Source organism: Ruditapes philippinarum, unplaced genomic scaffold (genome assembly GCF_026571515.1).
Source record: "Ruditapes philippinarum isolate M1 unplaced genomic scaffold, ASM2657151v2 ctg1025_1_1_1_1, whole genome shotgun sequence".
NCBI lineage: Eukaryota > Metazoa > Mollusca > Bivalvia > Venerida > Veneridae > Ruditapes > Ruditapes philippinarum.
The window spans coordinates 120,206-192,294 of record NW_026857505.1 but is presented as its reverse complement, the minus strand read 5'-3'; the positions used below and the strand labels follow the sequence as shown (position 1 = coordinate 192,294).

Below are 72,089 nucleotides of genomic sequence, written 5' to 3'. Positions count from 1 at the left end.
CATTTTAGAGAGTGTGAGCATGTAAATTCAGTTACGTTCAATTATAAAAAGGTAACTTGTCTCCATGGTGTTTCTTTTCAATACAAAGGTCAGTAACATGATTCATTTTCTGGCACTGGATGCCTGATATAGAAATCTCACATTTTAAGTTATTAATACAACGTACGTGCTATTTTCATAGATAGATCATTACTTTCCATGCTATGATAGCTCGAGAGAATATTGTATTTCTATTGGTAACAATATGTAAAGTATCTGTGCCGTAATTTGAGTGTTAAAAATTGTCTTAAATGAAACTGAGGATAAATTTTCCACTGAAAGTTAGACTAGTATACATTTCTGTTCGAACTTGCTATATAATGCATTAAAATTGGCATTAAAGAATTATAACCAAATAAGGTAATACCGATGCTTGTCATCTAGCAATGAAAATATGACATAAAAAATATAAATGCAATGCGATAAAATACGACAAACATGAATCCAAGACAACAGTAACATATGAAGATGTCTTCCATTAGCCACAAATAGCTCTAGCAATATCACAATGACAATGATTCCATAAGATTATACGTTTTTGTTGTTTCTATTTATTTACATTAAAAGTCTACAATTATTGATTTATCGATCAAAACAGTTTTAATTTATTACGTCAGCATTCTGGTGATGTATGTAGTATAATAAATAATTGCTAAGAAATCATTTCATTGATTATTAAATAATATGAAGTAAGTATACACTGTTGAGTACAATACTGAATACTTTTGGACGAGTGCACATAGCTGTAAAACACATGTTAGAATAGACGCTAGTATTGTACTCAAAAATTTATAATGAACTTTTTATTATTTTGTACGATATTGAAATTACAGTAACTGCTGATTTGTGTTGATTTGTTTCTTTTCATAACCTTTTCCATTACATATTATGATAATGATTGCTAAACTTTTTGCAGCAGATAAAGTTTTCTGTAATTGGATGTCAAATTAAAGTTTACGATTATGGCACTATAAAGCAATTGATTAGACAGTTCATGAGAAATTGTAAAGAAATAATATTTTCAAACGATGTAAGGACGCTGTATCAAGTTAGTCTAAACAACTAAAACGGTTCTGTTCAGCATGTCACAAAAGCTATATGGTTTACCTCCTGTTTTTTTTTCATTACTTTTGTTAGTTAAAATATTTTTTATTGCTGTATTTCCTTGTGTTTATTGGTTTCCTATTTTACCGAATATGTAATATGTAAAAATGTTAAGATTTAACACTACTTTGAAAATGTATGGTTAATATACGTGTTTAACATGTGTTTTATACTTATATAATTTTTTTATACTCGTACATGTGTAAATTTGAAATAGCCTTTCATCTCTTTCATTAATCATTTTTCATGGATAACGCTAATCACTAATAGCAATTAATGCATTGATGTCTCTTTTCGAGTGTTACAGATACAATATTCAGAGGTCCACCAGTCTTAACATAGTATTCAACAATTGATAAAAATTGTCGTGTTATGACGAAACGTTTGATTAAATGATTGTTATGTTACTGACCGGCATACTTTCTGTATTAATAGAAAAGCTGTAGAAAATTTGACTTACTTAGGAAGGTAGTTATTTCAGATATCCGTTTTGTTTTTTTAATTTTTTTTAAGATTTATATGATTTTCTCGATGTAATAACTTTACATGATTTATGTAGCTAAGTATAAAAGCTGAAAGTTCGTAAATAACCCCATATATCAAATTCAGGATTTTCTTTCGATTTTTGGTTACATTCTTACAGACATATCAATCAAAATTTCGTATTGTCTGGGACACTTATATTGTTAATATGGTAATATTAGGGTACAGGGGAATATAATATCTTATCCAAATAAGTTTCAGATAAACAGGCATGTAATTGCTGCTCTCCGCGATGTGGATAAATTAAAAAGAATAATATTTACACATTTGCCACATTATTTACTTAGTATAGTATTTATATATAGTAAATATGTACCTTTGAATAGAAGGGAAGATCTCTAATTACCTAATAATCTAATATAAATCTAATTATTATTATTATTATTATTATTATCATTATTATTATTTTATTATTATTATCATTATTATTATTATTATTATTAAAATTATAATTATTATTATTATTATTATTATTATTATTATTACAACATTAAATGTTAATGAGTTTAAATAAGATTTGGATTTAAATTATAGTATTTCAGAGTATTTTTAAAACAATCACAAAGAAAATATATTCTTATGTTTCAAATACGCTTTTTGTTCATTTTCTTTTCTCTATATAGTATGTATTTCATTTTGAAAACCATATTTGTCATTTAAATGACGAGTAATTGTTTAAAGAAAAGAAACAATTATTTTAGATTTATTTTAAAACCATAATAAATTCTGAGATAATGTAAAATGTTGGGTTTATGAAGCAATTTGTTGATAAGAATTAGATTCAATACTGAATTTATCCAGAATAGTAAGCCGTTTCAACACTTTACCTGTTAACATGGGTTTATAATGAAGGAATAAAGTGTTTTCTGTCTCTTTGCTGACTTAATTACAATTTGTTTGGGATAACTGTGATTGAGTATAGGTAAGTAATCATTTGTAAGCATTAATAAAATTAAAAATTGGTGCGTTACTCCACCGACTTAATTTAGTAAATGTTCTAATCGACATTAACAAACTTAGTGTTCAAAATAACTGGATCAGAGCCAATTTACTGGACTGATTAGTTTCAGCCAAATGACCAACGTTAATCAGTTGCTATTCATTTTTCGTACTACAATCTGGGCAAAAAAATTCAAAGAATTAAAATCAAGTGGATTAAGTTAATTTCTGAAACGGTGCAAAACAGGATACTTGCAAAATTTATAAAATTGTAAAAATCTACATATCTCTCATTCTGAATTAACGTTAATATATTTGCCTGTCGAATTGAAGTAATTACAGGTCTCCAAAACACTACTCGTAATACGACCGATTTGTTTATTTCAACATTGTATTGATATGTTGACAATTGGAATGATAGTTGTTACTTTAACTTATAAATTTTGTTATAAACTAGTTTTTTATGAAAAATAATTGAAAGATTTTATACGCATGAAAATATTACATCAATTTTTCTTACAATATGAAAATCAAGATCAACAAAGAAGGGTGGCATTCAATGAACGCATCCACCTAACACAGGACGACAGGCAAGGAGTCAAGCAGGATACCAAAAAGAACAGGATACACGACAAAAAAAAGGACAGGATGTCATTACAAACCATTCAAAATAGAAAATTATAGAAACTTACAAAGGCTTACATGGGTCGTATGGGGGTTGCGTTCATTGAACGCCGCATTTCGTTGTTAATCTTGTTTATCATATTTTACAGATGGATAAAGGTGTAGGGAAAGGGGAACAGAAAGACGGGTTTAGGTGTAACCTTGAAATAAAATCCAGTGGGAAAGGGAGAGATACTTACCGTAGACGAAAAACAAGAAGGACGCAAAAAAGGTTCCCTGGCATTGTTTTTAAAATTTAACAACCTTACATCTGGGGAATACAGAGGGCCCCCTTTTTGAAACTTCAGCACATAATACTCGGGGAGTTTAAACCGGTTTTTTTTATTTTTTTTTAAAAAAAACGTTTCTGTGTATTTAAAAGGGTGCAACGTTTATGATTTTTTTTTGAAAATAATTTAAAGATAATTGGTTTTTTTGCCAGATAGCTTTTTGAAGGGTGAAAAATTTTTCCCTTTTGACATTTTTATTAATTCATTACCCATTAAACAATCAAAATTTACATATTTAATTTTTTTTATTAAAGGAAATTTTTAAATTTAGGAATGTTTTAAATTTTTTTAAAATTTGTTTATAAACTATTTTATATTGTTTTAGTCCTAGAATTTTTTTTAAATAAACAAGTAAAACAAAGGCTAATTCAAAAACAATCTATTTTTATGTTTATTATTAGAGGAAAAAACAATACAAATACAAAAGAATTCGGATCAAAATAGGGTCAATATTTGGATCAGCTGTAAAATGTCCATATCTTGTAAAGAAATAAAAATTATACTCTAAAACTGTATTAACGTGATATCTAAATACCAATTTTATCAAGTTAATATCAAATATTAAACAATGGAGAAATTATGAGTTTTTAGTTATGATTATGAACAAGGTTTCGGTCCAGGGATCAATTATGATTTAACTTTTAACTAAAGAGGCGTCATAACAATAAATTCTATCTTTTTATGTTGATAAAAGATTGAGCAACTTTCATATTCATCTCATCTGAGAAGGAATCAATCGTTAAGTATCATCATTATTTTCTTGTATTCATTTCGCATGCAGATACTTTCCATTCCTAATTGATTTGATTTACCGGGCACTGTCTATAAATGGGATTTTTTAAGTACTAAAATGTTTTATGCAAACAGTGGTTATGTAGTTCCATGCCAATTCAAAATTGTTAACTTACCAATTGACTTAGATAACCAGATCACCCAGTTCATTCACGCCAGTTCATCACGATAAGTACTTTTTCCTCTTTAGTGAAGTGCAGTGCACAAATGTCCATTTTACGCATGCGTAAAAACCTCGCTTGTATACTTATTAAAAAAATTGCTATCCCCTCAGGGCTGCGATGGCTTTTGATCATTTCAATTTTTTCATGTGCATTGTTTCCTTTACCTCCAATTTTGATGCCAGGTGAAAGGCTATAGATAGTCTTTATGTAGAGATTACATTTAGTTTATACTCAATAAAAGTATTGCTAGTCATAAAAGATATGTTAAAACCTTTCGGGCGAGTTTCATCACCATGCTTTATTAAATACACCTGCATAGAAATAGTTATGACCTTAAAATATGTCGTTACTCAAATCAGGTAGTGACCAAACATGATATCTCCAAGAAGCGTGTTTCACAACGTGTAACAACTAACTCATAATTGCCCATGCAAAAAGTCCAAGAACTCATTTAATAACACGACTGTGCAAAACCTTTCAGAGCATTGTGCTTACTATGCATATTTCAAAATAAATAAATCGTGACACAGTTACAATAACTAATAACAAGTAATACAATCTTGATTTAAAACCATTTGATTAAACTGTTGACTAGTTGCAACTGGGGACTAGATATAGGTTAAAATCGTATAGCAGTTAAAACTTATTATTTTAATTCAATGATATTTTTACAGTCACATAACATATAATAATAGTTTTGCCTCTCTGTTGAATTAATATCTCAGGAACAGTTTTCCGCATGAAGATTACAAAAGGCAAAAACGTAAAATTTGCATAAACTTGAAATATCGTAACCTTGAATTTTTTTTTCCAAATTTTTTACATTATTCAATTATCAAAAGATGAGAAAGATTTTTCCAAAACATTAAATATTTTCCCAGATTCGAAAAGACATTCGTTTTCAAAGTAAAAAAACAATATATCAATTATTCATAAAAACATTTGCCTTAAATTTTCAGATGTTTTAATGATATTTTTTTTAATGAAAGAATTGCCCAAATGAAAAGCTTGTATGTTAAAAATTTACGCCATTTATCGTATCATGCCAACAAAAAAATTTTTATATTTTAAAGTTTCCCCAAACAATTATCTTTTAGAATAGAGATGAAATACAGAGGCTTATTTACACTTACCCCATGGCAAATTTAAAATTTAGATTTTTAAAGACGTAAACCTAGTTATTGACAATCTGCCTGTCAGATTGCAACAATTAAGGTCTGTTTTCGTCTATATTCCCGGGAATAGATAAGTTTACCCATTTATTACCTATTACCATCCCAACTGTTGACTGTTATCATTTTGATTAAAATGTCTTGTTATTAAATTGTAAATGTATAAAATTTTTCTATCTGCAATGCTATATAACTTTTTAAAACAGTATTTTTTCAACATTAAGCTTTTAAAAATTGTTTTTTAAAAAAAAGGATACTGTAAAATTAATTTAAATTTTCCGAAAATCGTTTTTCTTTTAAAAAAATAGACTAATTGAAAAGGTGGGAAAAAATTTTTGTAAATTCAAAATATAACATATCTTTTAAAAAATCCGTTTTGCGATTCCCTTTAACAATAACTAATATTATTATTCGGGAAAAATTGTTGAAAAGAATTTAAAGTTGAAAAAAATTTCTTTTTAAAATGGGAAGGGTTTTTTTTTTTAAAAAAAATTTTTTTTTTGGTTTTTTTAAATTGAAAGTTAATTATTAACACTCATTAAAATCAGAAAATTTTTTTTTTTAAATTTATTGCAAAGGGAAAAAAATTAAAAAAAAATAATTTAATTTTAAATTTTAAAAAAATAAAAGAGGTAAAAAAAAATAAAATTTTTTCATAAGTAACTTCTTTTCAAAAAATTTTTTTTAAAAATTAAATTTTGAATTTTCAAATTTTTTGTAATAAAATTTAAAGTTTTTTAAAAAAAAAAAAAAATTTTGGCCGTTATTTTTTTAAAAATTTATGGGCCATTTAAAAAATTAAAAACCAAATGTTTTTAAGAATAAAAAAAAAAATTTAAGATAGCTTTTAAAACCCCCGGGGGTTTTTTAAAAAAAACCTTATCTAAATTTTAAAACAAAAAAGAAAAATTTTTAAAAAAGAGTTTTATTTCCCCCACCGAACAAAAAAAATTTTTTAAAAAAAAAAAAAATTTTAAAAAAATTGAATAAAAAAAATTTTCCCTATTTTTAATTTTTTGGGTTTTGGGTTTTTAAAATTTTTGAAAATTTTCAAAAAAAAAGAAAAAATAACTTATTTTTTAAAAATGGATTCCGGGAACATACTCAAAATTTTCAAAAAAATTTTTAATTAAAAAAAAATTTTAAAAAAAAAATTAATTATTTTTTTTTAATTTTTAAAAAAAAAATTTTTTTAAAAAATATTTTTTTTTTTCAAAAAAAAAAAAAAAAAAAAAATTTTTAAAAAATTTTATAAAAATTTTTTTAAATTTTTTTTTGTTTTTTAAAAAATTTGAGGGTTTAAAAAAAAAAATTAAAATTTATTTACTTTATTTTTAAAAACCCTTTTTTGGGTTTGTATCCACTTAAATTAACTTTTTAAAAATTGGTTTTTTAAAAAATTTTTTCAAATTTTCTTCCAAAAAAATTTCCCAAAAAAAACTTTTTTTTGATTTTTAAATTTAATAAAAATTTTGAATACTTTTTTAAAAATAGTAGGGATATTTTTTTTTTATGTAAATTAACAAGAACTAAGGTTTGTTTTTTAAAAAAAATAAAAATTGGAAAAAAAATAAAATTTTTTTAAAAAAAAATTTTTTTTTAAATTTTTCCCTTTTTTTCCCAAATTAAACCCCCCTTTTGTTTTAAAAAAATTTAAGCCCGGGAAAAACAATTGTTTGATTTTTAAATTTTTAATTTTGTTTTAAAAAAATTTTTTTTTTAAAACCCCTTTTTTCATTTGAAAAATCTTTTTTATTTAATTTTTTTATGCCGAAAATTTTAAAATTTTAAAACTATTAAGATTTTTTTTAAAAATTATTTCCCATTTCTTCTTGGGGGAAGTGCAAAAAAAAGAAAAGAGAATTTTTAATTTTTTTAAAAATTAATCCCTTTAGAATTTTTAAATTTTTTGTAATTTTAGTAAAATTTTTGAGAATTTGAAATAAAAAAAAATTTTATTTATTTAAAATTCCTTTAAATTTTGGGAAAGTATTCAAAAACTTAAAAATCTTTTATAAAAAAATAAAAATAAAATGTTTAAAAAAAAACATGTTTTATTAAAAAAATTTCTAAGACTGAAAAAAAATTTTGGTTTTCTTTAAAAATTTTTGTTTAAAAAAAAAAAAAAAAAATAAAAATTTTAAAAAATTAAAATTAAAAAATTTTTGGGTTTTTAATTTTTTTTTTTTTTTTTAAAAATTTTAAGGGGGAAAAAAAAAAAGAAAAAAAAAATTAGTTGGGGGTTGGGTTTTTAAAATGGATTTTGGTCCCTAAAAATTTCAAATGAATTTTTTAAAAAATTTTTAAAAAAAATTTTACACTAAATAAAAATAATTTTATACAAAGGTTCTTTTTTTAAGTTTTTATAAAACAAAAAATAAAACTTTTTTAAAAAAAGGTTTTTTTTTTAATAAAAAAAAAAAAAAAAACTGAATTTAAAAATTTTAAAAATATTAAAAATTTCTTTTTTTGTTTTCTCAATAAATTATAAGAACTTTAGGTATTAAAAATGAAATAAAAAAAATTAGTTTTGTTTTTTTAAAAGGGAGATGGTTTTTGATTAAATTCAAAAAAACCCCCCCTTTTTTAAAAATTTTTGTGTTAAAAAATGTATTTTAAAAAAAAACAAAAAAAAATTTTAAAAAAACTTTTTTTTAATTTATTTAATTGTATAATCTTTTAAAAAATTAAAAGGGGAAATTTTTTTAACTAAATAAAACCCCAAATAAAAAGTTTGAAAAACAAAGAAAATAATTTTTAAAGGAACTTTCTTAATTTTAATTTTGTTTTTTTTCAAATTTTAAAAATAATTTTAAATTTTAGTTTTGAAATGGCAACCCCTTGTATTTTACCCCAAAATTGGGGTTAAGGGAGTTTCATAACTTTTAAAAAATTTTTTTTTTAAAACCCTTTTTTTTGCCGATTCCTTTTTTCATTAAAAAAACTATTTATTTTTCTTTTTTGGAAAAAAAACACTTTCCGAATCATTATTACCCCTTATTAAATAATCTTCCCTTTTAAAAATTTTTTAATTTTAAGACCCCAAAATTAAATTTTTAAGGGTTAAATTATTACAAATTTTTACGTAAGGTTAAAATGGTTTTCAATTTTTTTTTAATAATTGCGAAGTTTTATTTTTTATTAAAAAAATTTTTTTTTTGTTTTCTTAAAAAATGTATTATTTCCCCAAAAGCATCAATTTTCTTAAAAGAATAAGCAAAAGTCTTTTTTTTCAGCCAAAAATTTAAAAAAAAATCCAAAAATTTTAAAAAAAAACATTGCTTTAAAATTTTGTTTTTTTCTGAAAGCTGATAAACAAAATTTTTAAAAAGGGGGGTTTAAAGGGAAACAAAAAAAATTTTTTAAAAAAAAAATGAACCCTTTTTTTAAAAAAACCTTTAAAAATTTAAAAATTTTTTTAAATACAATTTTTAATTTTACAAAATTTTTTATTTTATGTCCTTTTTTATTTTATAAAAATTGTAAAAAAAACCGCACATTTTACTTAGTTAAAAAAAGAAAACCCTTAAAAAAAATATTAATTGGGTTTAATTGGTTAAATTCTAAAAAAAAAAAAAATAAAAATTTTTTTAAATTTTTTTATTTTCAAATATTTTATTTTTTTTTACAAAATTTTTTTTTCGGAATTTTAAAAAAAGAAAATTGACAAATGGTAATTCCACGTGCTTGAAGTCAAGATTGAAGTCGAACTTAATCATATATGAATCGTTCCCACACAGGAATGTTTTTTTTTTTATAAAAAAATAACCAAAAAACTTACACATTATAAGAGTTCAACGATTTTACATTATAAAATACCACTTTATACAGGTACGAACGGTTAAAATAGATGTCAATCAAAACAAAAAAAATCATAAATGTGATAGGATAGCACAATTATATTATAAATGTTTGCTTTTTTGAATGTGTTTGTCACTTTTGTTTTGGCGTTAAAATATGAATTGATATTGTTCACTGTCATTGCATTGCCAAAATATGTTATACTTCTAAGACTATTAGAAGTAACAGTATACAGCAGACAGTTCTAATTCTTGGAACAAAGTCAATTGTATTGTAGTAGTGAAGATTGGTGAAAAATGCAAGAAAATATATGTTATACATTTGCATTGTATTATGGTTTTATATCTTGCGAGTATGGAGCCATGGTATTACATGTATAATAGTTTAGTTATATGGCAGTGTTATATAGAGAGATAAAATGTAGTTAACGGGGTTATCTTGAAGCTTACAAATATAGTCGGTTTTCAAAGAATTCCAATAACATTACTTTATCTCAACGAAATAACCAACATAATTTAAAAGTATAACAAAAGTGTGGGTCATGTCAATGAACTTCCTGCAAAAGTACATTGAAGATAAAACGATTTGCTGTCGGTGGTATGGCCACATCAAAGGTACTTACATGTACAAGTAAAGAAAGAGGTGTGGTTGAATAGTGAGAAATTGATGTTTTGAAACATATGAACATTTTGTAAAACAAGTTAATCTTAATTTCCAATTAGTGTAGCTTGATAGTAATGATAATAGCACGTTTTGTCACCACAAAGGAATGTGAATTATACCTGAAGGGTCGATAGTTGATTCCAAATATATAATTGAAATACTCCTCTCCGAGGAATGGTCCAGAATCAGCCGGACTGTTTAAATATTAATCAATATCATAATAATTCTGTATTAAACCGCAGTTATTTCTCTAAATTACAATCTTTGACGGCTGATTTCTGTCATTTCGTTATAATCGCGTTTTGTTGCAGATGTAAGGGGACAACACGAATAAGCGACAGAATGATAAAAAGCCTAATTTAAGACAACCATACGCTAAATATGGGGCGACAGAATGGTATCGTCACGTGGTTGCATGAAAAATACCATATCCGCGCTCTCATTATTTATGTTGTCGCAGCTGAAGGCCGTCAAAATGTAATAACAAGAAACAAACAAATAAAAACAGCGCGACTAAACTTAATAAAAAATATTGTTTGTTTAGTCGCTCTTTCGCGTTGTCGCCACTTCAGTCTCGTCAAATCGAAATAACGAAACGGCAGAAATCAGCCACCAAACAACCTTTAATTTTCGCGTCTTACGGAAAGTAAGACGAATTATTATAACAATAAAATTCATTGTATACTTAAATTATTCCATAATTCAGAACGATAGTAATTCACATCCACGAGTAAGATTTCATTTTGATCTTTTATTCCCTCGAAAAAAAAATCCCTCAATTATTTAAAAACAAGATCGACGATATCTTAGTATTTGAATTCAATCTTTTATAGCAGTGCCTTTTTAATGTTTCAATGATGCGTTTAATAATGCTTCATTATAATGCTGCACGTATGAAATGTCGCTTTTCATTGGATAACCGTGACGATTATATTTACACGGCTGCTGTGAAATTATGAAGTAAGTTCATGTTTTCCTCTAAGAAAGAAAGTTTGATATATAATATAATTATAAATTCGTTATAACGATTCCTGAGAAGTTATTCGGCTGCATGTAATACTGCACGTATGTAACGTCGCTTTTCATTGGATAATCGTAACGTTTATATGGATTTATAAACGAGTGAGACTAAAAAAAAGGATTGGAGCACCACACTTAATAACGTATTCTGGTACAAACCGGACAAGACGCTTGAATAATTAAATGTTAAAATCTCGCCTTTTCGCCTCACGGAATGAACTTTAAAACGTCTAATATATCTTTTCACACCGATTTATATACGATCAGGAATGAAAAATGTGAAACTTGGCGAAAAAAAATCATATTTGTCTATTTTGTGATCATGATTTATGCAAGCGTCAAGAGGTACTGCTCCAATCCTGTATTGAGTTAAATCCTTTATAAACACGGCTGCTGTCAATGTATGAAGAAATCTCTTTTTTTAAGGGAAGACTTAGTTTACTATATTTTAAATTCTTTATCAATATTTTTCGACAGGTTATATAAATATATTTAAAGGGCTGTTTGCAATATATCCCTCGTCTGTTTCCAATCAAAAATCTTAATAACTAATAATATAAACGTTTGTTTGCAATATAAATTCGCTAAGAGGCTCGGATTATACATGTGAACAGACGTTATGGTCATATTACCTGTCCAAAAGAATCTTTATAACTTATATTATACATTTTTTTTTAAAAGCCAGCATCATATACAGGAATAACTTATCATCAAACACTCAATCTCTACAGTTTTCATAAAGCCTTTTGTTAAACTTCTTTCAAAGATTACAATGAGATTGTATTTGGGGAAGACAATGACCTACCACATTTAACTATTTCAAAATGTTCTCATGTCAAACGAAACAATGAGTGGTATAAATTTAAGACAGTCTTTATCGCACGGGCAAGTTTGATATAAATACGTGGCCGGTGACACGGCTAGAACAGTTAAAACATTTAGTACCTACTGTTAACTTTACTGTGAACAAGTAAACTTTCTTCAAATAGCGTGTTGGTAAGTTGTTAACTGTTTGATTAATTAAAAACTTGAATAATTAATCAGAAAAATAAAAAATGAGAACTTTGTATAAGATAAAAAGAAATAAAAATGAAAAAGTATTAAATTTTATTTATACATTAATTGCAGGTAGGCAAGATGTTTGCACTGTTGCTTTTGGTGTTAGTTCCAGGCAGCATAGGTATGCGTTATACTTTTGTTATTTAACTATACCTTTACATATTTTCAGTACAGATACATAAAAATGTCTTTTTAATATGAAAAAACATATCATTCTCACAAATTAATCTAAATCAACGATTTTCACAAATAAAAAACACATACAAGTTGCACTTACGGTAATTTAGATTTTAGTCGAACATTAATTGGCGCACAAAAATCTCTAAAATCATATGATCATTATTTATAACAGATTCATTAGAATGTTATTCTTGCTCAAATGTGACGGACATTAAAAGCTGCCTCCATACTACATTCTGCAGCTATAAAGAGGTAATAACTTGTTAGCTAGTTCAATTTAAACCATTAAAATTACTCGGATTTTGTCTAGTAATAGGATGCTTCGTGGAATACACATTATTTCCGAATGTTTTATTATTACATAGAGGCAAGATTCGTTTTCTGTTGATAACATATTGATTATGATATCAATGTAGAAATTATTTCCTCAGCAAAGATTAGACTAAAGTCAAAATGTTTAACTTCTAAAGTTATGTCAGGAGGTCACACTAATTGATTAATCATTATCTCAATGGTTCTCTTTTGAATTTATATATTAAAAATTTATTTTCACAGACAAAGTTTTTCATTATTATTGTATTGTTTCATGAAGCATTAACAAATATGTGCAGACATTTGATGTTTGTAACGATACGTTTCTCATGTACGTTTCTCTTTTATTCAGTCATGCCTGACAAATGCAGTCTCATCAGCACAGACAACAACGTATTCCCTAGGTTGTGTTGATAATCAGGTAAAAGAATTTTGTGTTGTTTGACAATTTTGGACTAAATTGCTTTTAGAAAAATATTTAAAAAAAAAAACGTCAATAAATATTAGTTTTGTTAAACAAACATAATAAGGCGTTTCCGTCATAAAGATTTATTATTCATGTATATGTATATTGCTATTCAGTTTCTTTTAGCATATAAATAAAAATCTTTTGAGTACACACAAAGAATATTTGTTTTAAATTCGTAATATCATGTTGTTATATTCAATCATAAATGTTGTTATTCAAATAAATTATATTCAAATTAATTATCGTTTATAAAATCCGTGATCCAGATCAGCTTTTGTTTTAAAACTTATTAACACACGGGGGATGAACTGTTACACGAAGGATGGAGTTCTTATTATAACTTGTTCAAGAGTTTTTGTGATAACTGTAACGGAGTTCGTCGGAAAACATTTGTATATACTACAAAAACACTCGTCAAAAATAGTGTTCCATGCTGTTTGCATTTACATTGATTTGAAACTTTTTGTCTAAATGTCAAAATATCACGCTTACCTATTTTGTAAAATTTACATCGATAAAAAGTTTTGTAATGATAAATGATGAACTGATTTGTGAAAAAAATATCACAATCATTTGATATAACGGTTTATATATTTTATTTCCACCTAGTTTTTTTTTGTTATATACCAAATACTTGTGTCAAAACAAAAGCATGTCTTTATACACTTGTGTAAATGAACAGGCAATGTAAAAAATGACGAAAATTGTTTGTTGCCTATCAGAATGTCGTTTCCGTAATTTTTACCAATGCAGAAATTTCATCTGGCATGGGGGATGCAATATGAGTCGCGTGCTGTAGAATGGCATGCTTAGGCTGTAATTTCTTACGCTGTTGTAAGAAAATAGCATTGGGTGAAATGACATAAATTTCCATGGAAAAATGTTTTTATTAAGGTTAAAAAATTTAAAAAATAATGGAATATGTTAGAATATGCAAGAAAAAATATCTGACACATGTTTGCGGTTTGGATAGGAATATCCGTACCTCGGGAACACGCGGGCCCCCAAAGGACGGACATTACGGTCCGAACCGCAACAGTTGGCGGGTCCCTGAGGGACGGATATTCCGATCCGGACCGCAACATATAGCAGTTATTATTATTACTTACAGCATATGTTGCATCTTCATATTTATATTCTGAACCATCTTATTTGTCCTCACGACTTTTACAGTTGTGTAGAACGCATTCAGCAGCAGGGCTTGTCGGCCGTGATATTAGCGCACGTGATACTAATTGCCACGAATGCTGTAGTACTGAGAGATGCAATAATCAACTTTGTCTTCACAACAAACGTATGTGCCAATTTATATCCTGTTGTAAGAAGAGATAGACAAAACGAACACATTTTGTAGAAAATCTTCATTTTTTATTACGCGGCGGCTGCTACATACATGATTTATAGACTGCCTCCGTGGCCGAGAGGTTAGAGTCGATGATTTATAATCCAGTTACCTCTCTGGCTTGGGTTCGATCCCCGTGAGATGCTTTGGTAGTTTAGCACTGAGGAATGTAGTCTAGTACTGGTGTAACTCTCCAGGAACGATGGTTAGGAAACTACCCGTCTATATGACTGAAATACTGTTGGTAAAAGGCGTAAAATGAAACAAACAATCAAACAAAACATGATTTATGCATACATACATTTTATAAAACGACATTATGCTGATTTTTTTCAAGACACGTTTGCTTAACATGCAGAACTCATTCAATAAGTTTAATGCCGATTATTTCTAATCGTTTGCATCCCATCATTTAAATTGAGAGTTATTTATGCTTGCAGCTACAACGTGCATAGACGATGTGAAAGTTGACTGTGCGTATATGAATGCCATGTTTGATATTTGTAAAGACGTCAATCACTCAAAGAATGTCTGTCCAAAGTTTTGTGGCCTCTGTACGCTAGGTACGTGATGTCAGCGGTTGACTTACAAAATGTAATGAACAGACTATTCGAATAAATGTATATGTTTATTCAAATTTTTACAAAAATGCATTTTCAATAAAAACTTTGTACATCACTGACTTTTCCATTACAATCTTAATCTTAATTACTGTTTTCTGTAACAACAGCATTGACAGAAACAGCAGTTAATAAGCTATCTAAGATATTGTTTTTGTTTCCAAAGTTGATGGTAACTGGGCCGAGTGGTCACCATGGTCTGAATGTGACGTTACGTGTGAAAACGGCATACAGACAAGAAAACGAACTTGTACCAACCCAGCTCCTGCTAACAAAGGCCTGGACTGTATTGGAAATAGCACCGCTACTAAACCATGTGTTAAGCAGTTATGTCCAAGTAAATAAGAGTTTCTTCTCTTGGCAATTTTCAACTTGGATGGTTCCAGTATTCCTATTTGAATACTGTATAACCACCCTTAGGATATGTTGCCTGCTTTTTAAATTTGTCTTTTGACGTCTTATCTGTGAAATGCAGGCTTCATAACCTCAGATCCCCTTTCAAAATTCCATTTTATTTAGTTCCGCTCATTGTTTTCTCGTTTAGGGTACACGCATTTTTTTACTTGGGGACCATATGCCGCTTTTCATGGAATGACACTAACGTGTCACCTTGAAGGTTCCATGATAACCGCCATATGAACACATCTGCGGATGTTTCAAAATTCAAAATTTTACCAGGTCATGTTAAATGTTGAATTCTGCTTAAGCCGGTGCTAGGGGGCGTGGACGGTAACTTGCACTTTCCAGTACCGTCCATGAACAGGCTCAATCAAACCGAGCCTGCAACATTTTCAATTTTGTTGTGTTGGACTTTCTTTAGGGATTCTGTTTTTCTCTATTTTACATTAATAATTCTAATTACTAAGATAACTTTACTATTCTCAAAATAAAGCTTATTCAAGCCGATTTATTTCCTTGTTGTATATGTGTTTAGTTTTATTTGATATCATGACCGTTCTTTTCTCAACAAGCTGAATATCCAAAACTTAATATTAAGCTTGCTTTTACAATGCTAGAGCAATATCTAATAGATTTTTTTGGTGTAACTCTTGATATAAAAGGGGTCCTTGTAACTTTCATGATCTGAATTCACATTATTGTCGTTTTCAATTATTCAATGTTATTATTATTATTATTATTACTATTATTATATTATTATTATTATTATTAGATTTCTTCTTCTTATTATTATTTATTTATTTATTGATTTATTTATTGTTAGTTCACGGCGGTTGGGCAATATGGACAAACTGGGGAGCTTGTTCTGTGACTTGTGAATTTGGTATACAAAGAAGACATCGTAACTGTACCAATCCATATCCTTCTAGATTTGGAGACCACTGTTTTGGGGACACAATGGATGATAGAGTTTGTATGGTTAAAGCTTGTGCTAGTAAGTTTTTACTTGGACATGAACTTGAAATGAATATGTGTGTTTTGATAAATGTTGCTTTGTTCGAAAATTAGTAAAAAAAAAATAGCATACTTATAAGAAAAGTTAAAATGTCCCTGATACTTTAATGACGCATTACCTTTTTGACAGATGGAGGTTGGACAGCATGGGGAAGTTGGACAAGCTGTAGCGCTTCCTGTGACGGTGGTATTCGTACACAATCACGAACTTGCACAAACCCTCGGCCTTCTCCACAGGGTAAAGCATGCGACGGGGATCCGATGAAAATTGACATTTGTAATACTTCGACCTGTCGTAAGAGTAAAACATTTTTATTATATTTTTGACAATAATTTAGATATACAAAATGTATATGAATATAAATAAGGCCCATTTGACTAAAAGATGTGTACGTCATTCGCTCACATTAATGTAAACTTTTAAAACAAGGATACTAAATGATTAATTGCTATTACAGAAATTATTCCAAGCGGATATTGATTTTTGTTAGTCCTGTTGTTCTAAGAAGTGAACTTTGTGAATCATTTTTAAAGTTATTTATGTTACACTTTGTCAAGTTTTCAAATATCTTGATAATAATTCGATTGTTTTACTGGTATCATTTAAGTAAACAATTATCCAGAATTATAGTTTCCTTCAGAGAAGCATGCCTCCAGATTCATGCTTATTTTCGTGAAAATGTATTTGAATACGTAATATTGTAAAATAACCAAAAGGAAGCAATTTACACATTATGAATGACACTTACAAACCACGTTAATTACCAAAACGATGTCAAAATATGCATAAATAGCCTTTACTGCGTTAGTAACGCAGTAGAAATATACAGTTGTAAATACTAAAAAAAATCAGTCATTAATCGCACTTAAAATGTAAAATATTACTGGAATCTTGAAACTTTTTACTTTTCCTTACATCTTTGTACATTTTTGATTTTATTGAAATATATTGACTAATCTGGAGGCATGTAGCTTTAAAATATATATATTAATATAAAATGTTATCTTTCAGCACCAAACGTAGCATTCAGCGTATCCCATTTGACAGACACCGGTCCTTCTCCTGGTGAAATAATGAAATATAAAACAGTTTTGTTAAATGCAGGAAACGGATACAATCCTTCAACTGGAATATTCACTGCTCCTGTTGGTGGTACATACTCATTCAATGTTCAAATGTGTTTACATCCGGGCACTTATTCGTACTATGTTATAAAAGTTGGAAGTAAAACAGTGTCAGCCCAATTTGGACGTGATGCAAGCTACTACGATTGTTTTCCAAGTCATGCACTGGCTGTTGTTCAAAAGAGTGAACAAGTCACTGTTCAATGGACAACAACTAGTTATTCTTCAGGTCGTATCTATGAATACAATAGTTATACAAATTCCTTCTCTGGTGTTTTGCTACGTACACTATGATTGAATATAACAAGTATTAACGTTTAGAAGATACTTTCAAATTCATTTCCGTCTCTTAATTATAGAAATCAGAAAACTCTTCTCAAGTTATGCTTCATTAGTATATAATGACCCATATACTTTTTAAGTCAGATGTTTCATCTCAGATAAATTCTAGAAAAACATATTGAATACTATAGAAATCAATTTAAAGAAGGTAACTGTTATTTTAATTCAATTACCTAAAATGTATGTTCAGTTTGAATGTTTAAATATTTCACTGATTGAATCATGTTGAAATATCGACAATATCTGCATGTTATAACTGTAACTAAATGTTGATATGTAATAAAAAAATTTGAAAAAAAAATACAGAGTTTTTTATCGCATTTTACGTCAGTTTTAGTTACTTTTACTTTTTAATAACTGGTACACATCAATAGTTAGGTAACACTTGTTTTAACTACTTTTCTATTTTATATTAACGAACACTATTAAGGCATTGGACTGGACATTAAGATACTTCGAAGCGTCAGCAGCGTAAAGCCAAACCTCAAAGACTTTTTTCATCAAGTTCCCTGGAATGTACTGTTGGAATGTGATTTGAATATTCATAAAATAAATGTTTTACAAATAATTACTGAAAATACCTGACTATTATATTGGTTTTGGATCGAACCAATAATAATTATTTGAAAACATCAGTATTAGGATACATTTGATCACATCTTGAAATATTGGCCGAGTTCGGTTACTAAAATAAACTGATTTTACAATGTCAAGATTAGCCAACATTTTAGCCACTGGCTGGCTTCTGTACCGCGAGCAGATTTTTTTTTTGTAAAATTTAATAGAGAAATCATTAACGTAAATGGCATGCGACTCGGTGAAAACACAGGTGGTAGTATCAGTGTTCGGCCACCCCACCCCATCCCACCTAACAATCCGGATGTAGTGCTGGTGGTGTTTTGTTTTAAGGAGAACTTCTCATTCAAGAGGGAAACTAGTATAGATTTGATGAATTGTGTACAATATTTAAAATGAGATGTAATTTTGTAGAATATAGGAGTATCATAACAGCAGTAGAATTATTTTTACTTAAACTACATTAACAAGAATTAGAAAAATAACAAAAACATAATCTACCTATCCCACAACTGGTATTAACAATTATCAAAGATATGGATGGATGTCGCTGTATCTATAAGGTCATGCACTGATCAGAACAATACCAAAATTCTTTACAAAAAAAATGGATGAATTAAATCTGATCAAAATGATCTATGATGTCTGTGCCAGTAATTGCTCCTACGAGTTTAAACAATTTTGGTTAAAAATCTAGGTCAAAGCCAAAAATAGCAAAATCTTTTTAACACTCTTGGGGCTACTGTTCAATCCAAATATTCTGGCTATTGGTCAGAAAGGTTGTTTACTAGTACTCAAGTTCGAGTATGAGTCACCTTGGGTCAAAAACTAGGTCACATAGACCAAATATGGAGAAAACTTGTTAACGCCCAAGATGTAACACTTTCATGGGTCGTCTGGGATGGAAAAATAGCCCAAATATGAAAAACTCTTGTTAACACACTTGAGGTAATATTTTCAGCCCAAGTATCCAGGAAATTTGTCAGAAAAGTTGGTTGTGGTGATTTTTTGTCCATTTCAAATATGGATCATATTTGGTTAAAAACTAGAAAACTCAAGTGTTCGAATTCCTAAACATTTGCATCAAAATATCCTATGGTTGTTTTGTTGATTTCTAGCTCTAGATTGGGTATGGTTTATCGAGGGTTAAAAAGCTCGATAATAGAAAATCCTTTAATTTCTTGGTAGGGTTGTTTATGCAGATTATATCTAACAATGCTTGAATAATGAAAGTGATAAAGGACATATGAATGTTCAGAATTGATTTTATGATTGATTTGATTATATCAATGAATTAATAAGGTTTTGAAAATCAATGTAGAGATACAACACAGCAGAATAATATTAACATTTGAGCCGTGTCACGACAAAACCAACATAATGGGTTTGCGACCAGCATGGATCCAGACAAGCCTGCGCATCCGCGCAGTCTGATCAGGATCCATGCTGTTCGCTATCAGTTTCTTTACTTGTTATAGCGTCTGTAAGCGAACAGCATGGATCCTGATTGCTGGTCGCAAACCAAAAATATTTCCATGGTAATGTTTATTTTTCAAGACTTTTCGTGAAAATGACAACCTGACTAGCGCATTGATGGCGATTTTTAGTTTCGTTGATATCTTTAAATACAATAACGTACATATTACTCTATGATTTATTATATTCGGTGTACCTGAACCATTTCCCAATCTTCTCGTGTCATATTACACTTCATTTAGCAGTTAAAACTTAATTGAGACGAGGTAACGCCGAATTCGTGAATAAAGCACTGAAGCAACGGTGGTTATCTCATTAAGAGTAGCTAAATCCTATTTTACCAGCTTTCTTCTATTGTTATACGACATTTGCAGTATACAGAATATGGAAAAAAAGTTTTAATTGTGTTAAATGTGAATATTTATTTGACGAAACAACAAAAGCCATATTCAAAACGGTAATCAGGTTGTCTTCTCAGGAATGATCTAAGAAGGTACTAAACAAATTCCTAAAAAGGGAATAAATGGTTAAAGTATAATGTCGCAGCAGCCGTATTGATTCAGAATAAAATATTGTAGTTCGTTTTCTTACTGTGTTATTCGTTTTGGCAATAGCGTTGCACAGATTCGGCGTTACTTTTACTATAATTGTACATTCCTGCGTTACTGAATATGCACGGTGGATGCACGGGGGTAATCATGGAACCTTCCATGTGACACTTTAGTGCTATTCAATGAGTAGCGGCGTACGGTGCCCAATTAAAAAATTTTCATGTGCCCTTAACGAGAAAACATTGGGCGGAACTAAATAAAATGGAAATTATAAAGGGGATCTGAGGTTATTGAGCTTGCATATCACAGACAGGACATTAAAAGACAAATTTAAAAAGCAGGCAACATATTCTAAGATTGATTATACAGTATTCAAGTAGAAATACCCGAATCCACCCCACCCCCCAGATGAAAAAATAAGATAGAAGATACCCAAAAAAACCTACAACAACAGTTATGTCGTAAAGTTCAATTCTATATGCGTATAGACTACAAGCCTGCATGGTGATCATGTCTTTCATTGTAATAAAAAGCAACAATGAAGACTTCTTATTTCTGTTTCAATAGTTCATACTGTACTCAATAAACAGATGATTTCTCTATTGCTCTTCAGTTTCGCAAATAAAAAAAATAGTCTAGCAATTTGCCTGGCAATACACAGCCTTAGTATGTAAGAACATCACCTCTTCCTTGTCCTATTATTAACTTGAGTAGAAATAAGCCTTAGTAGGGACATTTACCGTAGGCTGAAAAGGAAATAACAAATAGTTGGTGCTTAATAATAAAAAATAGTCTAAGATTCCAGAATTACCCAAAAAGTGTTAAATTTAAAAATAGATAACTGAGTTGTATTGTACCTCTCGGTAGAAAAGATACACTTTACTTAGTGTACGATAATATCGTAAATATATACTAAGTCAATATTAAAATCAAAATATTTTGTTTAAAATAGCAACGTTAAATTCTCGCATTATACAGAAAGTAATGCTAAATATCAACACAATGTGATTCATTGTATACATTTATTATTCATTTATTTATTATGATATTAATGCACACCGTGCAACTTGAATTTTGACATTTTTTGCCCGAAGGGTCATGATTTATATAGGTCGACGGGTTTTCCATGATTAATTTGAGGAAGTCAAAGTATTGTGCATGATATGCGTATTTTAATGTTTCAATAATCACTATAAAATTATCTTACACAAAAAAACTTTGAAAGCAAGCATATTTTCATCAAAAAAGGAGAAAAGCATAACTATATCATATTCATTCGTTAAAGCCATCCTGGTGCCCTTAACAGGGGATCAGACGTATAGCGTTGCGATACTTTTAAAGCAAGGTGTTCGAATAATATAGAACATGCTTAGTGGAAGATATATTTGTGTATATGATGGTCAGAGTAAAAGAATCTTATTCATTGTACGGAGAAAATTAATGAAGTTTTTGCTACTTCAAATGTCAACGGCAATCTGACATACTTCTAAAAAGAATACAATAACAGACGTTATGGAACAGATATTTGATTAGTTATAGCAACAACATGTTTACTATCAATAGCAAAACAAAATACACAAACATTTTAAACTATCTATTCTGCATATATCTAAATATTTCCGTATTTCTTACTTTACGCATGATAACTGGTCTGATAAACTAACTGTATGCAAAAAGTTTGGTCCCTTTCGATGCATTTTCGTGATCGACTGATCAATATCTGTTTTCTACGCATTGAAAATTAGTAACTGGTATGGGGAAAAGCAGTCGTAGTTGTAGCATCAGATTTTTTTACATTCGAACTGCAAACTATCATAAATTGATAAACATTGTACATATTATCTCTCTTGTATTCTTGTTCACTGTTGTTTGTGATGTTTGATTTCTATATCTTATTTTCATGTACAATCGATGTTATTATGATATCTAAAGTAATTTTTATTTTAAGCACCATTTCACCTCGCTTAAAGAAAGTATCGCACCTCTGTACGTTCGATCATACCCCCCCCCCTCCCCCCAAAATTACTTTATATATCATAATAACATCGATTGTACATTACAATAAGATATCAAACATTAAGAAGTACATTCAAATACGTTTTTAAAACATTTCAAAATTCGCTGTTGTCGTAAGGGAATCATGAGTGGTATAAATGTGTGATATTCCTTATCGCATAAATCGTGACCCATAATGCCAGACCGTTTGAAACGTTTGATATGAAACTAGTGATTCTTCTTCAAATAAGGAAAATAGGACAACAGTAAGTTGATTATTTTAGAATAATAACGGGAATGATCAATGCCATAATAGAGAATAAGAATTATTAAGAATAAAAAAAACAATATTTTCTACAAGTTTCAAAAGTAGTTTAAGTTCTAGCAATCTGTCTTGAAAAGAACAATGACCATATTAAAATGAAATAAACATTTCATTTCAGCAAAGCGAATGTTTACACTAGTACTGTTGGTGTTGGTTCCACGTAGCATAAGTAATTGTTATTTTCAAAATAAGATATATACTTTTAAAGTTTTAATTATAGATATATAAAAAGTATTTTTGTAAACATAACAAGTTTACAAATGATAATTTTTTTTATTAAATTCATATCCTATAGCAGATAAAAACAAAGGTTTAGTTCAATATTTTTAATGTTTAATGTTTTTAATGTTTTGTTTTGAAGAACGCATAAGAACTGGCATACATGTAACCAAATATATCACATAATGTATCATAAAAATTAATATCAAAAATCACATGGTGTGCATTTTCATACTGAACATTTTATGTGCATTTTCATACTGAACATTTTTATGTCAGGCTCCTTGGAATGCTACTCTTGTTCAAATGTGACGAACATAGGAAGTTGCATTCATACCACATTGTGCAGTCATGGACAGGTAAATTATTGTTTTGTTCCCCCAACTTTGCCCAGAAGGGTACTAGATGAGATAGACAAAATGATCGTTTGCTTAAGAAATACATGGAAAATACAGAGTGTAATAATAAAATACATTGTTTTTATTTTATATATTTACAACTATTAACATGTGTCACGAAGTTACTTAAAATAGTATAAAAAATATTTATATTACTGATAAATACATTAAAACTGAGAACGGTATGTTTATACCCGTTTGATTAAATCGTGAAAACCGGGGATAGAATTCATTCAAATTAATTTATTGTAACTGTCCGTCTACACTCAAGATTTTTTAATTGGCATTTGATTGATAGCAAGTTCATGCTAAAATCGATTACGTGGTTAGAGTATATATATTCCACAATAAATGTATTTTACAAATGTCAAAATCAACGACTAGAATTGTTTACAGTGTGTAAAGAATTCGGGCATCTTTTTAAATATTTTTTTCTTGGTGTTGTTTTCTATTTATTTATTGGGTATGGTAGGATAACATTTTTATACACTGATATTACATACATTATTTTTAAACAATGTTTTAGCTGCTGAATGATCTTGTTTCTTACAAAAACATTATTCAAAAGGATGATATATTATTATAACAACCACTGAGGGTGAAAAGCAGAAATGTCTCCTACTTGTTGATCTCTGTCTCTATTTGTTCACATAAGGCTATAGAAAATATAATTCACGTTAGGTATAATAATAATACAGAATATTTAAAGTTTCCTTATTTACAAAAAGAACAACCTCTTATATGCAAGCTTTAGTTTGTTATTCATACGAAAGGGAGGTGGAAAACTGCAGAACTTGAAATCTTGAATTCATGAAGTCGAATGCGTGAACTTGAGTCTAAATCTTGAATTCATAAAATTGAAATCTTAATTCATGAAGTCAAATCGTGAATTTATGTATTCTGTATATTGAAACCGTGAATTCGTGAAGTTTAAATCGTAAATTTGTGAAGTTGAAATAGTGAATTCATGACGTCGAAATCATGAATTTGTGAATTTTTTTGTTGAACTCGTGAATTCGTTAAAGCCTCTATCACATCAGCCCTACGGCAGCCGTACGAACGAATTTTTACAAAAATCGCTGTATTTCGTGCAGGAGTCGCAAGACATTCGTACAAATTCTTTAAGATCGCAAGTTTGCCGCAACGTCGTAGACTGATTTCTCAACATGCACATTATTTCTGCAATTTTTTGACAAATTATGGACGTCTCAAGACTGACGTAAGCCAGTCGTACGGCAGACTCACGATTTCTAGAGGTTCTCATGGAAAAATGTTTTGCGTTTGTCTTGCGAGGACCGCGGGTTTCCTGCACGAGCATCTTGCGACAACCGCGGACCGTAATCAGATGATATCTCATGACAGATATATAAATCTGTCTAGATAGACTGCTAAATTGCCTGCGACCTTTCTACGGCACAGGTTTCTCTACAAATCGTACGAACCAAATTTCGTGCGGCTGATGTGATAGAGGCTAAGATGAACTCGAGAATTCAAGAAGTTGAATTGTCACTACCAGTCTTTCGTATATTGGTCCAAAGCTGTACTATACATTTTATTAAATATTTGCAAACAGGGTGTCTGCTGAAGGATGAGAAATCAACTACGGGGTTTTTTTTTTCAAAATTTTTTTATTTCCTTTTTAGACAAATAGATGGTTTGCACATTAGAACGTATTCCTAGATAATTTTAAAATATGGGGCGCACATAATTATGGGCAAAATTTAAATTTTGGAAACAAAATTGCTCTTTCCCTTTCCACCCAAAACCCCTTTGAAATTTTTTAAAATGGGATTAAATTTTCCCGTTTTTAACGGCTTTTTGGGTTTTGGGAAAAAAAGCCTTTATTTTCATTATAATGCCTGTTGTTTTACGTTAAAATGCATTTTGATTCGCGTAATTACGCCTTTTTGGTTCGTTTTATTACGCCTTTTGTTACGCGTTATACCGCCTTTTGATTCACATTAAACCGCCTTTTGTTTTGCGTAATTACGCCTTTTGTTTCGCTTTATACGCTTTAGTTCGCGTTATAAGCCTTTTAGTTTTACAATAACAAAGCATTTGAACGATAAAGCGTGCATTGTTTTACTATAATGCAAGAAATTTAATATCTATTTCCATTCTAAAATGCTAATATAAAAGAGAATATTTTTTATTAGATAAAAATATATTGAACAACATTTAGTGTAGAAGTAATTTGGTTATTTGACTGCCCTTTATCTTTGATAGGGAATAGTGTGAAACGTGTTAGAATTTGCGTTAAAACGTCTTTTGATTCGCGTAATTATACCTTTTGTTTCGCATTATTACACCAATGGTTTGGCGTTACTCGCCTTTACTCGCGTTATTACGCCTTTAAATTTTCAAATTTTATTTTTTATTTGATGTTATTACTATTACTGATACTTTCTTGAAAAACTGAAATATTTGATAACATTATTTTTGATGATTTTCTTATGCATATCTTCTTTCCAATTCAGTCATGCATGACAAATGCAGTTATGTCAGTACAGACAACATTTACATTGGGTTGTGTTGAAAATCAGGTAGGGGCAATTCGTATTGATTTTAGTGAAAGTATGCCTCAAGGACGAATACATATTTTATTCTTTAGAACAAAAAATGAAGTTAATGGCATTTACAAAATAAGCATGTTTTAAAGCTTCTAAAATATTACTCCCTGGGCAATTACCTGGACCTTCATTTTCTCCTGTTGCGTTTTGAAAATGCAGTTATATTTACATATTTTTACGAAAAACCAAGATACTGCTTTACTTGAATGTTGCTACTTTTTCACCAATTATTTCACATTTAGCACTACTTTCTTCAAATAAAAAGCATTTAACATTCTCTCAAACCATTATTTAAACGTTATAAAACTATATAAGATTAATTAATTTTCAGTAATTTTAAAACCTTGTTTGTGAATAAAACGACTTAACATCGTTAATTGTACACACAATTTGAAAATGGGATATTCTCAAAGGAATAAAAGCTAAATTAAAAAGGTAGAATACTGACTTCTTTTGTTGAAACTTTATATTAGACATCTCTCATGCAACTTCACACCAATTTAACCAGTATTCAATCTTCAACACATTTGTTCATTCATTTGTTTGCATGGTATAAATGATCTTGATGGAATAACACCGAGATGAGAAGTACCGGGCAACTTTTTAACAGCACTTGCTGTTGTGGGCATAAAAATAAAACATGAAATCACTCAAGAACAATAAAAAAAAAATTAAAAACGTAAAAATTGCATAGTTACTTGTTTGAATCAGTGTGTTATGACAGATACTGAAAGTGCCTTAAAAACTCCCAAAACGGAAAAAATTGAAAATGTTGAAGATTCCGTTTGAATGAGCCTGTTCTCGGAAAAGTATTACCGGGCAGTTGTTTTAAAAAAATTCTCGATAAGGAGTGACTTTTAATCACTTTGATGACTTATTAAAGATGTAGTTAAAAAAAGCAATGCTGTGTCAAAATTAATGTGTTAATGAAAACTCAGCATAAATTAAATGAATTGTAATAATGATATTTTGTGCAATCTTTTTACAGCAATGTAGAGCACATTTAGGTGGTGCAGCAGGGCTTGTTGGTCGTGATATCAGCGCACGTGATATTACTTGTCACGAATGCTGCAGTACCGACAGATGTAATAACAGACTTTGTTTTCACAACAAACGTATGTTCAAATTAAGTATCCAGTGAAAAGGAGTAGGGCTATACATTGAGTTATGCTTTCACTTAATCAGAGCTTGTTTTAAAAAAAGATATGAAAAAAGAAAGGACATGTTGTAATAAATCCTTTGTTTTCATGAAATCTTCAAGCGAATTCGAAAAGAAATTGATAAAATAATAAATTTGCTTTATTTATCATGGATACTCATGTCTTTAACAGTATTTTCATTAATACCTTTAAATTTTATGGTTGCAGCTACAATGTGCATAGACGATGTAAAAGTTGACTGTGCTTATTTAAATGCCATGTTTGATATTTGTAAAGACGTCAATCACTCAAAGAATGTGTGTCCACAGTTTTGTGACCAATGCGGGCTCGGTAGGTTAAGACTTTACTCTGTCAGATCACCCGTTGAGATACTTGAACGCATCATTATGTCCCTGAGGTTTGTTTGATAAGTAATTAGTAAACAATACAGTATCATAATGCAATAAATTTACATAACAATGACAGCACTGGTTCAAAAGATTGTCGTACATGGATATTTGGCAGGTAAGTACATAACTTCAAAATATTACTAAGATAAATATAAATATAACCCACCATTAACTTTTCAAGAAGGAGGGTCCTTTAACCTTATATGGTTTAAAATTAGCTAATTGAGATAAAACGGCTAAAAAAAACAACGGATCACCTACCTAGAAAATGATTTAGTTATTTTTCATAAGTTGATGGTAACTGGGCTGTGTGGTCGCCATGGTCAGAATGTGATGTAACATGTGAAAACGGCATACAGACAAGAAAACGAACATGCACTAACCCAAGGCCGGCTAACCAAGGTCTAGACTGTATTGGAAATGGCACCGAAACCAAACCATGCGTTAAGCAGTTATGTCCAAGTAAGGAGGTTTTTGAAACGAATTAAAAAGATTACGTGTCTGCCACTTAAAAAGTATCAAATCTTTTGAAACGAATATTTTATCTTTTTATTTATTATAGTTTTGCCTCTTGTGATACCAAAATATTGCACGCATTACTCAATATTTTTACAACTTCTTCATGACAAACGAGTCCAGTACTTTAAGTATTTGGTATCGAATACCGTTTAAGGCAGGTACAAGGGACGTGAGAGATGTTGCACCTTTCATAACCTTTCATGAACAGACTAAATCGAATCTCTGTCTGTTTTTTCACTTTTATATTCTTACTGTTGTTATTGCTCTTGAGGGATCTCACATTTTTCAGAATTTTATTAAATGAATCAAAATAATCTTAACAATGTTTTTAATTTTAAATACCCGGTATAATGATATAAATTCATCCTAACGTCTTTCAAGATCTTAATTTTGTTAATGCCGGTTTCGAATCAATAATAATCTAATTTCTGTCAGTTCACGGCGGTTGGACAAAATGGTCAAACTGGGAGGCTTGTTCTGTCACATGTGATACTGGAATTCAAAGAAGACATCGTAACTGTACCAATCCATATCCTTCTAGATTTGGAGACCACTGTTTTGGAGACACAATGGATGATAGAATTTGTATGGTTCGAGCGTGCGCAAGTAATAAGTGTTTATTTGAATCTTATTAAAACGAAATATGGATGAAGTCTTTTTGAAGTAAATGTTTTTGCTTTTCTAAACAGTAAAAATATTTGACATGAAATGACAAACAACAAAACTACATTTATGCGGCTTTCATCTGTTTCATAGACGGTGGATGGACTACATGGGGAGGTTGGTCAAGCTGTAGTGATTCCTGCTATGGTGGTATACGTACCCAGTCACGAACTTGCACAAACCCGCGACCTTCCTCGCATGGTGATGCTTGCTCTGGCAATTCTATCAAAATTGCAAGTTGCAATAGGGTGCCATGTCGTAAGATCAAATATGTATTCATATAAAACTCTGTAAAAGGTTTTTAAATTACATGATTTGCAAAAATCTAGTTTGTATAACTCTAATTTAAGACATAAGGTTATGCCATAATAATCTTTGACTATTCAAGGTCGGTGACCTTTTTAAGACATTTCTTGTTTAATGACAATGATTTCACTATTTCAAAGTATGTTAAGTTGACTCTTTCTGTTGGTACACTGTCTTGATACATATAGTTTTAACGTCCCACTTTAAAAGTTACACTCGGAATTATTGAATCTGTTTATATAGGATAGTATAAAGTTTAACATGATTTAAGCCCCTTGCACTTGGAATAACCATTTCAAAATTTTTGAAGTCATTAGACCCAAATGTTAGAAAAAGATAAAAACACTCTTTCACTAATACCAAATCCGTTTTAGTATTTGTTTAAATTTGTACATTGTCAATGCCATGCTTTTGTTTGAAAACAACGAAAAAAAGTTGTGTCATTATAAACCTTAAAAGATGATAATAACTTGACCTGTATAAGTATTAACTTATCACTCTGACAGACAAATAATATGTTATATATGTGCATGTATGATGTTTAATATGCATCATGACCAAGAATCCGTTATCACAATAAACATGATTTGTTGGTCAAATATAGCACCGTCCAAGGGACCACTGTTAATCCAATCTGCTGAATATGATAGCCGTTAAAAACCTGAAGGTTAAAATTTGCTAACGGCATCTTTACTTAATCGATAGGCATAAATTGATGAAACTCTAAAGGGATCCTTTTATGCAGTCCTGTACAAAGAAGCTTAAATTATTATTGTCTGCTTAACAAGTGCCCAAAGATAAAAATAGAAACTCACATTAAACGACATCTCATCAACCGTGACATGGATTTTGACCGAACTCAGTAGAAAGGATCTTCATGTTGTCCAGGACAAAATAGTAAAATTCGTCCAGTCTGCTAATCAAGATGGTAGTAAGGGCAGAAAATAGATATATGGTTTAAACATCATTTAATCTTCAACCTTTTTGCAGATTTAAATAAAACATAATGTAATTTGGATGTTTTTTTACTAAAATGTTTAATTTGCTAAACATGATGGCTGTTAGAGCTTAAAATAAAAAAAAAACGTTTAATATCACGTCTTGCACTATATTGGATAATTATGGAGAAACTATGAAAATTTATATAAAACTGTTCCGTAACTGTTATTGACGATTATTATGCAAATTATACCATTTCTTAAATGAAAATATGTGTGGAAATTCAAACTTCAACCTACTGCAAAGTAATCTGTTTCTTTTTCTATTGTAGTACCAAACGTGGCTTTCAACGTTTACCATTTGACAGATCATAGTCCGTCTGCTGGTGAAATAATGAAGTATAAAACAGTTTTATTAAACGCGGGAAATGGATATGATCCTTCGACTGGGGTTTTTACTGCTCCAGTTAATGGAACATACATATTTAGCGTTCAAATGTGTCTGCAACCAGGTACTTACTCGTTCTATGCTATAAAGGTTGGGAGTACAACTATAGCAGCTCCTGATGGAATAGATGGGGATAAGAATGACTGCTTTCCAAGTCAAGCCGTGGCTGTTGTTCTTAAAAATGAAAAAGTGACTGTTCAGTGGACATACGATTCTTACTCTAATAAAATCATTGATAGTGAATACAGCAGAAATTCGTTTTCTGGAGCTTTGCTTAATTCACTATGATTGCTGAATTACAGATTGTATGTATGGAACTTGAAAAAGACATCACTGGTTGCCAATTATTTTATTCTGAAATATTTCTTAATGATTTATTATCATTGTGACGTCAGTCAAACCGTTTCTAATATCTAAGGACAAAACAGTCCATTATTATCCGTAAAATTTGATTCTTGAATGAATGGAATTCTGTTTTAAATATGTTAATTATGAAATGAGCTTAAATAGAAAAACCTATGATACATAGTTGACGATAAATATACAATAAGTCAGATTTGTGTACATCCACATACTTTTATAAGATGATTATAATAAAATTCTGATTTAAGCAAACATGTCCTTGTTTAAATTTATCTTAAAACTGGTACTAAAGAATAGTTAAAACTGTTATAAAGACATACGACTTCAACTGGTTTGTTTTCATATCTTCCATACATTTCTGCAACTTTCACTTCTGTAAACTTGTGAAAGTTGCAAAGCAAAAAAATAGTCACAATTGTCCCAATTTGAATGAAAATAAAGTCACAAACAAGTCAGGCGTAAATGAAATGGGACTTGTTTCTTTCACGTGTGAGATGTAAGGCTCTAGGCTTATAACCGTGTACTGTGTCCAATTAGAAAGGAAATTCCATGTGGTTATCTTTTTCTTTGTCTTAAGCTTAAACTCTGAGTCAAACATCCAATTTAGATGAACATTGTATCAAGATGTAACATTAAAATTGTCAGTTTTTGCGTTATAGAAATATAATATTAACAGCAATAAATGCTTATATGTATACAATATTAACATTTTCATGTTTGAAATATAATTGATTTGTATGATCTCACTCAAAAATAATTCAAACAGTTTAGAGGTCAATAGTGTGTTTGAAATGAAGGGAAGTTCCTTACATGGAGTGAGATAATATCATTTCATTTTGACTGCTATAAGATGAAATTATTAAAACTGTTAAAACTGTCAGTTTTTGCGTTAAAGAAATATAATATTAACAGCAATAAATGCTTATATGTATACAATATTAACATTTTCATGTTTGAAATATAATTGATTTGTATGATCTCACTCAAAAATAATTCAAACAGTTTAGAAGTCAATAGTGTGTTTGAAATGAAGGGAAGTTCCTTACATGGAGTGAGATAATATCATTTCATTTTGACTGCTATAAGATGAAATTATTAAAACTGTTAAAACTGTCAGTTTTTGCGTTAAAGAAATATAATATTAACAGCAATAAATGCTTATATGTATACAATATTAACATTTTCATGTTTGAAATATAATTGATTTGTATAATCTCACTCAAAAATAATTCAAACAGTTTAGAGGTCAATAGTGTGTTTGAAATGAAGGGAAGTTACTTACATGGAGTGAGATTATATCATTTCATTTTGACTGCTATAAGATGAAATTATACCTTTTACGGTTAATTACATTGATTGAAGGATAATTCGTTTTTACACTTGATTCCATTTTAAGGGCAATTATCTTATATATTCATTCAATTTTTTATCTTATATATGTCTCAAAAATTAATAATTGTATCGATTGTTGCACAGCGTATCAGAACATTCACTTAGTAAGGGACTACCAATAAACCAGAACTGCCAATATTATAACAGTGAGAAAAAAGAAAGTTCAGTTAAATTTTTATTTTCTTTGCAGCTTTTGAGTGCGCTTATCAAATGTTATTTTTACTTTAAGATATGGAATGTTATTATTAATTGAATGCCATAAATGAATATGCTTAGCATGATAATGATAAGCGTTAAAAACGATTTTTAAATTAGGGCAGGATTGATTGGGAAATAAAAGTCCAAAATTAATACATGTTTGTGGTTGTGCAATATGCATTTTAACGGATTTTGTAATGATGACAAGTGTGATATATAGAACCAAAATATTATGTATGAAGTATAATGAGGTTATTATACATTTTTGAGTGCAAAACTGAATTCTGTTGGACGTGCTGAGCTATATTGGACGAGGCGTTAGCCGAGACTGATATTGTTTTTGCAGCTGGGTAGGAGTCCAATAGAATTAATTTTGTTCTAAACATTATATATCTTTTTTCACTCTTACATTTAACAGTACTTTGTTGTTAGAAGTACAGAATAAATTTACTTATTCTGAAAATGAAAATGACTCTAAATGGAGTACGATATGCATTTGATAATCTATTGTGGACTCTGAAAATGGAAACAAGATTATTTCATAGGATTGAAACTAATAACGATTTTGTTGGAAAATCATGGGGTTCAAACGCTAAAAATTAATTTGTTATAATTCTTCATAAGTTATAAATTAATGAGGTTCTCTTTGAGCGTACATATTTAACGACTGTTCTTTAAAATGAATTCACATGTCCCAAACTGTATCTAAAATATCTAACATAATTTAAGCAGAACACAATTTCTGTGTCAGCTCATGAACTGTCTGCAGAAGTACATTACAGATAGTTTATTATAAACGTTTAACTTTTAAAACATTGATCGTTCAAATTGTACCAAAACCATACATGTACGAACAGAAAATACGCAAAGTAGGAAAATGTCAAACAATTAGTACCCTAATCAGCTAATTCAGTCCACGAAAACAGAACATCAATCTGCTTGTAAAAAAAGGTCACAATATGAAAGATCCCTACTCTGATCTCTTATTTGAATAACAGTAGATTTAACCACAAACAGTAGAATGTACTGTTTTGTTTAGAAATACATTGTGGTGAAATTCTTGTTATAATCAACTAACCAGTTCATTCAAGTTAGACAAACTGGACACGGTCATGTAGGATCGTATGCATTTATCAAAAGTCTCCTGATAAAAACACTATGGAAACCTTCCTATACAGAATGAGAATCATAACATAGCCTTTGATTACTAAGATAATTAATCACAGTTTGTTAGGAAACGATTAAATGCTTTTTTGTTGTCGGATTTAAGCCAACATTTGATGAAAAGTAGACACGATCGAGGGCCAAGACATTTCTGATAAAAATAATTCCACTTATTACATGCTTTTCCATAGTTTATAGAAATATATCAGTGAATTAAAACTGAAACAGTGTTTGAAACAGTGAAAATATCAATTTGATAATTTCACTGTTTTAAATTTAAGCCCTTTACGTTGTTTCACTGAAATACCAGCGTACACAGAACTGGAAACCAACTTAATAACGTGACGTCGTAAATGAAGTCACGTTGTATAATTATTTGGCTCGCTATTCATTTATTATTAGGTAAAAATGACCTTTTTAACCATTTTTTTGCGTATAATAAAAAGAAAATTTGTTCAGTTTAGTGTAAGATCGAAATATATTTCACCTCGTGAACACCAAAGGTTTACATTTCACTCGTGGCTGCGCCACTCGTGAAATATACCTTTTGGTGCTCACTCGGTGAAATATATTCCGATCTTACACTGAACTTAACAAATATCCTCTATATAAAATATTTTTGAAGATTCATCACGAATTATCTTAAATGTGCAACATTGTTTGATTGCTAAAACGAAAGTGATTAATGATTTATAAAACCGGGAAATTGAGCCATGGGATGATCTAAAGTTATCCAAAAAACGATAAAAATTTGATTTTGTAATCATTACATAAAAATTCAGTGTAAAAGTGACATTTTGTGTAATATTATTGTTCGATGAATGTCTAGGTTGTGAAACCTTAGGTAAAGACAGTGTACTGGTGTTATTGTTTTATTATTATAAACTGGTATTATTCATAATTTTGAGTCATATTACCATGTATATGCGAAAAAAACTGAGGCTGTTGTAAGTTAGTTTAATACACTTTACAATAAATATAAACAGTAAGTTCTTCAAAATATATATTAGAAAACACTTATTTACCTTTCATTAGGAACTTCAAGATGTTTTTTTCTTCTATTTTTAGTACCAAACGTGGCTTTCAACGTATACCATTTGACAAATCTGAGTCCTCGTGTCGGCGAGATAATGAAATTTCAAACGGTTTTATTAAACGCGGGAAATGGATATAATCCGTCAACTGGAATATTTACCGCTCCTGTTGGTGGTACATACACATTTAGCCTTCAAATGTGTCTATATCCCCACATCGTTTCGTACTTTGCTATAAAAGTTGGAAGTACAATTGTAGCAACTCCATATGGAGTGGATGGAAGTTACATAGATTGTTATTCAAGTCAAGCCGTGGCTGTTGTCCGAAAAAATGAAAACGTGACTGTTCAGTTAACTCATGGTGCTTCCTCAAAAATGATATATGATAATCAATATAGCAGAAATGCTTTTTCTGGGGTATTGTTACATACACTTTAATTGTTGATTAAGTATCTGCAATTGAAAATAGATCTTAAAAAGAATATGTTTGTGTATTTTGTTTTGGTAAATCCTCATGGTGATTTCTGCCATATAGTGTCTTCGTTTAATTTCCCCCTGAGGCTTTGCCCTTTCTGTAATAATGACGTTTAGACTATTATTTTTATTTTTATTTGGCTTCAGCGGGGTGTAGCTAAAATATTCTACAACAATTTTGAGAACCTTTTCCAAACAGTATTTTCCAATATTACTTCATATAAATATAAAAATGTAGATACATGTATTACTACTGCTTTTGCTACCTTTTGAAAAAAAGACATCAAGTCTATTGCCGTCGGGCTTTCCCGATGTACAGATTTGATTTTATCATTGATTATTCTGCAAGCAAATACAATGTTTTATTTCATGCTTTTCAGTGGTTTACAGAAATATATCAGTGATATACAACTGGTAATTTCACTGTTTGAAACAGTGAAATTACCACTTTGATAATTTCACTGTTTTGAATTTAAGCCCCTTACGTTGTTTCAGTGATTGTAATGTATTTTTAAAACGTTTATTTGCATATAATAAAAAGAAAATTTGTTTAGTTTAGTGTAAGATCGAAATATATTTCACCTTGTGAACACCAAAAGTTCATATTTCACTCGTGGATGCGCCACTCGTGAAATATAGCTTTTGGTTCTCAGTCGGTGAAATATATTTCGATCTTACACTGAACTAAACAAATATCCTTTATATGTTATTTCATTCAATTTACTTAAGTCATTGATCCTAAACGGGGGTTTTGAAATAAATGTACTTAACGAAATTATGCAAATATATGTACACTTCCTACTCAGAAAGTCTGTGTTAAAACGTTAGTTTATTAAGTTATCCAAATCATTGATTCAAGAAGATTACGATGAGTAGAAAACTTGGTTATGCTTATATTGGTATATAAATGCCTCTATTTCAAAACTTCCTGAAACAGAGAAGATAGTAAACATTATAGAAATTACTGGGTTGTTGTTGTTGTTGTTCTTTGTGCGAGAGTAAGGAAAGGATTCATTCATAAGAAGAAGACTTAATTGAAATTATATATCCCTATGAACGGTAATCTTATATATTAGAGTGACATTATGTCTATCCAAGTTCAAATGGAGGGTGCACAGGTAAAAGTAAAAAAATACTTTTAAGTTTATATTTTGCCAAATTGTGTTCAATTTTATATTTAAGAAATTCAATGCAAAAAATAATTCACATAACCCAAGGTCAGTATCTATAAATATCGTTTGGGATGTATTGGTAACGTTGAATTTTAAAAAGTGTGGGGCAGTTTTTCTATAAGTTAGATAGTTTATTAGTTTATATATTATATTATCCTATAACCATTTTTAGCATCAATTATTGGTTAATCACTATTATAATTATAGTGAATCCCTTGAATTAAATTACTTATTTAAACTCAACTTGCAAGTGAAATAAAATGAGCATTGTTACTTTAATTTCGATATAACTTTACGTATAACTGTGCAGAAAGCATAGTTTGTTCATATTGATGCGTAACAGATGTAAGAAAAAATATAATAAGCTCAGGTGATGGTCTGATTGTGTGAATAAATTTCGTAATTATATAACCTCTTTTGGGTGTATTTTAAATAATTTTATTCTCTTTGAATTGGTGTCTAAATTGTCTAATAATGATTTAATTAATAATCAAAATGGTCACAGTCAATGACTTTTCTTTTCTCTGAGTTACTCTCCTTTCTTTCAGTAAACAGGCCTGAATTGATGGCACGGTGCAAGATTCATCATTTCATTTATAAACCCGTTAAGGTGTAGAAGATGAAATTCATTTGGGGTGCAAGTCTATTTAGTATTACCTTTTCTGCTTTTTAGTGACATTATACACATCCACGTGTAAATGGTGTGTGTGCAGGTCAAAGTCAAAATAATTTTGAATTTTGTCATAATTTTATAGTCCTGTTCATTTGTATTATTAATAATCAACGCGACGCATAAAAATTCAGAATGTAAAGTAAATGTTTACGTGCAGTCTGTATTCATATTTTAGACAGTTGTTATATTTTTTCCTTATTTTTATCAATAATTGGTCCATGACCATTATAATAGTCAATCTTTTTAAATATATAGCATATTTAGCCTTATTCGACAACGAAAAATTTAGCATTTATGACACTTAAATATTCATCATGCGAAAACACCAAAAGAAGAAACTGGTTAATCACTTATTGATAAAAATAACGTTCCATTATATCAATTTTTATCATATATCAACGTGAATGATTTTAATACTTAAGACAAATATATTCTTTTTTTTTGGCCTTTGTAGCAGTGTATGGGCGGTTAATGGGGTGGATTGAGCGAACGCCACATACCGTAAATGCTTTAAGTACAATAAAATAAATGTCTGTAGTAAATGCCACAAGGTATTTTGTGTCAGAACGTTTACGAAAACCAACGAAATAATATTTTGGACACGTCCACCCCTTTTAATCAAGGCTGAGGGCTGAGTTAACGACCCCTCATCCCAACATCCCCCTCACAATCTCAAAGTCCTTCATTCTGTATATACTCTGCAGGGTATGCATTTACTAGTAACTGTTATGCACTGAATAGCATTGAGAAATGGTGGACAATCAACTCATATATTAAAAACTGTATTAAGGTAAAAGTAAATTAAAAATAATGAATGTTTGACTGTTGCATCTTGTTGAAGTGTATGATACCATTTTTCTCAACGAATAAACTTCATTTGAAAAAAAAACTCACAGTTTCACTTATTCAAATTACAAAATGCATATCTTTTTATCATGACTGAAAAGAAAATGTATAATTTAAATGAAGTAAATTATCAACGGTTTTTTATTTTAAGATAAACAATAGAGGCATCACAAAAAATGTAAATAACGAAATGGGAATAAAGGACTGTAAATGATATGTTAAGCTTAATGCTAAATTATTCTTTTAATTTTTGTTAATATGATGTCAAAGAATGTCCCAAACAGAAAATCTTATCATACAACTTTCACGCGTCCTACTTTCGTTTGAAACTTGACTTGATTTGTGTACTTTTCGCGTTTGCACACACGGTTTTAAATGTAAAATGTAGTGTAATAAGTGCAAGCACATCGTTCGTCAAAATTTAAATTCATCTTTATGATATTGTTGATTGCATGCATATATAGATTACATCAAACAAACGGCATTTGATTCTTATTTTCAAAAGACAATAAGTACTAAGTTTTCGTAATATCTTGCGAACGATTGGAAGACATGTAAATAATATGTCTTACAGACAAAAAGATATATTTGAGACGCGCATTGAATACTAACAAGATTTAGAAAGGCATGCACATGCCGAAAACAGGGATAAACTTCTGCGTTTGGCCTCCGTATATTAAGGAGTAAGACTTGTTCTATAATGTGCATGAAAATGGATTATCAAAACAACTTTGATAAAATAAAAAAAATGAAGAACTTTATTCTTGTCATAAAAAAAATAAAGTTTTTGTTGAAGATTTCGATTAACTTTATAGAATTAGCCTCCTCGGCCTGCGCCGTCACATTAGCTTGGTCAAAAAAAACTTTTAAATTCATATTCACATCGGCATCGTAAAATGACTGTATGATATAAGCAATTTGAGCCTAAAACTTAACAAAACATCCATTATTAAAACGATACATTAATCAATAAAAAGACATCATTATGAATTTATAAATTTTAAGTGAAAAACTAAGTTATTTAGATTTTGTATGTTTATATGACTAAATACTATGCAAACAAAATGTAGTTTAATGGGTTATCTTGAAGCTTACAAGTTTAGCTGGTTTTCAAAGAATTTCTAATTTTGTTACTTTATCTAACTGAACTACATGCATCATATAAAACTTGTGTCAGCTTTATGAACTGTCTGTACGTAAATTGAAGATAACAAAAACTTGCTATTAAGTTAACTTTAGCAAACAGTATTATGATCGATTAAAGGTACGTACAAACAATGAGGGAGTGTAAGACAGAATGATATACATGTATTTATATAAACTTGTGCTATCCAGTAGGATTACAAGCACTAAGCATGTTCACTTTTCTACTAAGAATTCTGTTCAAGGCATTTTGTCAAGTATCATTCATTTGGTACTACACAGATACATGACTGATATGATTACATGACTGATATGATGTAAAAAAATTACACTAAGTCTATTTAAAAGACTTATTGTCAAGCTTCATTTGTCATCCAATGAAAACGCTGTATTTCTTTAAAAGTCTATGTGTTAATTTTCACAGAAGTATAATCGAATTCCGTTGATAGTCGGCTTCAATTTTTATAGAAATTCATAAAACCGCTTTGTAAAAAAAGTCATGTGCATAAAGTTGCGCATGTGCTTTCTCGGGCCACTTTTGAATATTGATTTTGTTAAAATGATGTCAAAAGGCCAATATAGAATAAGTTTGTATTTCTAAATAAAGGATATGTAGTTCTGATTTAACTACACGTCTTGGCGAAAAAGATACTGCGCTTGTAAAAACCAACACAAATTGTCAATGAAAACCTTTTTATCACGAATGTAGAAAGAAAGTCATACAATAAATTTCACGAAATTCCTTATTAATCCCATATCAATTAAAATCAACAAATAAATCTTTTCAATAACAAAAAAACTTTCTAACACTGAACTTCAGAAAATAAATGAAAAGTTAACGGTGGTTCCACTGTCTGGCCAAAACACTCATAATTTTTTTTTACGAAAATAATGTTTTAGTATCAAGCAAATGAAAACTCGTATCAGACAAATGGCAGTCCTCAATTTTTCCAAACTGAAACACAAGGGTACGTGTCTTCGTGCGCAGTGACTTAAATCATGTATATTTCATTTGTAAGATCTAATTTTAATACTCCATTCAGGTAATTGTTGAGTCCAGCGGACTGGAAGTGACGTTTTAAAGAGAATATTAATGAAGCCAAAAAAAGAATGCCACTAAGTACATATGTTTTCATCCCTAGTTAGAAACATTCTACGGTCGCTGTCGATCCCGTCGAAGTTTTAATTTCTGTAAAACAGCAAGGATGTACACTAACTTGTACATATTGTGTTACATAATAACCTTTGAAGATTAATTGAAAATCAATGAATATGTGCAGCATTTTTTGTTTAGAGAACATAACATCAATTGTAATTAGGTGAAAATTGCAGCTCGTTTGAAATTTATGATTTGACAAAAATTAAGTGAAAACTTTACGGTCTTTGATGTATGAAATGATTGAATTACTCCAAGGGTTGATCCGCGTACAAAGTTAAATTTAACCTTACAGAAGATAGTCGTTCTTTGAATAAAGTGATGAATCTGAATAAAATCATATTGCTTTCTCATTATGGCAAGTAAGATTAAATATTATGACAATATAAATTCCTTGCATTTAAAGTGACATAATGCCCATTTTGAATTGACTATATATTATAAAAGACTTACTGTTATAATGGTGACTGACTAACAGTTGAAAGAGAAAATATCAATCTGCCTAGAATATAAAAAGACTGTCCCACTCCATTTATGAATTGAATGTTACAGGTAAGGTCAGATGAATATTTACAGACATTTCCTTCGGATACGTATACGTAAGATGTTTCTCTCAATATCTGCGAAGTAAAATATATAATTTAAGGGAAATATGGCAAAATGTAAACTCATTTCAAAATTTACCTATTCAATTACTATGTACCCCTTAATGGGCATATATCAAATAACTCAGTATGATATGAATTCGTATATTTTTTGCAATGTCTGATTCAAAACTGCTCAAAAAATTATCAATATTTCGTAAGGAAAAAGAGTTGCCATTGGTTCAAACTGTACTAGGGGCAAACTTTCTTTTATAATTTTACTACTTTTTCTTCTTTTATCTTTTTTGAATGTTACTTTTTTCGAATGTAGACATAAATCATACAATATACAGTCGACTCCACTTATAACGAACTCGTTTATAACGAATTATCGTTAATAGCGAACTAAATCTGACATCCCCAACCGATTCCTGCTTTATTTTATATTAAATCACATCACTCAATACGCGCTGGCTTAAAACGAATTTTCTGCTATAGCGAACAACTTTTTCAAGCCCTTAAATGGCGAAAAACATGTTACTGTGCTCGGTAAAAACAAACTGTTAAAATTTAAATATCGGGATGCTCTCGATTAAGATAAATATTTGAATAGCGCTATTCGATTATTATTCAATCGAGTGGCTGCACAGGTAAGTGATGGCTTCAGGGAAAAAAGATTTTGATAAAATGCCCTCACAACATAATTTCCTACTTGTTACGGTAAGTTTGTATTTCGCACCCTCAGTTGATAAATTGCTGTGTATACCCAAAAAAACGATTTTTTGTATGCAATATTAACCAAACAATGACAAACAAATAGCAAAAGAATACAAATGGTAAGCACTTTATAGACAAGTATTAAATGTCTAAATACATGAACATAATATATTGTTTAATAAAATGCCCCTCATTAAATAGCCGCTGCCGTAAAATAACGATTACACCGGTGATGAGTGACAGGTATGGATTTTTAACGGCAAATTTGACCACCATTTTGTTACTACTTCGCCAACGAACTTCGGATGTAACGAACGCTATTTAAATGCCGAATTGAGTGCGTTATAAGTGGAGTCGACTGTAATACAATGTTTTACGGTGAAATGGGTGAAAATGTTGTTGCTTAATAACTTAAAATGTTAGAATGCAAAGGATATTTTTCAGACATTAGTCATTGCAACTGTTCCAGTATTTAAACGAATGAAGTCGAACCATTTCCCTATCTTAATACGACTTTCATCGTTTCAATGATGCTCAATGCCCATAAAACACGTTAAAACAAGCATCATTATTTTAATTAAATAAGGAATAACATCAATTATTATAGTTTACATAACACCGTCAGTAGAACCTTTTTCAAGTACTATAAAAATGGAATTGAATTTAAATACGAAACACATCTAAAAATGAACAAATATGTCGAAATGATGCATTTAGCTATTTAAAAATAATCTATTTTCAGAATGAAATCGTGAGTGGTATAAATTTTGGACATTCTTTATCGCATGCGCAAGCATGATATAAATACATGTTGACTGACAAGGCCATATCATTTGAAACATTTGAAAGGAATGGTAATCTACATTAGATAAATATTCTTCAAATTGGCAGAAAGTAAGTTGTTTATTTTTCAATAAAAGTGATAAAGTTCGATGAAAAGCATAAACAAGACTGTCCAAAATATGACAAAATACAATATCTAAAAGTTGCAAAAAAATCTCTTTCTTTTTGTTTATACAAAATTATTTTAGTTTGTGTAGAAAGCTTTATCTTACTTAATAATATGAATAGCTTCCATGTTTTTAAAATAAATATTTTATTTCAGAAAAGCAAATGTTTGTACTTGTGTTATTGGTGCTGGTTCCAGGCAGCATACGTATGTGTTGTTTTCAAATAAAGAAGAACATTTAAATCGTTTCAGTAGAGATGAATGAAAAGTATTTTTAATCGTCATAACAAGTCTATACAAATGATATGTGATTGAAATAGTTAACAGATAAAAATTATGGCGTTTAAGATATGGTTTTTAATTGAACGTTATAATATTCTTAATTGACAGAATTTACCTAAAATACTGATCAGATACAAATGATAATAAATCTAAATATACAAAATCATATGATATGCATTATCATTGTTCATATATATTTAATCAGACGCATTGGAATGCTACTCTTGTTCAAATGTGACAGACATTAAAAGTTGCCTTCACACAACAATCTGCAGTAGTGGACAGGTAATTACCTTTCTTTCACGCCTTTCAACATTGATTTGCTATGCTGTCGCTAGTAGAGGCTTTACAATGAAAGTAGAAGTAGAAGAAAAACGAGACAGAAATTCAGTGTAAACACAAAAAGTTAATTCAGGGGAATTGAATTATCTCCGGTCAATGGACATTATGTTCAAATAAATGGAATTGTCCTAATTTGAGTTATATCAATACCAATCAAAATTATAACCTAACTGTAGTAATCAGTAAATTTTAGATCAGCAATTTGCCATCACTGACTTTTACAATATGGTACGGTATGTGAACCAGGCTGACCTTTTTGTGTGCTTATCTTATAATAATATTTAGCAGTCTGCATTATTTATCGGTCAAATAAACCTGTCCACTAAGTATATTAGTATTTATCCTTTACTATACTTCATTCACGTCGACGTTTCTTGTTTCTATAGAATAGTTAGAATGAAGACTTGTATATGCATAGTGTGACTAAAACAAAGCACTATCAAAGCTTATGAACTCTTAAAGCAAATTTATTGACCAAATGATCGGCCCACCGTTATTTCAATATGGCGACCGTGAATAATGTACTAGTTTTTATGATTTGTAATGCTTTGAACAAGTAAAACAAATATCAATAAGTGTAAGGTAGGTGGATTTGTCTGTGAATCTTGCATTTGTGCCGTTCTAATGGCACATCACCATGCCTCTCCAGGGAAACTGATTTTCAAGTAAGGATTTTACATATTTTTTTATGATACAGCACTTTGAAAGTTCTTATACTTATGGACAATCTGTTTCTGATTGATTCTATTGAAAATTATATTTTCATATACAAGCATACATTGTGTCTCACAATCAGTATTTAGCTATTGTACAACTTTATGAAACATTGATGGTCTTTGCAGATATTTGATATTAGAAATGAAAATTTTAATTATACATGTTTGTGTCTTTAATACAGTCATGCCTGAAAATTGCAGACATAACAGCACAGACAACAACGTTTACATTAGGGTGTGTTGAAAATCAGGTATGAACAAAACATTAAAGGAAACAATTGTAAAAAAGAATTCTTTCGTTACTAAATGCATAATTTATATATTAATTATATAACCTGAGGTGATTGATATTTTTTTTTGCATTTAAGACTAGCTTTAATCACTGGACAATAGTATTAGATACATGTATTTTTAACCATTTCTCAAAGTTCATCTTCCATCAATTCTATATGCAAATTTTAATATATTATGATATATGAATTTAATGTATGATCAACTTAAAAAAGGCTATTTTCTCTAAATTTCGAATTAGATTAACAAAAATTGCTTTAGTGCCTTACAAAGTCCGATAACGCACATTTGTAAATGTTGTTACCCGTAATACACGAGCGCCATCAAAACAGAAAGTGACTACAATTAAGTATGCATACATGTAAAATATTGGCCACATTATCTCAACCTTGTTACATCGATAGCAGTAAATAGTATCCCGTTGTTTAATTTTTCAAGTACTAACAGTCTGGTACAATAATTTATGTTCAGATTTAAATATGTACAAAAAATATCTATTTTCTTTTTTAATCTTCAATTCTAAGCATACCATTATTTTAATTTCATTTTCTGATTGAAACGACTTAAATTCGGTATTTTACAGTTATCATGCAATATAAAGACATATCTTATATATGTCGGTTTTTCAAAACTGAAATTAAAATAAAGATAATTTAGAAGCGCGCTATTGGCCTTCAAAACTACTGGTGCAATTTCATCCACACTTTACAGAAAAGATCATAGTTATGGTCCTTTGATTACTTTTTTTAAGTTTGTCCACCGGACTACTCCTCTAATGCCACTTATGCAATTTCAAAAAACTTTACTGGATTGATCTATATATCAAGCATTTTCGTATATTACACGTTTTATTCCGGTTGAATGTTTTTGGCCGAGTTATGGCCCTTAAAAAGGTGTTGATTTCTTCGTGTGTTGCTAGCTATACAGAATTTTGTCCGGACTACTTCTTAGAAACTACTGGTACAACTTCATCTTTACTTTACACGAATGATCAATACCACGTCTTGTTGTGCATACCATCGGCTTTTTATGGTTCAATGGTTTTTGTCAGAGTTATGGCCCTTTTATTATTTTTATTTTTAAAATTTGTCCGGACTTCTCCTTTTCTACCCTAAACTATTTCAATGAAACTTAACAGGATTGATTAGAAGCACTTGTGTAAATGACATGGGTTTCCGCTATATTGATTAAATGCCAAGTTTTTGCCCTTAAATAAAAAAGGTTTTGTCCGGATTACTCCTCTTGTACCACTTAGGTAATATCAATGAAACTTTACACTGTACTTGCGCATTATTCACAGGTTTTCGGCTTGAATGATTACTTGCCGAGTTATGGCCCTTCAATAAAAAGGTGGAGTATTAGTGCTGCCACCTACACAAAAGCTTGTATGGACTGACACACAGATACTTCTTTTAAAATTTCTTCAAAACTTTACAGGAGTGATTAATCCCGTGTCTAGTTGTACATCTCATCAACATTTTTGATTCAATAATTGTTGTCAGAGTTATAGCCCTTTAATGATTTTTATTTTCAAAATTTGTCCAGACTACTCCTCCTACACCACTAATGAATTTCAATTAAACTTTTCAGGATTGCTCGGTAGCTCAAGTAAAACCCCACTTTTTTATTGAAGGGCCATAACTCGGCAAGGAATCATTCAAGCCGAAAACCTGTGAATAATGCGCAAGTACTTGAGTGTAAAGTTTCATTCATATTCACATATTACACGGGTTTTCAGAGATTTTTGTTCGAGTTATGCCCTTTGACTAAAAAACGCGTTTTTCCCTGTTAATGTTGTTTGTGTCTCCTACTACACAATAGCTGCAACATGCAGTTGGCTATCATAAGCCTACACATGTGATCACTGATCGCCATTGTTTGTAAATGAGTACGATATTTCAATATCTGTAATCGTGTGTTCAATCGTTGATACTAAAGATTCCATGTCTGAGATTTCAATTTTCATTCTATTAACTAACTGAATCTATCAAACTTTGGTTCTGTCTCTTTTTGTTTTTTACATCTTCCTTTAATGTTTTAGCCCTGATATAACCATTTTTGTGGAGCAATTTCATCTGAACTTTTCAGGAATGATCATTACTAAGTCTTGTTGTGCATATCGTCAGAATTTTGCGGTTTACTGATTTTGGTCATAGTTATGGCCCTTTATTTATTTATTCTTAAAGTTTGCCCGGAGTATTCCTTGTATACCACTTATGCAATTCCATTAAAACTCTACATAATTCATTTTTGGTAATTTCTTGTGCATATAACATGGATTTTTCCGCTTGAATAATTTTTGGCTGAGTTATGACCCTTGAATAAAAATATGTTGATTTTTTGTTAAGCCAGCTACACAAAAGCTTGTCAAGACTATTGGTGCAATTTCATTCAAACTTTACAGGAATGCTCAGTTCTAAGTCTATCAACATTTTCCAGTTCAATGTTTTATTGTCTAAGTTATGGCCCTTTAATGATTTTTTTTTAGTTTTGTATAGATTACTTCTCTTATACTAGTTATGCAAATAAGTAGTGAGCATTAAAATCCCTTCTTATATTCAGTTCTTCCCTGCATATTTTACAAGAAGTCAAACCATTGACATTTAGTTGTCAGCTTAATCATCATTTTTGTCTGTAACACTTTTACAGCAATGTAGAGCACATTTAAGTGGAGCAGCAGGGCTTGTTGGTCGTGATATAAGCTCACGTGATACTAATTGCCACGAATGCTGTAGTACCGAGAGATGTAATAACCAACTTTGTCTTCACCATAAACGTATGTACTAATTTATATATCGTAGAAAGATTAGACAAAACGAGCACATGTCCTAGAAAAATTTTCATTTTTTATTGTGCGGCAGCTGCTACATACATGATTCTTTAGAAATAGAATGTGAAGGAATATTATCATTAAATGACATGTAAATAAACAATTTTTAATTTTGCCAATATTTTGAATTAAAGTGTATAAAGTTATACATCTGCTGCAAAAATATTGTTTGAATTTCAAAAATGGAATACTTCCGAAATGGTTGTATTAAATAGATATGTTAGTAAATTGTCTTAAAAGCGAATGTTGCATGCACAAAATCATTGCTTAACGGATAAAACCGTACTCTAGATATATTTTGTAGTTAACATACTATATTCATGTGTATTAAATAACAGAGACATTCTATATTACAACTTTTTCTACATTGACCATATGATTACGGGACCAACATTATTTTAAGGCTTATAAATTTCATAGAAATATTTCATAAGATATAACTTTATATATTTTAACATATTTTAGATAACATTTTGTAAAACGACATTTTAGAATTTTTTCAAGACATATTTGCTTCACATGCAGAACGCATTCACTTAGTTATATGCCGGTTATATCTAATCGTTTGTATCCAATATTAAAACATGTATCTTTTAAATTTAGAGTTATTTATGCTTGCAGCTACAACGTGCATAGACGATGTGAAAGTTGACTGTGCATATATGAATGCCATGTTTGATATTTGTAAAGATGTCAATCACTCAAAGAATGTGTGTCCAAAGTTCTGTGGCCTCTGTACGCTAGGTACGTGATGGCAGCGCTTTCTTTGTTTTTTATGTGCTACTGTACCCACTAAAAATATCTTAACATCTTCAGCATTTAAATGGATAAGGTCATTGACTTGACTTACAAAATGTAACGAACAGACTATTCGAACAGATGTATTTGTTTATTAATTTTTTTACAAAATGCATTTCTAATAGATACATTGTACATCACTAAATTTTCCATTACAATCTTATTTGCTTTTTTCTTTAACAAAAGCATTGACCAAAACAGCTGTAAATAACCTATTTAAGATATTGATTATGTTTCTTAAGTTGATGGTAACTGGGCAGAGTGGTCACCATGGTCAGAATGTGATGTAACATGTGAAAACGGCATACAGACAAGAAAACGAACGTGTACTAACCCAGCTCCGGCTAACCAAGGCCTTGACTGTATTGGAAATGGCACCGATACTAAACCATGTGTTAAGCAGTTATGTCCAAGTAAATAAATGTTTTACACTAACTTAAAGGAACTCCACTGAGTTCAAAAAGCCTAAAAACATAGAATTTTAATTTCTTACAAAGATCAGCTTCAGCACTAAAACAGATAGGTATGCAATAGAATATAAAGAAATATACTTTGCAATAGATTGAAAATCGTGATTTTGCCCTATGGTTAGTCGGATAATTTCAGTATTTCTTCTGGAAAGAAAAGAGTAAGCGAACAATCTGAAATTTTGGTTAGTTAATGGTCTAGATCTACATAAAAAGGAAGTCAACATTAAATTCGAAAAATTATCTGCAGTCCCTTCAAGTAAAAAACCCCTCATTTGAGCCCCTTTAAATTACAAAGCTCACTTTACTACTGTCCAATTAAGTCATCTTATATATGCCGATTCATTTTATTGTTGTATGTGTTTTTAGTTTTATTTGATATTATGTCGCTTCTGTATGAGTCTCAATAAACGTCACCTTCAATATTTAATATTATTATACATGTAGTTAACGTTTACTATGCTAGAGCAATAGCCAATAGAAGAGATAAAAGAAGTTCTTGTTTTTTCTTTCATGATCTGAATTAACGTTATTGTTGTTTTCAAAGACATAAGATCGAGTTTTATGTTTATTTTCTGTCAGTACACGGAGGATGGACAAAATGGACAAATTGGGGAGCGTGTTCTGTTACATGTGATATTGGTATACAAAGGAGACATCGTAACTGTAGCAATCCAGCCCCTTCTAGATTTGGAGACCACTGTTTTGGGGAAGCAATGGATGATAGAGTTTGTATGGTTAAAGCGTGCGCTGGTAAGTTTTTACTTGGACATGAACATGAAATGAATATTTGCATTACATTTGTGTTATGACAGCTGTTGCTGTTAAATGTTCCTCCCGTATACTTCAATGTGTCGTTACCTTTTTGACAGATGGTGGTTGGACTGCATGGGGAAGTTGGACGAGTTGTAGTGCTTCCTGTGACGGTGGTATACGTTCGCAATCACGAACTTGCACAAACCCATCACCTTCCCCGCTGGGTAAAGCATGCGCAGGCGATTCTTCTAAAATTGCAATATGCAATACAGTGTCATGTCGTAAGATTAAATATTGTTGTTTATTATTGACAATAATTAACAAGTTTTATAATCTAAAAAATAAATTTGGCCTAAAATCTGGTTACGTTATTTACTGAAATCAATGTAAACAGTTATTACAAGTAAACAAATTGTTAAAATTGCTATTACAGAAATGAATCAAAGTAGATATTGACTTTTATAAGACAGTGCCGTTGATTAATAGGAGTGAATTAGTTTCGAGTCACATACATCTAACGTTTCCATTTAAGTGATAACACGGTGTCAAGTTTTCATGTATCTTTCCTTTTAAATGATCCAAAGTTATATTCTCCTTAAAAGATATATGTTATTTAATGCTATCAATCTGTCTTTGTTTCAGTACCAAATGTGACATTTAGCGTATACCATTTGACAGATCTTAGTCCCTCTTCTGGTGAAATAATGAAGTATAAAACAGTTGTGTTGAATGAAGGAAATGGATATAATCCTTCAACTGGTATATTTACTGCTCCTGTTGGAGGGATATATTCATTTAATGTTCAAATGTGTCTATACCCACAGACCTACTCGTACTATGTTATTAAAGTTGGAAGTAAAATAGTATCGGGCTATTATGGATACGATGCAGACCATTACAATTGTTTTCCAAGTTCGGCAGTGGCTGCTGTCCGTAAAAATGAACAAGTCACAGTTCAATGGACATCCACAAGTTATTCAAATCATATCTATGAATACAATAGTTATACAAATTCCTTCTCGGGTGTGTTGATACATGTAATATGATTGATGAGTACAAGTATTATGTTTAAGTTAAGAACTAACTCTCATTTAGACAAATGATAAAGCTTCTAAAATTATATTTTATTTACGACACCTCATTCTCTATAATGTCCGATATACCATTCAAATCAGATTTTTTCATCTAAAATAAACTGTTTACCTACTATGCGTGTATGTTTGTTTGAATGTTCAAAGACTCAACTGAAGAATAAACAATGCTGTAACTTGGTGTTGATATGTTATTATAATTTTACATCGTTGTTTCTTTCGAATTAGATGTTACGTCAAATTGTCTAATCTACACTTTTAAATGACTGGTGTACATTAATATTAAGATTTATTCAATAGATTTGAATAAATCAATCTAGGTGAATTCAAGTGGACTTGGTTTTCACATACATGTATTTAAGTGTCAGGCTTCACCTGACTGTTTTGATATAAACAAAAATGGTTTAAGTAAGCAAATGGCTAGAAACAAAGATATTTCATCAGCGCAAGAACCTTTGAAACACGAAGTTTGTTCTCTATTTGACTGCTATGAATAATAGGATATGCTTAATGAGAGTCCATCCTTCCGTTAAGTGACAAAATGTAGCTTTCATTTTCGAGTTCATGATGTCTAGACGGGGCGTCCGTGGCCAGGTGGTTATGGTCGTTGATTTCAAACCACTTGCCCCTCACCCCTGTGGGTTCGAATCCCGACAGGTGACCGTTCGTGCCTGAAATAATGCAAGGAAGGGCACGTGAGGTCTTCCTCCACCAGTAAAGCTGGAACGTAGCCAAATGACCTATACTGTGTCGGTGTGACGGAAAACCCAATCAAACAAACAAACATGTCTAGTTAACAACAAATCTACCTCTTCCGTGCGTATACGATAAATTACCCTATCTGTTGGAGAGGAATTGTTACATCGAGGATGGAGTTCTTCTAATAACTTATCTGATGTTCTTCTGATCACTGTCACAGAGTTTGCCGAAACATTTTTGTATATAGACCGTTTTACGACGCGGTCCGTTGCTATGAAAAATCGACCGGAAGTAGTATTTTCCCGTGCATGCGCAATCTGCGTAGGACAAAAAGCGCATAATTCAATTCAATTCTTTATTAAGACGATTCAGGCCACCAGCCCATACATCACAATAAACATAAAACATAATTACATATTATAATACATAATCACAAAATAAAGTGAAAATTTTCAGTAATTAACATAACAAGCAAGACTCGTAAATCACAATAAACACAAAACATATTTACATATTATAACAGAAAATCACAAATACGATGAAAATCTACAGTAATCAACATATTTACATATATAAACAGGTATATAAGTAGTTTTATAAAAACGAAAATATAAAGAGTGACTATTTAATTTGCCTGTTCCTGCATCTTGAAGAAACGAAAAACAAGAAAAAACAGGAACAAGGTTGTATTAATTCAAATATGCCCTTAAATAAGGGAGATTACCTTCAAGTATTGAATCTAGATAATCTAGATTGTTGCTATGATCAATTGACATAAAAATTAAAATTAATCAACATGTTAACACTGCAATAATGATGACCTCAGCTTTAGAGCATAATAAATAAACATAGCTAAACATTTTATTGTCTGTTCTTTTCTGGATGACATTAATCCATGAAATTTGTTCAAAGTTGGATTATTATAATATTTTTTGTTAATATAATTTTCTCTTAGATGACTATAAGTTGAACAAACTAAAATAAAATGAAATTCATTTTCAATCTGGTCTTCACAAAAGAAACAATATCTTTGATTTCTATCAATACCTATGTGTCTCCCTTTTTCAATCATTAAAGGGTGTGATGATGACCGAAGACTTACTAAAGCATATCTAAATTTCTTGATGTCAACAATATCAAGGTAATTTTCATACTCAAACACTGATTTATAATTAATTAAGAAGTAAGTTTAGCATTTGAATGACATTCAGCAGACCAATCTTGTAGATACTGATCTTTAAGCCTTAAATCGAGCTGTTTTAAAAATAACATTATATTTGAAACATGCTGCTGTTCCCAAATATAACCAAAACCGTTTCTATATAAAAACAATTTAACATTAGAAGCCCAATTTCTATATCCAATACTGTCATAATACAACAACATATGGTAACATTTTTTGACATATCTATAATCTTGCATAGAAAGAACTCTTAGCCAAAATTTAATACAGCGTATACTACTTAAAATATGCATTGGGTATCTTCCACAGTCACCAACAATTACAGCATTACAAGAACGTAGGGGTGCATTCATATATCGTTTACATGCATACAACTGTATTTTTTCAATATTATACATATATTCAAGACCCCAAATTTCTGATCCATACAAAAGAATGGGGGCAATTTTAGCATCAAACAACTTAAAAAATACATTTTTTGACATAGGCATTAAATGATTCAATGAAGATAATAAGGAGACTAAAACTCTCTTAGCTTTATTAGCATTGTTCTCAGCCATCTTTTGCATCGATAGCTTACTACTAAAATATAAACCAACATAGGAGAATCCATTAACACATTGTAATTGGTTGTCATTACGAGATAAGTAGCCACCTTTTCTAAAGACCAAAATTTTAGACTTTTCTATGTTAACAGACAATTTCCAATCATTACAATATTTTGACAAAATATTTAATTGTTTCTGTAACCCATTTACAGTATCAGCAGTCAAAGCAACATCATCAGCAAATAGTAAAAGTAAAATTTGTACAGTATCTGGTGTCAGCTGTATTCCAGCTATACCACTGGATGCTATAGCATCATATAGTTCATTTATAAAAAGAGAAAAAAGCATCGGGCTTAAATTACAGCCCTGACGTAACCCAAGAGGACACTCAAAAATTTCACTATGTTTAGAATCCATTCTGACACAAGCTTTGACAGAATTATAGATACCTTTAATTGCCCTTAAAAGATTACCTTTAATGCCCTGATGATGTAAAACCAAATACAACTTTGATCTGTCAATGCTGTCAAAGGCTTTTTTAAAATCAATAAAAGCCATAGAATAATATAGAAATATAGAAGAAGTTAATAGACAATTCCGAGTTAGTTTAAGGTAAAAGGTTAAAAATTATATAAATTAACTTTTAACAAAAATAGAAAAGATTCCTTTATAGCTCTGTGGCCAAGATTGCAATACAAAGGCAAGGAAAAGGAATTTCCCCTTACGGTCGATCACGGACCTAACATATTGAGATTTTTTTGAAGAAAATGTGGAATTATATCTATTATTCAAATGGGAGTCAACTTAATTGTTGTTGAAATAGTTCATAAAAAGATAAAAAGAAATTTTATAACATATGAAATCAAGGTTAGTTATCATTCTGAAAAAAAAAGTCAGAACAGACACGGTGATAATGCATTTTTAGTGTTCAGTTTACCTGATTTTATCCTTTATTTGACTGTGATGCAGAGCAGAACATTTTTAAAGTCACATAAATATATTTTAAATAGTTAAAAAAATCAAAATCTTTAAGGTAGGTGAAATAACACAAATTTTATCCTGTTCCTCGTAACACCTGTTAATATTTTTAATGCAAGTCACACTAATTGTCACTTTTCAAAATCAATAAACATTGATGAGATCGGTATAATTATATAAAAATTATTTATATAACGATTTTCAAAATTGTACGTGATTAACTATGTCATGGTACTGAAATGTTCCGGTTGAATGATATTATAGCTGGAAACAAACAACCGCGTCGCGTGTCAATCTGTTTGACACTTACCGCCTGGCCAATCCAAAAGGAAGTGTACGATACACATTGTGTAATATTGTGTAATACAGTGGTAATAAAATAATCGTTATCACGCTGCTGTTTCAATTTTAATAGCAGATGAAAAAGTCGTCTAATGATACCTTAAACAGACTTTTGTGTACGCCTTTTGACCATTCGATTATTAGTCCTGCATATTTAGCATATCTGTTATAAATATCAATCAACGTTTTAAGTACTTACCGCTTTAAGTTATCCCAAAATTACTGTTTTCTGGTTGACATAACATGGAATCACGACTATTAAAGCCTTAAAGTATCATACACTGTTCTCAATTTTAGTGCGCTTTTGCCCTACGCAGAATGCGCATGCGCGAAATGCAACATCGGTTACTATGGAAGAATCGTATTGTAAAAATGTATATACCGAAGAAACACTTGTTCTGAGTAAAATATCAAATTGTTTATAATTTCAAATTCATGTCCGATTTTCAAATGTCATAGATTTCTTCTGATAACTTAGAAGATACTCTCGAGCTTTTCTGATAACTTTTATTACTGCAAATATGTTTCTTCCGCACGTTTTAGCGTTTTGTATTAGTCAATAAGTAAATCGTAGGCCTATCCTTTGCGCAAAAAATTGGTTATAATATATAGTATTTGATTTGAGTTAGTAGTAAACAGTCTGCATAGGATAAGCTGGTGATAGGCTATCTACAGCAAAATATGACTCAGTGGTCACATGTATTCAGCAGTATCATGGATTAAAGCGCCAAGCAAAAATGTTTCAAAACTTAAACTTTCTTAAGCAGGAAATTTAGAGTTGTGCTTCCCTACTCTGACGGCTAAGTAATTTGTATCTTTTTATACCATAAAAACAAGTATATTACCAGGATAACATTAACACCTATGTACGATGGCACAAAGGTGACATGTGTGTGTTTTTATTTATCTCGTGGCCACGAGATACTATGTCGTGGCCACGAGTTACTAAGTCGTGGCCACGAGATAGCTAAGTCGTGGCCACGAGAAACTAAGTCGTGGCCACGAGATACTATGTCGTGGCCACGAATTACTATGTCGTGGCCACGAATTACTAAGTCGTGGCCACGAGATAGCTAAGTCGTGGCTACGAGTTACTATGTCGTGGCCACGAGTTACTAAGTCGTGGCCACGAGATAGCTAAGTCGTGGCCACGAGATACTAAGTCGTTGCCACGAGATAGCTAAGTCGTGGCCTCGAGATAGCTAAGTCGTGGCCACGAGATAGCTAAGTCGTGGCCACGAGTTACTAAGTCGTGGCCACGAGTTACTAAGTCGTGGCCACGAGATAGCTAAGTCGTGGCCACGAGATAAATAACCAATCAGATTACACCATTTATGTGAATTTCCCTAATTAACTAGACATGTGCTATAGTACAAGGATGCCCTTTCTTCACCAGCCTGTAAAAGTGTCATTTATACAACTTATTGACTTGTCAATAATTTTACATTTAGTGTCACTGTGACCCTGATTTTTGACCCAATGACCTCGAAATTATTAGATGTCATTAACTGATCAGGTGCAATGATCTTTCTGAGTTACATTAACCATGACTTATCCTTTCTAAATTATTCATTAGAAAAGGATTTTACCTTATAGGCTACCTTCTGTCCATGGGCAATGTCCCTTACAAATAAAATAAACCAGGACTTATTCCTTCTCATGTTATCGTATAAACAAGGTTAACAGGCCGTAGTACGTACAAACTGACCAATTCGACCCAACAAAGAGCTATAGTCAAAATTAATGTCTGATGGGCCTTGGAAGGTGACTTTCTAAGATGATCTTAAAGACAAGTTCAAAGTGAATATCTTCTGAATCAGTATTTTCAAAGATTAATGTTGCATGTAAAAGTAGGTTGTTAAGTTTAAAAAATCATAATAATATATAGTTTATTCTGATTGGTTAATTATCTCGTGGCCATGACTTAGCTATCTCGTTCCCACGACTTAGTAACTCGTGGCTACGACATAGTATCTCGTGGCCACGACTTAGCTATCTCGTGGCCACGACTTAGTAACTCGTGGCCATGACATAGTATCTCGTGGCAACGACTTAGCTATCTCGTGGCCACGACTTTGCTATCTCGTGGCCACGACATAGTAACTCGTGGCCACGTCATAGTAACTCGTGGCCACGACTTAGCTATCTCGTGGCCACGACTTAGTAACTCGTGGCCACGACATAGTAACTTGTGGCTACCACTTAGCTATCTCGTTCCCACGACTTAGTAACTCGTGGCTACGACATAGTAATCGCGGCCACGACTTAGCTATCTCGTGGCCACGACTTAGTAACTCGTGGCCACGACATAGTATCTCGTGGCAACGACTTAGCTATCTCGTGGCCACGACTTTGCTATCTCGTGGCCACGACTTAGTAACTCGTGGCCACGTCATAGTAACTCGTGGCCACGACTTAGCTATCTCGTGGCCACGACTTAGTAACTCGTGGCCACGACATAGTAACTCGTGGCTACCACTTAGCTATCTCGTGGCCACTATTAAGTAATTCGTGGCCACGACATAGTATCTCGTGGCCACGAGATAAATAAAAACACACACATGTCACCTTTGTGCCACCGTACCTATGCCCTCGAAAAGTACCATCTTTTTATACATTATTAAAATTTAACCGAAGTTGGCTCTAAATATTTCGAACCCTCGAGCAAACTTGCACGCTACTTCCGGGTTCGAACGAACAAAGTTTGCCTATATATTTTTGTTATCAATTATAGCAAAGGAAGCAGAGTTTCCTACTCAAAAATTACATAGGAGGAATGTCCATCAAACATTGACAGAAGAATTTACGTTAAACTGTAAAAAATAAATTGTATTACTTTCGTACATCTGGATAAGTATCTTAAAGAAAATCAAAGATCAAATATTTCTTCTTCGATGCCGAATTGGACACACTAAAACTACCTACTCTTATCTTCTCACGAATGACAATGCTCCTTTCTGTGTAGCTTGTAATGAAAATTTTACTGTCAAACATTTTCTTCTTGAAAGTCATGATTTTTCACAGGTTTTATCGTGTAAACTCGCTCAATGAACTCTTTAATACAATTCCATCAAAAAACATCATTGATTATTTGAAAGGGATAAACTTGTATTCTAGGATCTAATTGACTCTTTTTCATTGTCATTTACAAAACATTTCATAACGTTTTTTATTTCATGCTTTCCAGTGTTTTATTGTAATATATCAGATGATTATATTCCGATAAACAACTAGTGAAATTTATAAAATATAATTTTCACTGTAGCCGGACTATATCTGAATGCGGATGAAAAGAAAATCATAACTAAATGGAATAACATGCAGAAATAAATGCCGTCATACGTAAATTTTGTTTCTTTAGGAAAAGGAATCGATGTCATCATACATCATGTTAAAAAATTATCAAAATTAAAGAAATTTAACAGAACTATATTTCAAAACTGATGACGTGACGTCATGATATGATGACGTCACAAAGGAGAATGCGCGACGTTACGCGGCAAAATCAGTAATAAAATACTTAAAATCACTTAAATAGCATGAAATAAAAAGAAAATTTATTTGTTTTACATATAAGATTGAAATATATTTCAGTCGTGAACACCAGCTATTATATTTTCTCTCGTGGCTACGCCACTCCTGAAAATATTGCATCTGGTATTCACTCAGTGAAATTATATTTCAATCTTACAAGCAAAACAAACATATATCCTATATAAGCCTATTACAGCATTCGGCACGATATGGCCAGTTATGTGTTGACGTGCCGTAAAAATCCAAACAAACAAACAAGAAAATCACGCTCATTCAGTTTAAAGTAAACTGATTCTAAAGATATGGCATTTAATATTGAGTTAAACTTAACTTTGATAAGCAAAAATGTATGCAATAAAGGAAGTCCTGTAAGTTACGTATATGCTAAAGTGGATTTAAAAACGAAAGGAACAAAGTCGATCAACGGCATGAATCACATCTTTTATCAGAGACTTACTTTAACTTGACATATCTTTGTCATAGAATTTTCTACAAATATATGGCAAAAAATGATACCTTTTAGAACATAAAACATAAATATCTGTTGTCAGCCTGAAGACAACCCCAACCTCATTAAAGTTAGATATAGGAAGTGCACACAACTTCATGCCATTTATATGTAACTTCTTAAGTTTACTGCAGACCGATTGCATACTTACTTAATGTTTTCTAAAAAGCCAAGAATACTGTATACATAAAGGCACCATGCTTGAGTATTGAATTCAAAGCAAGTCAATGTTCAACATCAATCCTTTTCCAGTCTACGAGAACTATCCCTACTTCCCAGCAAATGCTGGGTTTAAGTCTCAACAAAGGTTTTAATGTTGTCTTATTATATAATGTTTGTCAACTCGAAGAATGCTATACAATACAGTTTTGATTAAAAATTCAACATGAAGTTTGAGAGAATATCTTTACTAGAGATATTGCAGGTTTTCTCAGTTAGAAGGTTGGCTACTCCCTTTAAACCGTTGTACTGATTTTATGTTAGAAAAACAACGGTTAATATGTAAGGAGGAGTATGATGAAATGATGCCACTCCCGTAATAATATTAACAAAAGGTACTGGCGAAAACCAGTCGCAAAAACATCAAGATTGATACATTTTGATAAACTAATAGATATATATATTACTATTAATAGTATGTATTAACTGTGTTCTATTTGATAGTGTATCGGCGTTTTTGCCCTTGCCTGTAATAAATAAATATTTAAAGCATATATAATTAAATAAAACATGTCTGAAAACTAAGTATTTTTGTTTGTTAAGAAATACGGCCGATACGAATGCGTTGACTGTAACTTTCATTTTGTTTCCCTTTGCAATTGGTAAATGTAATCTTTTACAAATTGTCTTCTTTGAAAATGAAGCATGCAAAAGGTCTTTTTGTAGCTGTGGAAAATTTGTTTAATTTTTCAAATAGCAGGAAACTAAGAATTTCTGATTGGGCGAATTGCATCTGCGAAAAATAGCAATAGCTAAAAATGGCCTCAGGTCGATCTTAAGGTAACTTGTAACCAACGCTGAAAAACCTTTTACTCTATTTCATTGCAATGAGAAGTGCAGCACTTTGAAATCAGTTTTGATGGAGAAAAAAAAACAATGCAAAATAGTGATTTTTCGAAATTTTGAGACGTTCCTCCGTTGCAATTGTAATAGGAAATTTAAGATTGAGCATGTTGTTATAGAGGATTATGTTTTAGGCAAAATATGTGCCAAGTTTCATCAGAATTGAAGCATTTTTCATAGTTTTATAGCAGTTTGAACTTGTAACAGGAGGCTTTTAAATGAAAACGGCCATTTTTCACAATAGGCTCATGGGGTAAAAGGTTAAATGAGATGCAAATATAAACATCACTTTGATATTTTGTAATAACTATTGTTTAAGGTGAAAACATTTTGGAAAATTCGAAAAATGATAACTTCCTGTTGTATTTTGGAAACCAATAAATATTACGACTTTGTCAGTCGCACGATGCACCGTTCCTTGTCGCTTCTATTTGTATCTCAGTTATTGTGTATAAATGAATATCAGTTACTATTTTTCAGTCAAAGGTTGTCCAATTTTCAGATAAATGTATATAACATACACAAGAAAGAACTGAATAATCTCTCTCCACAAATAACTGTTGCCTCTGCGAGCATTTTTAGGTCATGGCGTTAGTGGAAAAAATATCAACATACGAAATAATAATATAGATGCAAGTGTCTCTGGGTGTCCTTGTTAGGGATATCAGGGACATGTTGGGACTATTACGTTACAATGGTCCTTGACACAGAAGCAATTTAAGTGTTGTCAGATATTCTCTTCCGGGGATTGATTTACTCACAAAATTGTTGCTGCTGAAGTTATGGAGAAGTAGATTTTAATAAAGTGGTGTGCAATCTGGTATGATCTTGCAAAAAAATACACTTATTATATAGGATGAATTCTTGTCTACCTAGAACACTTCAATATAAAAATGCTTTTGTACAACAATGATATAAGAAGAATCAACACTGTACCTCGGGATACACCTTTTCATTTAGATACTGCATGTGATATTAGACTGCTACACGTTTGGGGCACCTTTTCCTGTAAATACAATACCCATACACATGTGCGGGCTTTTGGACACTGGTAAGAACTAATACTGAAATTTAAAACTATACCACTATTACAATTACCTATTATGCAATTTGTGAAATTAGCCAGTGATAGCTATTCACTTTTTTCTTCCATAGAGTCACAACATTCAATGTTCATTGATCTCTGTGTAATGTTTATAAAGCGATTCGAATTATCAACAAATAATGAAGTTCATTTGTTGGTATAGAATCGATCGATACCAATGATAAACATGTCCGAATATGTTAAATCTTAAAGAGCATATGTGCAAATATTTTTTCCACTTCTGTACTCAATACTTTTATACCCAATTAAAGGACATTTAATGCATTTCTTTAGCGTTAAAATTTGTGTTTGAAAATCTACAGGTTTTGATAATGTTAAAAGTAATGTTATTTTCATTTGATGTTCTTACTATTATTTTTTTTTAAATATTTAGACTAAAATTGCAGTGAAAATCCATGTCGGATTATAAATCATATCATTAAATACATGAAGAACTAAATATTCCAGATGAACTATATTTTCATTAAAAGTAATAATGTATTTTTTCAGTAAGCTAAAGGAAATGAATATTATGAAAGTTAAAGCGTATGAAATAGTACAAAACTGACTTCAAATGACGCAGACTATTTAATCTTTATTTACCATTGCGGAGCATCTTTAAAAAAATATGTTTGTCGTAGCACTGTTATAACATGTACATTGTAAATAGTATTTAACAAATTTTGAAATAAAATACGCATGTATCTTAGAAATATTGCAGGAGGTAAATATAAGAATTCGATTTTTCCATCCGTTTGTTTATAGGATTTACATATAAACATACAGGCACAACGAAAATTATAAAACCAACATCTACTTAAACCTGGCATGATCTTAGAATATCATACAGAACGCGAAAAAAATGGGGTCACCTAACATTTTTTCGAGTTTTCTTCCCTTGAATGTAAAAGTTTTATTTCTTGTAAGGGCAGTTATTTACATTCTAGGTTAGCATTTGTCTTGATTTAAATGTAGCCGACTTCCTTTTGAGTAATTTCGCACAATTTCAAGTACTGGTCATTAGTAGTGATTTGCTAAATATTTCTTTTTTACTTGAACGTATGCAAATTTTCATTTTGAAGAAATATTTTTTTATTGTCTATGTTACAGAATTTTCAGCTTACCTCTTCCAACTGGAAAGAATGCTTAAATATGTCGAAACAGCAAAAATTATCAATTATTATATCTGTTAACTTTGTCTTTTGAGAATTTGTATATCACGTATTGTTTTGTAATAAGATATGGCTAGGTTATATTAAATAAATATATCAAACTACCATTAATAAATGCGCATATATAATAAGCATTGATTGAAAAATATAAGGATTTTTTTTAAAAAGTAGGATTGATTGGTACAACATATACCAAAGCAAAATATATACATTAATGTTGTTTTGCACTATGCATGTTTAGGTGGCGAGTGCAATATTTGGAAACGAAATGTGGTTTGTGATGTTATCTTGAAGCGCACAAATTAAGCGGTCCCCGACCAAAGTTACCTAACTAATGTCTCTTATCTTAATAACCTAACATAATTCAAGCGTCACACGATTTGTGTGTCAGCACATAAACTGTCTGCAGAAGTACACTTAAGAAAACAAAATTCAGCTTTTAACACAATCTTTACCTCTAAAACATTGTTCATTTAAAAAGAAAATACTCAACATTGGCACATGCAAGCTCAATCCGGTCCCCTAGTCTGCTCTTCAAATAAAGTAAACGAAAAATTTACATTATTTGGAGGCGACAATACAATTTCACCCAAAGTCTAGGTTGTAACATGATTCTTAATAAAATACAACGGAAACCTTCCAAAACCTAAGAGCTGTGCTTTGACTAGTAAGAATTTCTCATAGTTTAAAGCGGTTCTTTGTAGGTGGATTTATGAAGCCGACTTGGCTCAGTACTTTTGTTGTAGGAGGCCCATGGTCACAAAAGGTTTTACATGTAGGAACACAAATATAGGTCAATTGGAAGGAGTTGACGGAACGTCTCACGTTCTCATACCATTCGCCTTAATGCAATTAATTGCCGTCCATGGTTAACATGCAATAGTTATAAGAAACGATATGACGTCAAGATTAATTCCGATGAGCAGTGCGATTCACTGCCCAATCAAGGGGCGGGGGGAATTTTTGAAGTTTTAATAAAAAAATTAGTTTGAAATAGCAACACTTTTGATTGGAGCATATTATCAACTATTATCATATAAATATTCAAATGAACCTTTTAAATATTTAAAGCTCTTTTTCTGCCGTCTGAATGTAATCGTGAGTAATATAAATTGTGGCACGCTCGTTATCATATGCGCATGTTTGACCTGAATACACATATAATAGTCGGTGACTAGGCTAGATCACTTGAGACTTTTAATAGTCACTGTGAACTACTAAACATTCTTCAAATAGACCGCAAGTAAGTTGATTACTATAATAAAGATTTAAGTTAATTCTAAAAGTCGAATGAAAACTAGATCTACTAGTATTAATAATGAATAAATAAAAGTAGGATGTCAGATGTTCTTCCTTTCTAGCTTCCATGTTGACAAAAAAGACATTAATTTCATTTCAGAAACGCAAATGTTAACTCTGTTACTATTGGTTTTAGTTCCAGACAGCATAAGTATTGTTTTTCTTAATTTACAAATATTTGAATTTTATGATATAAATTAATAATCATAGAATAAATATATAAAAGAAGTACTTTTTTAAATAAATTATAAATTTTACAAGTGATAAATTTAAATACGCAAAGTTATTTTACAATTCATATTGTTGACTTGATATTTAGAAAAATCAAAATTAATATTGATAGAATAAGTCAACTTTTTCGCATCAACAACTACAAATATATAAATTATGCAAGTACAAATATCTTCATCAGATTCATTGCAATGCTACTCTTGTTCAAATGTTGAAGACATTGAAAGCTGTCATAACATCACAGTCTGCAGTAACGGGCAGGTAATAAGTCGTTCAAGTCTCGCCGAATAAGAAGTAAGGAATATCCTAAGGGCCATCCTGGTTATACGTTAAAATACAGAGGGCGACAATTCGATAGTGCGACAGTGCGATGACGACAATACGATAGTGCGATGAATAATGGGACAGTGCGATAGTGCGATGGCGACAATGCGATAAAGCATTAGTACGATGACGACAGGGCGATAGTGTTATCGCACTGTCGCCATCGCATTGTCGTCATCGCACTATCGTATTGTCGTCATCGCATTGTCGTATTGTCGTCATCGCACTATCGCACTGTCCCATTGTCGCCCTCTGGATTATAAAGTATGACCACGATGGCCCTAACGGTATTGCGTAAAGAAGCCGGTGCAGGTTCGAGGTAACAGACAAAGTGTCTGATTGCTTCAGAAATACATTGAAACTAGAGCTTCTTTTTCTGGTTAAAACATATTGTGATTTTGAAAAATAATGTATCGTTAATATACAAAGTTGTGATATAATCGAAACATTAGTCTATCAATCTACGGTGACATGAGGATAAATAAAAATGCACGCATTTCGTATCTTATCGTCTTATCGTAATCTCACATTCACAATATTTGTTGATGTACTGTTTCGTGAAATATCGATTATATCTGCAGAAATATAAGACATATAAGTTCATACCACGTTGATTTTTTTATTTTAATTTAATTCAGTCATGCCTGACAAATGCAGTTATATCAGCACAGACAACAACTTTTTCATTAGGATGTGTTGAAAATCAGGTGGGTGAAAATTATTATAATATGTATGAAACTGCTTTGTATAATTGGGTAATTGGAACCACATTTCTTTAGATGAATAAATGCCCTTTAAAAAGAATTTATAATGATTTTAGAATATTTCTATATTTTCCAAATCTATGTGACGTTTCGGTTGATTCAAATTTATACATCGTAAATAAAATTCTGGAGAAGGTGTGATCCCTCGGAAGAAGTGAAACAACAATATTACATGAAAATTGTTGACACAGTTTGAGTCTATTCATGAGATATTTATAATGTAAAAGTGAAATTATCTAAACCGTCTCATCCTTAACTTATTTATAACTCTATACCAATAGCTCACGTCACATCACATAAACATCTTGGTGTAACTTTATCTCATGATGCCCGTACGGAAACTAATATTCATCTATTACTTGATAAGGCCTGGAAAAGAATCGGACTACTCAGAAGTTTTAAATTTCTTTTATCACGAATAAGTTTAGAACATATTTTGTATTTGTCCGCTCACTTCTTGAATATGCTGATGTTGTCTTGGATAACTTAACTGACGAACTAAATAAGGAAATAGAATCCGTTCAAAATGAAGCAGCAAGAATAGTCGCAGGTGCTACCAAACTATGTAATAGTAACAAACTCATCAGTGAACTTGGGTGGGAATCGTTAGAAAATAGAAGAAATAAACTCAAATAAATCTTATTGTATAAAATGAAAAACCATATATCACCTTATCTTTCAAATCTTCTAACTCCAACCTAACAAACTACATATAACCTTAGACATATTGACGATTTAACTCAAGTTCCAACCAGAACACATTTATACTCAAAATCATTTTTACCTTCTACTATTCGCACCAGGAATTCTCTTCCTGATACTCTTCAAGCTAGTCCAACTGTAAGCTCATTCAAGTCTGAAATAACTCCGAATATCAAAAGACCACCGTCTTACTATAATACAGACACACGTAAAGAACAAATCCTTCACACAAGATTAAGATTAGGATGTAGTTCATTGAATGAGGATCTGTTCAGAAGATCAATTGTAGAAAGCCTAACATGCACATGCGGAATGAGAGAAACTGTATCTCATTTCTTATTGCAATGCACCAAATACAGAAGTATACGTCAAAGATTTCTCACTAATTTAGATTGTCCGCTACAGTAAATTATCTACTTTACGACGACGAACATCTCTTTTGATGAAAACAAAAACTTCTTTCAGAATGTCAAAAAATTAATTACACAGTCGAAGCGCTTTTGGTAAGAAATACTATGAGTGTAAATAAACTTGGTCTTTCCATACGCTCATATTTCTTTACATGTTAATCTTAATTATTAAAGTCCGATATATTCAATCATATCCTTACATTATTCCTTTCTTCTAGCATTTCATCATAATTTACCTTAGTTTCTCTACAGTGATAATTCAACAATCAATTATTCTCTTATTCTTTGTTGTCTATTCAAAGAGCTTACATCTAACCGCAACATTATTTTTGTATCTTTATCTTGAAAATTACTCTTACTGGAGAGGAATTGATATAAGTAATGTTTTACTTGTTTTCCAATCCAGTCTTAATTACATGTACATTGTTGTGCAATGTTTTGTAAATGCCATTTATGTACAATTTATTGAATAAATAAAGTTTAAACTAATGTAAAAGTGCAACATCTCTCATACCCCCTAGCACAGGCTTGATGGGTATTGAATCTTCGACACTTACGAGCTGGAATCAATTAACACAAAGGAGCAGAAACTTTTAAAAACACTGACATAAGTGAAGTACAGGGCAACTTTTAAAAGCTGCCACAACGGCTTTTTGTGCCCCTACTTTAGGGTGAAGGATTTAGATTTACCCTTGTCCGCCCGTCCTTTCGTCCGTCAGTTCTCATTTTGTGTCGCGCGTCGTTTAAAAGGGACCTCGAGTCATGGAACTTTACAAGAATGTTGATCAGCAAGTAAAGCTGTAAACTGGGGGTTCGCTTGTAGATTTATTCTGTTTTGTCAGAGTTTTTGCCCTTGACTTAGTAAAACTTTGCAATTTTCAACTTTGTGTCGCACATAGCTCAAATAGTATTTGACCTAGGGTCATGAAACTTTACAGTAATGTTGATCAGCATGTTAAGTTGTGCATCACATAGTATTTCTCTTTTCAATTTATATGTTTTGTTAGAATTATTTTCCTTGATTTAGTGAAAATTTGCAATTTTCAATTTTTGTCGTGCGAAGCTCAAAATATATTTAACCTAGTCATGAGACTAATAGGAATGTTGGTCAGCATATGTAGTTGTGCACCTTGGGTTTCGCTTGTAGATTTGTCCAGTATTGGTAGAGATATTGCACTTGATTTAGTAAAAACAGTTTCATTATGTTGTGTTATTACTTCCTTGAGTGGTTGAGCTAGAATCAACCAACTTTACAGGAATAATGATCAATATCACTGTGAAACTATGCAACTGTGATTTTGTATGTGGTTTTTTCGGCTTTTTAGGCCTGAAAGTTTACAAAAATGTTGGTATATATATATGTACTTATGCACCTTGGGGTTCGCTTGTGGATTTATTCAGTATTTGTAAAGTTATTGCCCTTTACTTAGGAAAAGATTTTTAGTTTTCAACTTGTGGCACATGTACTCCAAAAATATTTGACCTAGAGTCATAAGATTGGCAAAACATTGGAGTTAGGGGGCACACGTGTCCTATGGACACATTTATAGTTTATTTTTAACATACAATTTAAAGATAGTATGGGACATAGAATTTCTAAAATAGCTTGATTTGTTCACCTATTTATCACTTTATTTTTCAGGTACAGAGAGTAATAAACACTAATTTTTAGTTAAGATTCATATCAACAGACACTCACTTTAAATTTGTTTAAAGAAACTACATTAATTAATTTTATATTTTTAAAAAACATTTTAACGGATACTGTCTCCAAGGAATGTATACGAAAATTGGTACAAGGCAGTTGTTAAAGAGATAGAGTGATTAAATATATATATAACTATCACTTGAAAATTAAAAGAAAGCTGCAGTTAATGTTGTAGAATAAATGAACAACCAACATATATCAAGCAAATGGTTTCTTACCTCTTCACAGCAATGTAGATCACATTTCGATGGAGCAGGACTTGTTGGCCGCGATATAAGCGCACGTGATACCAATTGCCACGAATGTTGTAGTACTGACAGATGTAATAACCAACTTTGTATTCACAACAAACGTATGTTCATTTTTGTATTCTTTAGAAAGATAACAAAAGGGTATTGTTAATCTGCTGAAACAATCTGTTTGTTACAAATTTGTGTCCTTAAAATCTGAAAGCCCATTCCAATGGAATGATAGAATAATCTTTAGTTATGTGCGTAGTTCTCATGCACACACATGTCTTGACTTATCATAATGTTGTGTAATTTTATTTCTGATGTATTTGTCTAAAAAAAAAAGAATTAGATTTTTTTTTAAATTTCTTCTACAAATTTCTTCCCACCCCAAAAAAATTTTATAAAATTTTATCTATGCTTGCAGATAATTAAACATACCAAAGTTTGATGTGCGTATTTTTAATGCATTTTTAATTTGAAAAATGAACCATCAAAAAGTGTGTCCAAATTTTTGGGACCTCCCCGCCCTAGGTAAAACCCGGGGTTAAGGTTATATTTGTCCGCTAAGAATACGAATTTTGCGACAAAAAAATTTTTTGGCGCCAGTAGGGAATAATAAATAATTTTTTTTTTGGACGATCGACTTAAATTAAATAATATCAGAATCTGCCATTATTTTTCATTAAAATTTTCGTCGTAAATATAAAATTTGGAATTATAAAATGCTTTTTGTATAAACATCTCCCCTTTTTTTACAAAATATAATCCTATTATGTTCGATTACGGGGATCATTGAGATAAAAAACTGGGGAAAATTTAAGTAGTAATCCGGGAATTTTTTTTTTTTCATCATTCCAAAGTTACAACGGGGCCGAGGGGTAAAACCCAGGGTCAGAATTGATGTAACTTTGGGGAAAAGGGCATACAAAACAAGAAAAGAAATGTCCCCAACCCCGGCCCCGGCTAAAAAAGGCCGGACGATGGAAAGGGCACCAACTCGAAAATGTCGAGCATTTGCCCAAGTAAAAAAATTTCCCCCTGGATTAAAAAACTAAATTTATGACAACACCAAGTGATATTGTTTTACATTTTTGCATGAATAAAGCTTTGAAATTGAATATATCACATGGAAATTATTACATCAGATTAGTTTTCTTTTTTAAAGTTGTTAACATTTTGCTTCTTAACGAGTCTAATTAAACACGGGATTTATAACTAAATACTCTTTTAAGTCTATCAAAAATGTACGTCTCAGAACATTTTTTTGTTCTAAAATTCATTCAAGCTCCTTTTACTTTTGACCTTAATGAACGTTTTATTTGTGCTTGTGAAGGAAAACAAATCATCATAAGTTACATTAATTATGTCAGTACATGGCGGTTGGACTACATGGTCAAACTGGGGAGCGTGTTCTGTGACTTGTGAATTTGGTATACAAAGAAGACATCGTAACTGTACCAATCCATACCCTTCTAGATTTGGAGACCACTGTTTTGGAGACACAATGGATGATAGAGTTTGTATGGTTAAAGCGTGCGCTGGTAAGTTTTTATTTTACTTGGACATTACCTTGAGATGAGAATGATGTAACAGTAATTAAATGCTTTTCTCGACAATAGAACACAAAATTAATGTAAATGTTTCATATACTTTGATAACGCGTTGATATATTTCACAGATGGTGGATGGACTACATGGGGAAGTTGGACAAGTTGTAGTGCTTCCTGCGACGGCGGTTTACGTACACAATCACGAACTTGCACAAACCCACCACCTTCTCCGCTGGGTAAAGCATGCGAAGGCGATTCTTCTAAAATTGCAATTTCAAAACAGTTCTTTTTTAAGGGGAAATTTTTTTTCTGTATTTATTTTAAACTTTAAAATAATGAAAACCCTTCCCAAAACAATTTAAAAAGGCCAAAATAATTAATTATTTAATTAAAATTTCAATTTTCATTTTTTTATGCGAAATAACTAATCTTCTTGAATTTTTAAACACTTGTAGAGCTGTGTTGGGCTTCTTGTTTCCATTTTAATAAATGATTTGCCTTCTTTTCGGGTTTTGGTTTTCCTTTAATCAAATTAATATCTTGCGAAGATATAAGGTGTGATTTATGTGTTACTTGGCATTGACATTGCCCATGACTAGTAGATGATCACTATTGATTTTAGGTCAAAGGTCAAGGCGATAGTGACACTTTATGTAAAGTCATTTTCCGATCAATAACTATAGAAATTAAAATCTATAGTTTGCAAAACTTGGCAAGAATATTTTCCGTGGCCAATAGGTGTTTCCTATCGATTTTGTATACTTTACATAAAAGGTCAGGGTCAAGAAGACATTTTGTGTAAGATTATTGTTCGATGAATATCTTGTGTATGTAAAAAACTAAGGTTGGGCCATTGTACGTGACTAACAAATAATGCCTGTATAGATTTAAAACATAAGCTCAAAAGATGAGGTGACAATGCCATTTTGGTTTGAACGTTGTAAATAGCCAGTAGAATACGGCAATGATTTTAAAGTCATTAGGTCAAGATCACGGTGACACTTGATGTTTAATCCTTCATTTATAACAACCGATTCCTCAGTCAAAGATTTGTTAAACTTACTTACAAAAGTACTTTATTTATATGATTCTTGACCTTCATAAAATGTTAATATACCTTTGTGACAGGCAAATGAAGTTTCGGCATACGTGCCCTATAAACAAATTCTACTTTTTGTTGTTTTATTTTAACAGGGATCAGTGCAGAAAACTGTTCCTCTTCAGGTAAACTGGTATTATTTATAATTTTAGTCAACTAAACATGTACATGTGTATGTAAATAAGAACTGAGCTTGCTGTAAGTTAGTTTAATACACTTTACAATAATTAAAATATGAACAGTAACTTCGTCAAAATATATATTAGACAACATTTATTTACCTTTCATTAGGAACTTCAAGATGGTTTTTTTCTTCTATTTTTAGTACCAACCGTGGCTTTCAACGTATACCATTTGACAAATCTGAGTCCTCGTGTCGGCGAGGTAATGAAATTTCAAACGGTTTTATTAAACGCGGGAAATGGATATAATCCGTCAACTGGGATATTTACCGCTCCTGTTGGCGGGACATACTCATTTAGCCTTCAAATGTGTCTATATCCCCACATCGTCTCGTATTTCTATAAAAAATTTGGAAAATACAATTGTAGAAAATTCCATATGGAATGGGTGGGAAATTTCATAAAATTTTTATTTAAGTCAACCCTGGGGTTTTTTCCGAAAAAAAAAAACTGACTGTTAGTTAACTCTGGTGGTTCCCCAAAAATGATATATATAACAATATTCAGAAAACTTTTTTCTGGGGGTTTTACATACACTTTAATTTTTGATTAAAATCTGCAATTGAAAAAATCTTAAAAAGAAAGTTTTTTTTTTGTTTTTAAAATACTAAATTTTTTGCCCTTTTGTGTCTCGTTTTTAATTCTCCCGAGGGTTTGCCTTTCTTAATTATACGTTTAGACTAAAGCAGTTTCAAATCGTTAACCCAATTTTTAAACATAATTATTTCTCAAACTAAAAAAACATAAAAACCCTCCTATATATAAAAGTTTATTACAAAAAAAACAAAAAACTAAAAGTTGTCAAACGAGGTAATAATATGAAATAATTGCTTTCATCTTATGGTATTTACACCAAAACCATGCCAAAATAACACTTTTTCGCAAACACTCAAAAAAAGCAATGACAACTAAATGGTTAAGTACAAAAAAAAACTCTTAACAAATACATTCGTGTTGTCTAGCTTATAGCAACGTTAGGAATTTGATTGGATTGGAATGCTATCATGCAGACATTTGTACCAGGAATATAGTTTATAGATATAACGATAAGAATACATTTTTGGAATGATTTATCTGTGATAGCTGAATCAATAATAGTGTATTCCTCTTTAAAGTTAAAAGAAATTAATAGGTCTTTTTGAAGTTGAGAGTGTAAATCTTGAAAATATTTCGGATTGTTATCCAAATATTAAAGAAAACAATACTATCTTGCGTTTATAGATATCTCGAAAGAAATTCTGAGGAAATTTTTCTCCTCATGTTCTTTTTATTTTTATTTATTTGGCTTCCACGGGATGTAACTAAAATATTCTACAACAATTTTAAGAACCGTTGAAAAACAGTATTTTCCAATATTACTTCATATTAATATAAAAATGTAGGTACGTGTATTAGTACTGCTTTTTGCAACTTTTTGGAGAAAAAAAAGACATCATGTCTATTGCCGTCGAACTTTCCCGATGTACAGATTTGATTTTATCATGGGTTATTCTGCAAGCAAATACAATGTTTTGTTAATTCATTCAATTAACTTAAGTCAATGATCCTAAACGGGGGTTTCGAAATAAATGTAGTTAACGAAATTATGCAAATATATGTACACTTCCTACTCAGAAAGTCTGTGTTAAAACGTTAGTTTATTAAGTTATCCAAATCATTGATTCAAGAAGATTTCGGTAAGTAGAAAATTTGGTTATGCAAATATTGGTCTATAAATGTTTCTATTCCAAAACTTCCTGAAACAGAGAAGAGAGTAAACATAATAGAAATTACTGGATTGTTGTTGTTGTTTGTGTGAGAGTAAGGAAAGGATTCATATATAGGAAGGAGACTAAATTTAAGCTTATTATCTTGGAATCATGTTAATCATTTTGAACGGTAATTTACAAAAATTGCTTTCTATATGACTGACTGGTGCTAAACACGAAAGAAAACACAAACAATTATCTTATATATTAAAGTGACATTTTGCCTATGCAAGTGCAAATGGTAAGTGCATAGGTAAAAGTTAAAAAAAACTTTATATTTTGCCATATTGTGTTCAATGTTATATTTTAATAGGCAAAAGTAATAAATAATTCACATGACACACGGTCAATTTCTATAAATATCGTTTGGGATGTATTGAAAACGTTCAATTTTAAAAAGAGTGGGACAGTCTTTCTATAAGTTAGGTAGTTTATTATTTATTATATCCAAATATTTTATTATCAAGTATTGGTTACTCACAATTATAATAGTGAATCCTTTGAATTAAATTAGTTATTTAAACTCAACTTGCCAGTGAAATAAAATGAGCATTGTCACTTTAATTTCTATATAACTTCACTTAAAACTTTGCAGAAAACATACCTCTTGCTCTTATTGATGCGTAGCAGATGTAAGAAAAAAATATCATAAGCTTAGATCATGGTCTGATTGTGTGTATAAATTTCGTAATTATATAACCTCTTG

General features: G+C 30.7%; 2 protein-coding genes and 1 long non-coding RNA gene across 3 annotated transcripts; all 3 read left to right on the top strand.

Annotated features, from left to right (window-relative positions):
• The first annotated feature begins 12,118 nt into the window (after positions 1-12,118).
• Positions 12,119-50,117, top strand: LOC132749987 (uncharacterized). Its single transcript, XM_060739937.1, has 30 exons — positions 12,119-12,186; positions 12,319-12,370; positions 12,602-12,681; positions 13,094-13,162; positions 14,384-14,504; positions 14,993-15,115; positions 15,339-15,509; positions 16,395-16,565; positions 16,716-16,886; positions 17,598-18,002; positions 23,094-23,144; positions 23,474-23,553; positions 26,070-26,135; positions 27,151-27,277; positions 27,530-27,652; positions 28,003-28,173; positions 28,666-28,836; positions 28,987-29,151; positions 30,470-30,871; positions 34,771-35,153; positions 42,386-42,395; positions 42,607-42,657; positions 42,938-43,017; positions 43,973-44,041; positions 46,731-46,857; positions 47,533-47,655; positions 47,952-48,122; positions 48,759-48,929; positions 49,049-49,213; positions 49,575-50,117. Exons 2-30 carry the CDS (start codon positions 12,328-12,330, stop codon positions 49,976-49,978), a joined length of 4,464 nt encoding a protein of 1,487 aa, XP_060595920.1. The 5' UTR covers positions 12,119-12,186; positions 12,319-12,327; the 3' UTR covers positions 49,979-50,117.
• A 12,164-nt stretch (positions 50,118-62,281) lies between these two features.
• Positions 62,282-66,927, top strand: LOC132749982 (uncharacterized). Its single transcript, XR_009628485.1, has 5 exons — positions 62,282-62,376; positions 62,533-62,583; positions 62,845-62,924; positions 63,626-63,694; positions 66,800-66,927. It is a non-coding gene; the product is annotated as an uncharacterized LOC132749982 (long non-coding RNA).
• A 1,217-nt stretch (positions 66,928-68,144) lies between these two features.
• LOC132749986 (ectin-like) lies at positions 68,145-69,884 on the top strand. The gene is made up of 3 exons (XM_060739936.1): positions 68,145-68,345; positions 68,483-68,636; positions 69,779-69,884. The coding sequence occupies exons 1-3, from the start codon at positions 68,168-68,170 to the stop codon at positions 69,882-69,884; spliced, it is 438 nt and encodes a 145-aa protein (XP_060595919.1). The 5' UTR covers positions 68,145-68,167.
• Positions 69,885-72,089: the final 2,205 nt, after the last annotated feature.

Bases quoted from the DNA above. Each gene is read 5' to 3' on its own strand.
- LOC132749987 (XM_060739937.1), top strand. From the start codon at position 12,328: ATGTTTGCACTGTTGCTTTTGGTGTTAGTTCCAGGCAGCATAG. The intron at 14,505-14,992 runs GTATGTGCCAAT...TTATGCTTGCAG, and splicing joins ACTTTGTCTTCACAACAAAC to CTACAACGTGCATAGACGAT. The intron at 49,214-49,574 runs GTAAGATTAAAT...TCTTTGTTTCAG, and splicing joins ATGCAATACAGTGTCATGTC to TACCAAATGTGACATTTAGC.
- LOC132749986 (XM_060739936.1), top strand. From the start codon at position 68,168: ATGTCAGTACATGGCGGTTGGACTACATGGTCAAACTGGGGAGCGTGT. The intron at 68,346-68,482 runs GTAAGTTTTTAT...TATATTTCACAG, and splicing joins TATGGTTAAAGCGTGCGCTG to ATGGTGGATGGACTACATGG. The intron at 68,637-69,778 runs GTTCTTTTTTAA...TTCTATTTTTAG, and splicing joins AAAATTGCAATTTCAAAACA to TACCAACCGTGGCTTTCAAC.